The 71,279-nt window shown below is 51.6% G+C and overlaps 1 protein-coding gene and 1 long non-coding RNA gene across 2 annotated transcripts; one reads left to right on the top strand and one right to left on the bottom strand.

The window, feature by feature from the left end:
• Positions 1-914: 914 nt before the first annotated feature.
• Positions 915-47,770, bottom strand: UBE2QL1 (ubiquitin conjugating enzyme E2 QL1). Its single transcript, NM_001435397.2, is given in 4 exon segments — positions 915-2,188; positions 46,758-47,313; positions 47,315-47,453; positions 47,455-47,770. Coding segments are annotated over 4 exon segments (861 nt in total). The 5' UTR covers positions 47,562-47,770; the 3' UTR covers positions 915-2,129.
• Positions 20,443-23,653, top strand: LOC110257244 (uncharacterized). Its single transcript, XR_002339604.2, has 2 exons — positions 20,443-20,621; positions 21,900-23,653. It is a non-coding gene; the product is annotated as an uncharacterized LOC110257244 (long non-coding RNA).
• Positions 47,771-71,279: the final 23,509 nt, after the last annotated feature.

A 71,279-nucleotide genomic window follows, 5' to 3' on the forward strand; every position in this document is an offset into this window, starting at 1 on the left:
TCCGTTCTGGGGCTTCACAGCCACCGGCTGTCCCGTTACGAGGCGGAGCCTCAGGGCCTGAAGACCACGCATCCAACGTCAGGTTTCCAGGACTGCGAATTCCGCCGCGGAGGGTCAGGCGAATGGATGCCTGAAGTTCATTGTCATCGAATGTCACAATGATGATTCCTCCGAGGGAACTCGAGCAGAGGTGGAGCCTTTTGGCCGGACGGAGCTGCACGTGGATCTGGGGGTGCAGAAGGAAGCCGTCAGAGTATAAAGGAGCCAGGAGGGGTCCATCGGGGAGGGACCGAGCCTGTTAGGAGGAGCTGACCCCCGTCCTTTGAGGAGGGGACTCTCAGATCTCCGATCACCTGGGACACGTGAGCAGGTCTCTGAGGACCCAAAACCACCTGAAGAATTTCACATCATTGGCAAAGAAAATCTCTCCCCTTCGGAGTGGTTAGCGATGATTGGCAGCATTTGAGTTTGACCCAATCATTCTTGAATGCTCCCAGTTGGTTTCTGACGTCTCCCTGGTTATTTCTGGGAAGCATTTTAATCCACTAGATTTTTGCACAGACCACGGCATCCTGAGACTTCTTTCCTGCCCTTTGTTGTAGTACTGGATTTAAAAAAAATTTTTTTAGGGCTTCACCTGCAGCATATGGAAGTTCCCAGATTAGGGGTCGAATCAAAACTGCAGCTTCTGGCCTATGCCAGCCATGGCAATACCAGATCTGAGCCACATCGGTGACCTACACCCACTGAGTGAGGCCAGAGATCAAACCCACATCCTCATGGATACTCTGTCGGGTTCTTAACCTGCTAAGCCACAACGGGGACTCCTGAAATATTGTCGTTTTAAAATAGGTTAAAATATTTATATTTTAAATGGAAGCATAGCCCACAATGACTGGATTCTAGAGGCAGTGTGTCAGGTATGCATGATTTTTATTTAAAATGTGTCCAATAAGATTTTTCCACTTGGAATGAACCTTTTACCTCTTACCGCATATTATTAGAAACAGTGTTGCCTCATTCCATGGAGTTTCTTAGAAAGTTCTAAGTAACTTAACAGAAGAGAAAAAATGAACCTGTGGGGAGATTAAATAACAGAAGTTTATATCCTAGCGGAGTGCGTGAGCACCCCAGCCTTGGGGACACACAAGTGACGAGTGGGCCATGCAAATTGTCGTCCGGTCACTCGGTCTCCTGGGGCAGTGGTGGCATTCATTTCCTGTCACGAGCACACATGAGAAGAGGAGTCAGGTGACATCAGCGAATGGGACATTGTCTTTTGCTTTGGGGGGTGGGGGGGCATCAGAGAGAAGACAGGAACACAGATGTCGTGGGAGCATCTCAGGATCCGGGAGACTGTCCACGTCTCACCACCATCGCTCTGAACCCCAGCGTGGCCCCGGCATCCCCGCCTTCCCTCACCCCCCCACCCCCGCCGGCATCGGCCTTGGGGACACGTTTGAACCAAGAGCGCAGTTGTTGGTTTAAATCACTAGAACCTGGCGATATTCCACTTTTGCTTTCCTAAGCCAAAGGTCAGAGCACAAATGAGGTCACAGAAAGACAGTCCTCGAGTTATGCTGACCTGCCGGAGGGGCGAACAGAGCTACGGAGCACAGCGGACAGGTACTGGCAATGCAGGGCGGTCCTAGGAAATGGGAACGGTGCCATTACATGTAAACGGGTCGAGCCTGGGGCATTGGGTTTCCTGCCTGCTCTTTGGAGCTGCTGTCATGGAAAGAAGCTAAGGGCCGAGGGATGGGGTGGGCGGAGGGGCAGGACGGCAGGGGACGGTCACCTTCTCGACATTTGTTCTAAAGTGACTTAGAGAGATGATCATTCATTTATCATCGAAACCTAATCCCGAACAGCGTTTGCTCCCTCTTTCTCTCTGTAAACACATCTGATCATAAATAACTTAAACGTCTCCTTGGCATTCGGGATGCAGTTCTGGCTGGAGTAAAAAAGGACGAAGGATGCTCAGCGTGGAGGAGGAGATGTCGGGTGTCTGTGTGTGTGGAGAGGCGGCTTAAGCGTCTAAAGCACGTTGCAAACATCAGCCATCAGAGACGGGCGGGGTGACCCAGCCGTATTTTTCATGAGTCTTCACCAAACTCTTAAAGGTAGCTTCAGCTTCCTTGCGACTGAAGGACTTTTTTGATTTTCCAGCTTTTCTGCAGATCCGCCCCTGCGGGAGAGGAAGAGATAAACCAGGTTAGAATCCGGCAGTCACCCCGATTCCTGCCCTTTCTGTTGAGGACGCACCAAGCCGTGGGATTTCTGATGTCCGAAAATCAGCGTCACGTAAGGAGAGATACAGAATCACGGTTTGGGGGAGTTCCCGTCGTGGCGCAGTGGTTAACGAATCCGACTAGGAACCATGAGGTTGCGGGTTCGATCCCTGGCCTTGCTCAGTGGGTTAAGGATCTGGTGTTGCCGTGAGCTGTGGTGTAGGTTGCAGACGCGGCTTGGATCCCGCGTTGCTCTGGCTGCGGTGTAGGCTGGTGGCTACAGCTCCGATTAGACCCCTAGTCTGGGAACCTCCATGTGTCTTTTGCCCAAGAAATGGCAAAAAGACAAAAAAAAAAAAAAAAAAAAAAAAAAGAATCACGGTTTGGGCACAAAACAGAGGCAGGAGTCCAGTGGCCCCAAGCTTTTTAGGGAGGGAGAGACATGCAGGCTGCTGTTGTCACAAACCGCAGTGCTCCCAGTAAGACGCTCATTGTCGCTGGAAGGACGAGCTTTATCCAAAGAGCATCCACGCGGGACGGAGTGCCACGTCCTGGAGGCAAGACGCTGTCCTGACTTCTCTTCCCCACCACACAGTGCCTTTAGTGTTTATGGTTAGATGTGTGTATTTCTGTAGTCACACACACACATTGTAAAACCCTGACTTTTAAAATTCAAGTTCAGGCGCCACTAGTGAATTTCTTGTCATTGTTGTCACAAGGGAACCGGGTCCTGAGAAGACGGGGGAGCCATTACCATGGGGGCGGAAATCTATCATGAGTCCCCAGTGCGGCATGAGGGGAGGGGGTCAGTGCTTCCTTGCACCATCCCCAGTGATGGGTGGGGGCTGGCCTGGGAGAGGCCCGAGGTGTGTTCCCCCCACCCCTGGCCCTGGCAGTGACCGGGTGTGTTCTGGTCTGAGGGATGGAGCCGCCTCTGCGTCTGCAGTGCCAGGGAGTCTGATTCACCTGAAGGGGGACACAGAGGCTCAGACCCCAAGCCAGAAGGAGCCAGCAGACACCAGTGAGTGGCCAGGTCCCAGGCCGTCACCACCCCTCCAGAGAGCCCTGGCATCAGAGGGAAAGTGCGCACTTGGAACTGTGAGGCGCTGGTGGTGCTGGACCCTCAGAATAGCTGGGGGGCAGCCCTCTACTCCTCCAGGCTCAGCCCCTCCCCACAACGCATCCTCCCGTCAAGGGAAACACCCCCTTAGCCCGAGTGTCATTGCCCTTGACTTCCCACCGCCCGTCCTGGAAGGTCTGCTTGTCTTTCCAGCCCTCTCGTGCACGTATTTTGTGGGCGGGATGGAAACGCCCTGAGTGTCACCCACTAGGGTGCCTGCACACACCCTGCTCTCAACCGTCTCCTGTTGTTTGTGAACGGTCACTAAGGAGGATCTCTGAACAGGTCCTTTGCGTTCCTCCATTCCTCGCAGGTGACATTTTTGTCCCAGCACATGGTGGGGATGTGCCATCTCTGCAAGGGGACCTGCTGGGAACCAGACCTCACCACCCACAGCCTCCCCGGGTCACACTGCACACCTGTTCCCTCGGCCGGGCATGGAGGGCAGCAGCCACCCAGGCGTGCGTGGCTTGGGGGGCAAGATCCCCCGATCTTAGCGCTCTCGGATAAACCCACTCATCACTCCCGTGGGAAGACAGCTTAATCCATGGGGAAATGGCACCAGATCACCACAAACGGGGAACGGAAGGCTGTGCCATGTACTTAAATCCCGAGCTTCTGGAGCCTTTTCCCCAGCTGGCTTTTCCACAGTGGCGACTCAGAGCAACACCCAGGTCGGGACTGAGAAGCCCAGAGCCACTCCCGCTCTGGCTCCTCCTGACATCTCTCTGCCTGGACTTTTCCATCCGCCAGTGAAGGGCGGGACCACCTCTTCTAATTAGCTGCCTGATCCACTCACATCAAATGAGCTACTGAAGGGTGAAGGAAACTGGAAAAGAGGCCAGGAATCCACCATTTACTCACGTCTAGAAACTCCCCCTCGTCTTCCCCAGTTTGCTTATGTGGTGTCGTTATACCTGATAAAAAGGGACCACGAAAAGCTGATATATTACGATAACCATCCCGTGGGTTAAGATCAAAGTCCAATGTTATGTTATTAAACATAAGCCAAGGACTCTGTGCAGGGACTTCGGCGGCATCAATTTCTACATAAGTGGGAACAAATGTCGGGGCTTTTTTTTTTTTTTTTTTTGGCATAAGATGCAAATTCTAACCATCCCGGTCATTCTTTTCTATAACACTGAAAATTTCTGGTATGATTTGAGAATTCTGAACTCAAAGCAGCCAGACAAATACAGGCTTACAATAATCTTGGAATATTCTGCTGCTTTTGGCATGTACACATACTTTGCTTATTCTTCGTGAAAGTCTCACTTGTTTCAAAAAACAACAGACAAAACCCCACACGAACAGACCAGTTTTTGTTGCCTCTTCTTCCCGGGAAGAGTTATGAACATAGACACCCAGCGTTCAGTCAATTCAGCAGCCGGGAGACAGAGCCCGTGGAAGGCAGTCAGCAGTCTCCGAGCCTTCCTTGCACCCAGCTGGCCACAAAGAAGCCCCCTCGGGCCACCCCCTCTCGGCCCCTGTCTTACGCCCAAGTCTGCAGTCAACAAATAGCTTTTCAGAGATTGCCTGTCCTTCTCGGATCGGCTGTCTAAACATCAGTCACCCAGAGACACACGGCGCTTGAAAACCAGGGCAGCTGAGCTGTTCTTGCTGAAATGCTCTCCCGGTGCCACCGCACCAAGAAGGGGCGGGGTCACTCGGTGCACCTGGGGCCCCTGATGGTCCAGGGCCACTAATGCTGAACCAACTCCCGTTCTTTTTTTTTTTTTTTTTAATTGAAGTCTAGTTGATGTACAATCTTGCATTAATTTCAGGTGTACAGGAAAGTGATTGAGATACACACACACATATGTGTTCCCCTGAATGTAAGGTATGCATATATCACATATATGCTTTTCCTTTGTTATTATATGATGTTGACTAGAGTTCAATATCTTATACATCTATCTTATATATAGTGGTTTATATATAGACTCTATTAATGCCAAATTCCTAATTCATCCCTCCCCCTTCTTTCCCCTTTGGGAACCACAGCATTGTTCTTTTTATGTCTGTGAGTCTGTTTCTTTTTTTGGCTACACCTGCAGCATGTGGAGTTCCTGGGCCAGGGATCAAACCCATGCCACAGCAGTGACACCATATCCTTAACCGGTTGAGCCCCTGGGGAATGCTCTCTGTTTTTGTTTTGTAAGTAAGTTCATTTGTATCTTTTCTTTTTTTTTTTTTTTTGTCTTTTTGCCATTTCTTGGGCCGCTCCCGCGGCATATGGAGGTTCCCAGGCTAGGGGTCCAATCGGAGCTGTAGCCACCAGCCTACGCCAGAGCCACAGCAACGCAGGATCCGAGCCGCGTCTGCAACCTACACCACAGCTCACGGCAACGCCGGATCGTTAACCCACTGAGCAAGGGCAGGGACCGAACCCGCAACCTCATGGTTCCTAGTCGGATTCGTTAACCACTGCGCCATGACGGGAACTCCTTTTCTTTTCTTTTTTTTCCCTGAGATTCTACATGTAAGTGATAGCATATGATATTTGTCTTTCTTACTTCACATAGTGTGATAATTTCTAGGTCCGTCCATGTTGCTGCAAATGACATGATTTCATTCTTTTTCATGGCTGAGTAGTATTCCGTTGTATATATGCACCACATCTGCTTCAACCATTCCTCTGTCACACATCTGGACGCTTGGGTGGCTTCCACGTCTTGGCTATTGCATATAGTGCTACAATGAACACTGGGCTGCATGTATCTTTTCAAATTAGAGTTTTCTCTGGATAGATACCCAGGGGTGGGATTGCTGGATCACAGAGTAGTTCTATAGTTAGTTTCCTTGAGGACACTTCATAGTGGCTGCACCAATGTACATTCCCACTGACAGTGTAGGAGGGTTCCCCTTTCTCCACACCCCCTCCAGCATTTATTGTTTGCAGGCTTTTTAGTGAAGGCCCTTCTGACCTGTGCGAGGGGGAACCTCACGGTGGTTTTGATTGGTGTTTGTCTAACAATCAGCAATGGTGCCGCTCCCATTCTTCCTCCAGGGCACAGCTTCCCGGAGTCCGGACCTCCGGGAAGCCATCAGGCAACTCCTCTGACGCTCTGCGTTTTCCTCTACGAATCAGGGACAAAACCCACTTCACAGCATCATTATGAACATCAGATAAGATACTAAATTTGAGGAGCTCCTGCTGTGGTGTAGGGTGCAGCGGCAGCTCAGATTCCTGGCCCGGGAACGGGCAGGTACCACAGGTGCAACTGAAAAAAAAAATACTGAATTTGAAAACGCATTGAGCATTTCTAAGTGTATTCAGCTAATGAAGAACAGTTTTTGTGTGCGTGTCTTTTTGAGGCTGCACCCTCGGCATATGGAGGTTCCCAGGCTATGGGTGGGAACGACAGAATCAGAGCTACAGCTGCCGTCTACGCCACAGCCACAGCAATACAGCACCTGAGCCGTGTCTGCGACCTACACCACAGCTCATGGCAATGCCAGATCCTTAACCCACTGAGCGAGGCCAGGGATCCAACCCGTGTCCCCATGGATACGAGTCGAGTTTGTTCCCCCCAGAGCCATGACGGGAATTCCAAGTTTTTCTTATTTTCCTCACATTGACGTTTCTGCCTTATCTATTTTCATTAACTGATACTCAGAGAGTCTTTTTTGGACATTTTCCTTCAAATAACTCATTTTTCCTGAAATACCTCTACTTGTATTTGATGCTTAAGGGCGTGGCTGTGTACCCAGCCCCGGGGAGAGCTCTGTGCTGTCATGAAGCGATGAGAAGAGTAAACTCTCTCCCCAGCCACGGATTGTACACGTGGGGTTGTGTGCACTCCGAGGGGTCTGCCCTGACAGCCTTCACAGTGGCAGAGTCTCACTGTGATACTGAGGCCGAGCAGCGCTAATGAGAACAGTTCTCTGTGACTGCGGCTGCGGAGAAACAAATTCATGAATTGGGGCTTGCGTTTGACCTTTCATTTTTTTTGCTTATGGCTTTGGGGGCCAATCACAATGATTAACATGAAAACAGTTCCACACAGTGAACAAGCGACCCCAGACTCGGGTCCTCAGACCAGCTGCCTGTTTTTGTTTTTTTTTCTTGTTAGGGCTGCACCTGCAGCATATGGAAGTTCCCAGGCTAGGGGTGGAATTGGAGCCACAGCCACAGCGACAGTCATGCCAGATTTGAGTCACATCTGTGACTTCACACCACAGCTCACGATAACGCAGGATCCTTAACCCACTGAGCGAGGCCAGGGATCGAACCTGCATTCTCAGGGATACTAATCGGGTTCTTAACCCACTGAACCATGATGGGAAATCCCAGCTGCCCAGTCTTACTGTGGCTTCGTTACCCCAGTGTGTACACCGAGTGTCAGTCTGGCTCCGGCCATTCCGCACACCTCTTCTTGTTCATTTAGTCCTGCATTCATTCACTCAGTATGTTGGGTGCTGGGTGAAGAAAGACCTGGTACCTGGCTGCAGCACCTTAGAATCATTGCAGGGAGAGATTGTGATGCTGCTGAGGCAGAAGGGGCCATCAGCATTTTAGCCCCAGTGCTATGGACAGCATGGTCTGGTGACTCTTTGTTGGAAGGCTGTCCAGTGTCCGTGGCCACCACCTATTAGGTGCTAGGAGTACCCCCGAGCTAGGACAACCAAATTGTCTCCAGACATCACCCATGTCCCCTCAGAGACAAAATGCCCACCCCGTGCCCCCTCTCCCCCTGCAAGGTGAACCTCTGGTGTCTGGAACAAATATGGCCCAGAGCAAGGAGGAGAAGGTTCATCTCTATTCATCCAGGAAATGATGCTGCAAGTTCTCCCCGAGTCAGGACCTGTGCTGGTTACAAGGACTGCAGGGCTTTCCTAAGTGGAAACGATTCTGGTCCTGGTGGAACTTACTGCTCAAAGGAGATGGATTCTTTCTGGGGGAGAGGAAGAGAGAGGGGGTGGTGTTGTGTGTTCAGGAAGATTTCCACGGCTGAAGACACTTGAACTATGGGCGGTGGAAATTCCGGCTGTGGTGCAATGGGGTTGGTGGTGTCTCTGGAGCACCGGGATGCAGGTTCCATCCCTGGCCGGGCACAGTGGGTTAAGGGTCCTGAGTTGCCACAGCTACAGCGTAAGTTGCAACTGCAGCTCGGCTGTGATCCCTGGCCTGGGAATTTCCATATGCTTCGGGGTGGCCAAAAAAGGAAAAAAAATAAAAGAAGAATTATAGGTGGTATTTGTCAGGCAATGGTGGCTGAGGATAAAGATTCTAACGTGGAGGCTAAAATATGCAGCTATGTTCAGAGAAAGACAGACAGACACTGGATGAAGCTGGGGTGCAATGTGTGTGGAGGGGGGTGGTGCAGGTGCAGATTTCAATAGATCTGGGTTCAAATCCCTGCTCCAATACTTTCTGGCTGTGTGACCCTGGGGGAGTTACTTAACCTCTCTGAATCTCAACTTCCTCATCTGTAAAATAAGCGTAATAACAGTGCCATATGACACTGGATTTTTATAGGGATTTAATATGTTAAAGCGTATAAGATGCCTGGACTGTGCTGGGTGCAGGATGAAGACAATAATTGTGGATTTTTATGTTTGGAACTCTCAGAGAGGGTCTTATTCTTTGGCAAAGTTTCTTTCTGTCCTCTTGAAAAAATAATGCACATAATACTCTGTGTTTCCGTGGATATTATGACTTGGCTTCTTCGGTCACAAAAACATTTTCAGGCAAATCCAACATTTTGCATTTATAGGGCTAATTTCTCAGCCTTTTCAATAACATCGTTTTAATAGGTTGACATAAATTATTCATTTAATATCTCTCACCTGATTAGATTTTCCTTCTTACTATTTTTTTTTCTTTGCAAACATACTTTCATGGTGTTGCTGGGTTTCACTTGTCCATGAATTACAGGTTTCTGCGCCTTAAAAAATAGTTAGATTTCCAGACACACACAAAAAGCTCATGAAAAGCTTTGAGGCTCCTTCTCTCATTTCCTGGGCTGAATTGCAGAGCTGCTGCTACTTGTTTTTAAAGTCTTTGAACGTATAATTATTAGTCTAAAAGCACTCACATGCACCCTCACCCCTCCAGAGAGGGTTTCGAGCCTGTGCTGTGCTCAGTTTAGATTCTTTACGGGACACTGGGTCTGGAGGAAGGGCTCAGACGGACGCATGCTTGGCTCAAGGAAGACACAGGCGCAGGCATTTTTGAAAGGTCTGCTCGGAGAGACAGCAGCAGTGATTTCTTTCTTTCTTTTTTTTTTGAGGTCTGCTGTTCAAAGCAGATCAACTTACAAGTTCTAAAGGACTGATAAGACTCTACAACTGGCGAGGTGGCTTCAAAGAAACTCGTTCCCCAATCAAAGCAAGGACTCTGAGGCCACTGACCAGCGAGGGAGGGATGTGAGCTGGACCTGGTCCAGGAAGCATCAAAGAGAAGAAGCGGGGCGCGGAAATGCGCTGATCCCACAGCCCTTACCAGGAGTCTCAGAACGTGTGTGTGTGTGTGTGTGTGTGTGTGTGTGTTCCCGTGTGCACAGACGTGTGTTTTATGGAGCATTCACACATGAGCATTCACACATGTGCATGTGTGTTTGTATGTGCATGTGTGTGTGTGTGTGTGTTCCCGTGTGCACAGACTTGTGTGTTTTATGGACATGAGCATTCACACATGTGTGTGTGTGTGTGTGTGTGCACGCGTGCACGCGTGCCTGGCTCTAGTGGTGATGTTTAAACTGTAGGGAGAGATATGAGGGTCCCTGTGGTGACTGCAACCCAAGAGCACCCTTGAGAGAAGCCCCAGGCCTCATACATGGACCTGAAGGACGGTCAGTTTATGGGGGGAGACCCGCTGCCCATCAGGGACCCCACCTGGCACCAGCCAAGTCGGGGAGGGGGAGCCTAAGGGGGTGAAAGAGCCAGGGGGGAGGGGCAGAGTGATGGGGTGAGGCCATGCAGTCTGGCCGACTGAGCAGCTAAGGAGCTCTGGCTGGTGTTTGTTCTGTTTTATTTTGTTTGCTTTTTGGTTTGTTTGCCTTATGGTTGCATCCATGGCAAATGCAAATTCCAGGGCCAGGGATGGAATCTGAGCCGCAGCAATGCTGGATCCTTAACCCCTTGCACGGGCTGGGGAATGAACCCCCACCTATGCAGCGACCTGAGCTGCTGCAGCTAGACTCTTAACCCACTGTGCCACAGTGGGAACTCCCTTGGTTTAGGTTTTGACAGACATGAGTGAAGTGCTGGTTCCCCACGTGGCTTCTGTCCACAAGTGGGATGGCATCTGATCCACTTCCAGGTGATGTCTGGGGATGTGGCCACAGTGTGGCCACCTTCACACACGGTATCTCATTACAGTCCCCAGACATTAAATTCTACTTCAGTCTGACTGTCGGGGCTGCTCAGCAAAGTGGACCTCCTCCCCACCAGGCACAGCTGCCCCGCCCAAACTCCGGGCGAGTGATGACCAGAGGCCCCCAGGGGGTGCAGGACCGAGAAGAGACACAGCATCCTAGCTGGGCAAGTGGGAAGCAGAGACCCCGCCTGGGAGAGGCTCTCCTGGTGGGGGTGGAGGAAAACACGCCAGGCGACCCCGGCTGTGGATGGGGGTCCACGCAGACTGTTGGGGAGCATCCGTGGTCCAGCCGCCAGGAAGGAGCCGTCATCTCAGACGTGTGATGCTCGCTTGATTTATAATAAAACCAGAACTTTAAAAACGCTTCCTGACCTTGTTTTTTAGCAATCACTGCACGTTAAAAAAATCTGGCAAGTGCAGCTTAGCTACGAGAAACTTCCAAAAGAGCAGCCTGTGTTTCCCACAGATATACTAAGTGCCTCAGGGAACCAACCTCACGCAGGTGGCTGAAGACACCAGGTGAGGCCAGGCGAGCGAGATGTCCCCGGCTAGGGGGTGGCAGCAGTGGGGAATGCCTGAATGCGACCGGCTGGACTCATGCTCCCTCTGCAGCAGGACCACAGGCCAGCTTTCCACGGCCTGGACTGTCATCAGGGCCAAGTATGAGAACGATGCCCAGGATGCAAAGCCACTTTACTCAGAAAGGAATGTTTCCTTGGTGGAACATTCTAGCGTTTTCCATGGAGAAACCTTATATAACCACAGACTCTCCATTACAGTCTGTAAAATAGTTTCCCAACTATTGGGCGATAAATCTCCTCAGCTGGTCATTCTCTCTTGAGTTCAGTGAACCTCTCAGGATGACAAAGCCAGCATCAGTTCTGCATAAACCTCGATAACATTTAATAGAAATGAAAGTGGAGCCACATCATCTAATGCAGCCGTCCCCTGCAGCCGCAGTTTCACCTTCTGTGATTTCAATGAACCATGGTCTGAAACTATTAAATGGAAAATTCCAGAAATAAACAATGCCTAAGTTTTAAATTGCACACCGTTCTGAAGAGCAAGATGAAGTCTCATGCCCAGGCAGACCTTGGCGATAGCGTGGCTTTATTTCCAGACTGTCGCAACAAAGGGAATACCCCAAAAGAGGGAGTCACATGAATTTTTTGGTTTCCTGGGGCCTGTAAAATTATGTTCACGCTGCACTAACGTATATTAAAGGAGGCACAGCATTAAAAACGTCTAAAAAATCTAGACATTAAAAAACAGTATTAAAGTTAAAAAGTTGCTATTGGGAAAAAAATGGCACTTACAGCTTTGCTTAAGCAGAGTTGTCACAAACTTTCAATTTGTGAAAAAAACACAGTATCCGCAAGTGCAGTGAATTGATCCCACTCCAGCCCACCAGGGATGCAAACTGTCCCTTTGTCCAGCGTTTCCAGGTATGGGAAAAACACAGCACCTGGGTTCCGTACTGCGATTTCAGGATCTGCTGAGCGACTTGGAAAGGATCCCCTGACGATAAGAAGGGATAACTTTGTTACCATAAAGATCCTCAAGCCATGGGCAGACCCAGAGGCACCATTTATATGTACAAACAGAATGATGCCCAGGATGCAAAACATGTGTATATTTGTCTTTTTAGGGCCACATCCATGGCATATGGAAGTTTCTAAGCTAGGGGTCTAATCAGAGCTGTAGCCACTGGCCTACGCCACAGCCACAGCAACTCCAGATCCGAGCCATGTGACCTACACCATAGCTCACGGCAACATGGGATCCTTAACCCACCGAGCAGGTCCAAGGATCGAACCTGCGTCCTCACGGATGCTAGCCAGATTAGTTCCTGCTGAGCCATGACAGGAACGCCCATGGATATTTTGGACTCTTGCAAAATATAAGCATCTCTTTCCTCTCCATCTTAAAGAACGTCCTAGCAGTTATGAAATCCGTTTTAAGACATTATGTTTTCTTGGAAGATGTAAACAGAGAAAAAGGCACTTCAGCTAAAACTTCAAATTAGATCAGATAATCATTTCAAAATTATTTTTTTTCTGGAGATTCCACTAACTCTGGGACCTCTGCTTAAGTGGCTGGGCCCCAGTGGGTTTCACTGGCTGTGCGGGGACCCCATCAGTGGCAGCCGGACGTCCTCAGGCCCCCAGGATGGGCCTCGAACAGATTCCCTAAGCCTTCCCTGAAACCCCAACCCGGTGGGCTCTGCTCTTGTCAACCCTGATTTACGGATGAGGAGACAGACGGAGAAGTCGATCGTGTGCTGGAAATCACGCAGGATTCTAAACAGGACTGGAGGCCACGGGCTGGACCCCCAAGGCTGGGTGGCTCTCCACGTGGAGAAGGCTCGCAGGTGTCAGCGAGGGAACAAGATGCTGACCCTTCGATGCACAGAGTGCCACCCACTCTGGCCTTCCCTCACTGGGACCTCTCCCAGGAGCCCCCCATCCCTCTGCACTGCACCCTCCTTTCAACATGGAGCTGGGGGGTCTCCATGCCATGAGCAAACACCCAGGTGATCAATGCATCGAATCTGCCTTTACCACCAGGAGCCTGGTCCTCTGGCCCCAGCCGTGTGGACCTTGGAGCCTTGCCCTGCTCTGGGGGCAGCCGTGCCTTCCCCAGCCCCACCACCCTGGACACCGGCCACCTGCAGTTTCCATTTCGCTACATGCAGGCTGCAGGAGCTGCTGGCACCAGTGGAGCCAAGAGCCACGTGTTCTGTCTTCAAGGCCTGTTTAACACAACACAGCCACCGCTTCTGGCTTTTCCACTTGTGAGCTGACTCCAGCCGCCTGGATGTGGGGTTCTGGAAAAGTCTGAGAGCCCTGCTGGACCATCCCAGAGGGGGCACCTCATCACCACGGACACGCCCCCACCTGCTCCATCAACAGCACGTGGTCATCCATCCACCTGCCTGGGGACAGCCCCGCGCCTGCCCTGCACCCCCTGAACAGAGGGGCATTGGGGGTGTTTTCCCACCAACCTGCCCTCCCAGGTCAGACCCTCTGCCCTTCACACGTGACTTTCGAGGGCACCCTCTCTTCCTTTCCAGGGACGCATTTCAAGAAGGACGAGAATCTGGTTCTTCCCCACCACAAGCCCCTGGTTTCAGAGTCCAGGCGTTCATGCCGGCGACTGAATCCTTCCGGCAGACCTCCCCCCACCCCCCCGTACCAGGGGTGGACCCTGCTGACTCTGCTGCGGCCACCCAATCACGGGGCCCCGCGAGGTGCCAGGCTGCCCCTGTCCGGCCATGTGGCCTCAGTTTAAGAAGGAGGCACTGGGGAGGCAGAGGCTTCCTGCTGCTGCGCGGGGATGGAGGCGGGGCAGGTGGAATAAGGGGTGCACAGGGATGGGGGCTTCGCGGGAAAGGCTAGGGCTTCCTTTATCCCAGGGTGACCAGAGCCCACCGCTGCCGGGGAGAGGAGACACCCGCTTCCCCCCGCTCGTGCCCTTTGTCCCTCCCGACAGACACAAGGGCCTTAGCCCTCCCTGCAACTTCACCTGGCGTGATCGGGTGCAAGAGACTCTGCCTCCAGCCAGATGCCTTTCTGGGTGGTGTGCTGGTGATTTTATGACCCTTGGCAGCCCCGGAACCCAGACGCTCATCCACTCCCATCAACAGAAGCAATTCCGTGTGCGCACAGACGGTAGGTAGGGCCACTGCCTCGATGGGAACCCCAAAGTGCCAGCGGAGACTGAGAGTGTCCCCAAGAACGGGACAGGAATCCGCGCTGGGATCCACCTGTCACAACAGAGGACAGCCGCCTCCCACCCTCGCCCCCACCAGCAGAAGCTTCCTGCTGGGGATGAAATAATCCTACACTGGATTGTTCTGGAAAAACTACATCACGAAGAGATTTGCACAGGCAACCAAGGTCACGTAAGCTTCAATCTCAAGACGGTGTCTGGGGTCAGGAGGCCTGCCTGTCTTTGCCTTTTCCGGGGACATCTCCAGCGCCCTGCCTTCCATGGGACAGGGACAGCGGAAGGGCCCACCGAGTGCCACAGCCAGCGCAGGGACGTCAGACGCTAAAGGAGATTCTGCAGTGTTAAATAAATAAATGAGATTCCGCAGTCTCTGGAAGGCCTGAGAGATATTTTGCCCCAAAATTCAAAGGTGAAAGTGTTACAATGTGGGCACAAATTCTCTAAAATACGTATTACTTTTGAGACGAGTCTGTTTTTGCTCTAAAAACACAGCAAGGCAAGGACTATGTGGATGAGTTTATTCTTTACGACTTTACTGATTTTTAGTAAAGGAGCAGCTTGATAAAGACGTGAACTTTCAGTTCTGACCCCTGGGAAGGACCCCATTCCTGTCGTTCACTTTGTTCCAGCAGGACAGGCCTGAGCGGGCATGGTCTGTCGTCAGCATGGTTTTCTTCTCTTTCCTTTTTTTTGTCCAAGTGTGGCATATGCAAATTCCCAGGCTAGGGGCTGAATCGGAGCTGCAGCTGCGGGTCTACACCCCAGCCACAGCAACGCCAGATCTGAGCCTTATCTGTGACCTACACCACAGCTCACGGCAACGCCGGATCCTTAACCCACTGCACAAGGCCAGGGATCGAACCCGCATCCGCATGGATACTACTGGGGTTCATTACTGCTGAGCCACGATGGGAACTCCAGCTTGGTTTTCTTTCTTGATGTGCTGGATAAAGACGGATGCCTTCATGAGGGGGACATGGACAAAGCCTCAGACGACAGCCCTGGACACTCAGCAGGTCTCTGAGGAACCACACCGACCTGGCCTCCAGCCCATACATCTTGGTCACATGGGCCCTGTGCGGGGGACTCTGGAATCCACACCTCAGCCCCCACCCCCACCCCCAGACACCAGCCACCTCCTGCTGGACACGTTCGCCAGGCGGTTTCCCTTTAATGTCAGCGTTCTGAACAAAGATGGACCACTTTCTACTCAACCATTTCTCAGAGGGCCCCTCCCTTGGCCAAGGAGGCCTGCTGGGCCAGCCCTTCCGGTTTTGAAGGTAGGAGTGGAGGTCACCTGGGATCCCAGTCACACCTGTCCTGGGAAGGAGAAGGGGGGGCACCTTCCTGCAAGCCTCGTCTTAGCCAGTGCACCTGCAGCACATTGCAGCAGGGCGCCCCCAGGTGAGACCCTGGGGCCAGGGTACCAAGAAGCTCTACTGGGGCTGAAAGTGGGGAGCCGTGAACTTGGCCTGAGATGGGGGACCCTGCTACATCAGTTAGGTGGGAGGGGCGCATGACCTGGGCCAAGCTCTGTCTGTGAGGGGGGGCTGGGGGGCGGTTGGGGGGTTTGGGAGGGGAGGGGTGAGGGGAGGGGTGAGGTGGGAGGTGTGGGGAGGCCTGGCGGGGATGAAGAAGCACAGGAGATGGCAGAGGGGCAGATGGTGACTCGGTCTGACGCAGGACGCTGTGGGGGGGTTTAAGCCGGGGTGGGGGTGGGGCACGTGGGAGGGTCTGGCGCTGTCCCCGCCACGTGACGATTGCCCTCCAGCACTGCTGTGAGCTGTGGTCCCAGAGCTCAGGCGAGGCCGCCAGTGTGACGATGCAGGGCAGGGGTCTCTGAGTCCTTGGGGTGAGTGGGGGAAGATGTTTCCAGCTCTCCTGAAAGGAAGAGGGGCCACTCCCGCCTTGCAAAGGACACATCATTATCCGCGGCAACTAGTGCCCAGTGAGGAAATCTGTGGTTTGTTTGTACAAACGCAAAATCTGTTTTGCTGCTGGGCACTGCTGGCAGGTGGGCATGGCCAACAGGACGTGTTGCTCCAAGTAGTGAAAGGGGCCAGGGGAGCGTGACCAGGAACGGGACACACATGGGGACACTGCATCCTCAGCACATCCGCTTACACTGGCCCGGGTGGGGCTGGTGTGGGGCGCTTGGGATGTGCAACAGGCTGTCTGCAGGGGGGCCGATTCCATCCCATAATGAGTCGCGTGGGCGGGGACTGTGCCTTGGCTGCCTCCTCAGGCCCCGCCCACTCGGCTGCTCCCTGCCCCCCCCCCCAGGCTGCTCCCTGCCCCCCCCCGCCCCCCCGCCCCACAGGCTTCAAAGGGGGTGTCTTCCCGCCTGGGCAACGTGGCCCGCTCTGTGCTGAAACACTGTTAATGGGCAAGCACGTCGTACTTGAACCTCGGCCTGTGTTCAAGAGAACAGGATTCTGACTGTTTGGTGTGCAGGCTGCTGATGCGGTGCAGGTGCGGGGCAGAGGCCGCAGAGGGAAGGAAGGGAAAAGCCGCAGAGAGTGAGGCCAGCCCCCCTCCTCCCCCAGATTGCAGAGACCCCCACCCCAAGACCAGAGCAGGAGTCTCCCTACCGTGACGTCCGAGCACCCCAAAGTGTTCCGAGCCGCGTCAATGGGTGTAAAGACCTTATCCTAACACGGGAATCCTAGGTCACCTGACCTTAAAAACGAAGTGTATTTTGGAGTTCCCATTGTGGCTCAGGGGTAACCAACTAGCACGTTGGACCCCTGGCCTCGCTCAGTGGGTTAAGGACCCAGTGATGCGGTGAGCTGTGGTGTAGGTCGCAGGTGCAGCTCCGATCCTGAGTTGCTGTGGCTGTGGTGTAGGCTGGCAGCTGCAGCTCTGATTTGACCCCTAGCCCGGGAACTTCCATATGCTGCAGGTGCAGCCCTAAAAAACAAACAAAACAAAAAAACCAAAAAACTAAGTGTGTTTCATCAAGTACACTTTCTGGAGGGTCCTGGGGTGAACGCCAGCACTGGTAACCAGGCACGGTACCCATAACGTTGGGGCAGGTGCTGGAAGCCTGTGCATTTCTTCCCCGTGAGCATCCTTCACACGTTAGCGTTTTGCTTCCAGGGCTGGAGTCTGCGGTGCCTGCAACACAGCCCTGCCTCCCTTGGCCTCCCCGGTGTCCCCACACCTGCCTCTTACACTGCCTTGTTTACACTATTTTCTTGTTAAATTAAGAAAGCAGTAGGAGTGGGAAGGGCCCACCTGGCCCAGTGCTGTGAAAACCTGGACAAGAGTAAGGAATGCAAACCATTTCAGGGTTGCACACTGTCACCTGTATTTGCAGGTGCAGAGAAAACCCAACACACACTCGTTCTGTTTGTAGGAAAATGCAGGCAAAGACATGGCATGAGATGTCTTGCTTGGTATTGAGGAACAAAGGGGTGGAAGATCTTTCTGGAAAACGTGATGTTTTGTTACCATAAAATAGTTTCAGATTGTAATCAAGAAAGGACGTTGGTTCTAAATTCAGATTTCTAGTCCTTGTCTGAAAAGCTTACAAAACTAGGGGCTGATTGTGGCTGACCTAATAAAAATGAAAAAGAGATTTTCTATAAGCACCTGGGACGGCTATTATTACTTTTAGGTCATTACTTTGGGGATGTTCTGATTTCAGTTCTTCTATTTGTATCAGGATGTTGCTACAGTATCTTTTAAGTCAGAATTAGAGTAAGTCAAGAATTCAATCAGTAAGCTGGAGAAACATCACCGGAATCTGTAAACAACACAAACTTTGTAACACGGTATAGGTAATGCTTGTGCCTGTCACAGTTCTGAGGGTTTTCCTTGTGTAAACTCACTCGGTCCACACCACAGAGAGCCCGCTAGAGCTCTAGCCTCCATCATGATCAGGAAACTGCCCATGAAGTGAAATTCAGTTGTCTGAGGTCACGCGGCAGGTAGGTGCGGCAGGTAGGTGCTAGAGCTGGAATTGAAACTCACGCAGTTGGTGAGTATAAATACTGGAGTTCCCGTCATGGCTCAGCGGAAATGAACCTGACTAGTATCCATGAGGTTGTGGGTTCGATTTCTGGCCTCACTTAAGGATCTGGCGTTGCTGTGGTGTAGGTCGCAGATGTGGCATTGGTGTGGCTATGGCATAGGCTGGTGGTTACAGCTCCCGATTCGATTTGACCCCTAGCTTGGGAACTTCCGTAGGCCGTGGGGGTGGCCCGAGAAGGAAAGAAAAGAAAGAAAGAAAATATAAATACTGAGTGGCTTACTTTAGTGGTTTACACCCAAAATATACCTAGATCATCCGCAGATTTGCACAACTGGTCCAGTTTTTAATTGAGCATTTCACAAGCGTATTTAAATGCTAAATAGATTTTGAGGCAATAAACCCCATTGTACCAATCCCTTAAGAAAGAAAGTCATTTTCTGTACTTATATCAGACAATGAGGTCCCTTCCTAGCCCCACCCCCTCCTCCCACCACATACTCAATCAGGATTATATCCTAATCATTTCATTAGTTCCCCAAATTAATTTTCCTCTTTCATATAAGGGCCCTGAGCTTGGGGGTCAGAGGAAGTCTTTCCCTCCCTCCCGTCCCTTCCGTGGGGAGAGGAACCTGCAACCAAGCACAGCAGGCGTGGGGCGTGTCTTTACCCGAAGCCCACGTGAGTGCTGAGAGCAGCAGCCACCGACCAGAAGGGACTCGTGGGTGACACACCCCTGCTGTGGAGCCTCCAAAGCACGAAGGGCAGGCATTGTAATGGAAATGGGGTGGCCAGGCTGGCTTCTGCTCCCTGGGGGGTTACTTCTGCTCTGCTTCCGCTCCACCACCTGGAAGGGACCCCAGGGTGTTTGTACACGTTGACAATGACCCCAGCAAACTCGCTGGGTCTCCATCACTTTCAGCTGATCTTTCTCAGGGGCATCTCGCTCCTTGGCGTGGCAGAGAGAGCAGCTGTTACTGCCCCTGATCAAGGGTGGAAACAGATGCTGGCACGTGGGGAACCTGGTCATCCCACTAAGAAATGCCGGAGTCGGGATTCGAACTGGATCCCCCTTGGACTCCTCAGCGTTCCTTCCACATTATCTAAGACAGTAAACAGCAGTCTCTGACATTCCACCAAACCCCGCAGATTTGGGGAATTTGAGGAGTGGGATGAAAAGGAACGTTTAATTTCTCCATCATTAGCTGTATAATCTCAATGTCGAGACGATGGCATGACAAGTCCAATTACTTTGTTTTCCTTATTAAGATCGAGGTGGGTAACTATTTGGTCAATATCACTGTACACAGTACCAAGTAACGTAGCCAAGAAAACTGATGTAGCCACAGATGGCCGAATGGTGTCTCTATAAAGACACAGCCTTTAAGGAAAAACAAATTCTCTAGCTACCGTTGCAGACATGATGCAAATAAATGATGTGTTTCACAGAGACAGGAACTTTATTTAAAGGCTAGACTTGATGTGAAGCCTAATCAAAACGACATAAATTGTACTCAAATATATTCTCAAGAAATCTAAAATGGAGTTTGCTTAATTTAAATAAAGCAATTTTTATAAAGAAGATTTCTGATTAGACAACGGCATACATCAAATATTTTAAAGGATCTTAGATTTAAGTTTTTGAGACCGAGCAGGACACCCTGGGGCCTTTCTGAGGACAGACTCCCCTGGTGGCCCCCCCCATGTCCCCTCCCTCCCATGTCCCCTCCCTCTTGTTTGTAGAAAAGCTTAGCCTCCTAAGCTTTCCCAGAGTTCCAAAGAATGAATTTTATCAGAGAAGTGAAAAAAATGCAGAAACTAAGGAAAAGAGTCAAGCAAGACAAAATAATAACAGTTTAGCCCTCAAACAAAGTCAAGGACCTTCAGTTCCTCCTTGAAGCTTCTAGATAACACCCTGAGCCGTGTCCTTGAGTTGTTTTGCAGACATGGAAGCCCCCCACCAGGTGGAAGACGGTAACTGCGTAGAGCCCGGGCTGCCTGGACCCAGAAGGCTGGTGGTGTTGACTCCGCAGATCCCACCTGGTTGTCTCACCACCAGCCCATCAGAACAAAGTCCAGAAGCTGATCACACGCCCCGCCACGCTCACCCTTAACGCTGCCCCTGAAACCCTCCCCTGACAGCCTTCGGGTCTTTTGAGCACGAGCTGCCCATCCTCCAGCTCGGCCCCTTGTTGGATGCTTTCCTCCCCCGTGTCGGGACACTGGCGTCACCGCGCGAAGGTGAGCAGACCCAAGTTTGGCTGGGTGACCTTTGGCGGGAAGCGTGGGAAAGCTGTATCGGTTGTCAATTACTAGCCTGCTGTACGTTAAGGGAATTAGATTTCGATCTGATCCATGGATATAAGCTATGGATTTAGTTTCTTTGGGGGATATAATTAATTTTAACCGTGAATGTACGCTATGGATTTAGTCTCTACGGTGGGTTCGGGTCAGCTATGGGCATTTAGTTTATCCTGACCCTCGCGGATTTTCATATGCCTGTGAACTTAGGGCACAGACCTGGGGTGAACAGAACCACGTCTCAGAGGGTGTCGGGATGAAAACGTGAGGCTGTGGCATCTCCGCTCACTGTCTCGGGTACCCAGGGCCCTGAGACCAGTGAGGCACACCTGCATGCCCAGCACCCGTGGGTGTCCCAGCAGGCGGCCAGAGCTGAGAGGGAGGAATCCGGTAGAAGGGTCAGCACGAGCCGAAGCCTCTTTGATGTCCCCGCCAGAACTCCCGACAAAAGCCAGTAGGGGGGCTGCCACTTCCCAACCGTGTCCCACACGGTCCTTCAAACATTAGCTGATCCTCACGCAGGAGGTGGACACACCAGTAATTTTGTGAATGAGCCAGTGGAGAATGGAGGGGCAGATCGCTTACTCCGGGCAGTAAGTGGCAGTGTCGCCCAGCACCCCGAGCCTATGGCTGGAATGAGAGCTGGAACCCAAAGTCTGCATTGCTGAACCGTGTCTGAGCTTCACCGAGACCTCTCCCCATGCTCTTGGCTCTAAGAATTGTTAAGTTTTATTGAAGTGTAATTAATTGACAAGGCTCTGATAATTTCTGCTGGGCAAAAACATACAAAAGTAAAATAAATAAAAAATAAAAACAACTCTCAGGAGTTCCCATTGTAGCTCAGGGGAAGCGAACCTGACCGGTATCCACGAGGATGCGGGTTTGATCCTTGGCCTCACTCAGTGGGTTAAAGAGCCAGTGTTACCGTGAGCTGTAGTGTAGGTCGCAGACTTGGCTCAGACGTGGTGTTGCTATGGCTGTGGTGCAGGCCGGCAGCTGCAGCTCCAATTTGACCCCTAGCCTGGGAACCTCCATATGCTGCAGGTGCAGTCTTAGAAAGACCAAAAACACCCCAACAAAGCCACGCAATCATGCATATACACATACCTATTCTCTTAAGAGTTGTTAATGGTTCTGAGTAAGCTGGGATGTGCCAACCTTATCTGACCACAGCATACCCCGTTCCCACCATCCCACCCCTGCCTGACTCGTCCTTAGGAAGAGCCGAAGAGCCAGCGCTCCGAGCTGGACAGGCGATCTCCACCAAGTCACGGCCTGCGGGGGTACCAGCCAGACAACGTCATGCTGACTCCACAGACGGAAACCAACCAGCACGCCACTTCTGACCACGGCTTTCCACCAAGCATCTTCAACAAGGTCAACGCTTTCAGAAGACCGATTTCCAAGTAAAACCTTCCACTTTTACTGAACACATCTCATGCAATGGGTGGTGTTTATAGTCATTCATTTTCCGGGGAGGGGTGTACTTTGCTGGCGTTGATAAGACATCAATGAGAATGAAGGAGTCAAGCATCAAAACTGCCAGGAATGGGAACATTAATCCCAGGCACGGTTTGCAGGGATATTTTAAATGGTACAAAGACAATTTTTCAACATTTCCTGGCTTTGTCATGTGGTATTTATGTTGGCTTGTGTTAAGATTCAAATACACAGGGAGTTCCCCTTGTGGTGCAGCGGAAACATCCGACTAGTATCCATGAGGATGTGGGTTCCGTGCGTTCCACGCGGCGTTGCCGTGAGCTGTGGCATAGGCCACAAATGCGGCTCGGATCCCGCATTGCTGTGGCTGTGGTGTAGGCCAGAGCTGTAGCTCTGATTCATCCTCTAGCCTGGGAACTTCCATATGCCCCGGGTGCAGCCATAAAAAGACCAAAAAAAAAAAAAAAAAAAAGATTCAAATGCACAAAAAATCAAGTTTATTCAATCTTCATATTTGAAGTGGCAAAATTAGTAGTTTGGGAGCTCCCGTGTTGCTCAGTGGCTTAAGGACCTGATAGTGTCTCTGTGAGGATGTGGGTTCAATCCCTGGCCTCCTTCAGTGGATTAAGGATCTGGTATTGCTGTGGCTGTGGCCTAGGTCGCGGTTGCAGCTCCGATATGATCCCTGCCCCAGGAACTTCCATATGTCACAGGCACCGCCTGTAAACAGAAAAACAACAGTTTGGCCTCTGCTTTGTTCGCCTGCCTCTCCCGGTATTGAGGGTTTTTCTGTGCCACCAGGATGCAATGTTCTGCTGACCTCATTACATGCAGAGGATAGAAACACCTACACAGAAATTCCTGGAGTCTTAGCAATTTTTTGAGGTATGATTGACATGCAAAAGGCTGCCCAGATGTAGCATATACAACTTGATGCGTCTAAGAGGTGGCTGTTTGTGAGGTGCCTGAGGGGGCAGAGGGCATGAGCGTGCCAGAAACACCCACGCGATGCCTCTACGCACCCACGTCCCTGGCATGGGATTGCGGCCACGTGGCTGGTTCCGGCCAGGGGGCGGTGAGAAGTGCGCATGTCCCTCCGGCGTGGGGGCGGGGCAGCGCTGAGCGCGCCCCCATCCTCAGCCTCCCACGCCGGGACTCTGGATCCGCGGTGCCCGGTCCAGAAGCCGATGCAAGATGGGGTGGGACCCCCAACCCCATAGGCAGGAAATGCACGCTCCCCGTGTGACCCTGAGACCTCAGCGTGTGGGCTCTGTTGCGGAGACCAAGCTCCCTGCCCTGAACACGATTCCTGACAAATCACTGCAAACGATTTACCCGGAACGGGAATGATCCACAGCGAGCTGAGATGAGCAGATGTCCCACCCAGTGTTAGACAGACCGAGGGGTCCTATTCCTAAGACAGAGTAATATTCACGCAGGAGCAGGGACATATATGAGTGGAGCTGAAGAGACTCGTATTTACGTTGGGATCTGTCCATGCAAAAATGCAAAAAAAAAAAAAAAAAAAGAAAGAAAGAAAAAAAGCAAACGGCGGTCAAAGAGGGCCAGGTGGTTGGGTGGCCAGGCTGAGGGGCCCCCTTCGCTACACAGAGAAGCTGGCTTCTACCTGATGGCACTCATGGCAAATGGATTAACCTTTTTATTTTCTTTTTTGGCCGCCCCGTGGCATATGGAGTTCTTGGGCCAGGGTTCAGATCCAAGTTGCAGTTGCAATCTATGCTGCACCTGCATCTGATCCTTAACCCACTGTGCTGGGCGGGGATGGAACCTGCTTCCCGGCGCTCCAGAGATGCCTCCGATCCTGTTGTGCCGTAGCGGGAGCTCCAAAATCAACTTAAAATGCAAAAGTTAAGGTTAAAAAGCCAATGGAAGAACATGGAGGGGTGGATCTCGTGATACGATGGTGAGGAAATGGGTCTTCTTACAGTTCTTGCTGGGAAAAGACTGATAAATGGAACTACTCCAAAATTAGTTGTTGTGTTTTTCTGATAAAAGATGAAAGACAGACTGGTGGACCATGATGGACCTCATTCTCTGCGCATGAAGCACAAGGAAAAAAATCACAATAAAAATGAGGTGTCAATTGATACGCACTCATATAAAATACATATGAGTAAGAAAATTTGCTAGTTTTCCTACATATCAATATTAGCTGTTTAGAAAATGTAATGAAAAAAGGCCTGTTAACAAAACTAGCAAATTCTGCCCATCCTGGGACAGGCAGCCTCTAAGTTGGCCCCGAAGACCCCCCCCCCCCCGCTTCCTGGTGTTCATGCCCCTGTGATTTGACGATGGGTGAGACCTGTCACTTGCTTCTAAGGAAGAGCCTGTGGCAGAATTGATGGGATGTCCCTGCTGAGATGAGGCTTCTGTGCAAGGCCTTGTTCTGCCACCAGCTCCTTCAGAGGAGATCCAGGTGCCCATGCAGAGGCCCGGGTGCAGGGAGACTCCAGCCAGCAGCCACCAAGGACCACGATGCTGCCAATGCCATGAGTGACCTTGGAAGCTGATCCTTGGTTATGGATGAAGAAGGTGGGGGAGGGATAAATTAGGAGTTTGGGTTTAACATATACATACTCCTTTATACAAAATAGATAACCAGCAAGGACCTACTGCATAGCACAGGGAACTATACTCAATATTTTGTAATAATCTAAAAGGGAAAGGGATCTGAAATATATACACACTTATATACATATATATGTATAAGTGAATCCCTGTACTGTATGTGTACCTGAAACTAACACAACACTGTAAACCAACTAGACTTCAATTTAAAAAACCCACAGATTAAGATCAATCAATCAGTCAATTGGCAGTTAAGTGTAGGGTTTAAGAAAAAAAAATAAGCTCTGTTTTGCCACGGAGATTAGGGAGTACTGACTGGAGTGGGAGGCCCCCAGCCCAGGCTGCTGGTGGGAGTGCAACCTGGCATAACCTTGGCCTTGGGCAACAGGACAACATTTCCCATCAGCAAGTAGGGTGTCCACACCCTCTGATCCAGGGACCCATTTCTGAGAGTCTCCTCTCTGGTAACACAGGCACAGGTGAGCAAATCCGATGGACAGGAAGATAAGAGAGACGGCTGCCAAGAGGACGGCTCAGCAACCCACGACTCCACACCTGGGGCGCTGGGCAGCCTTTGAGAGTGACCTTGATCTAGATCAGCCGACCTAATGCCAAGACATCCAGGGTCACCGGTGAAAACAGATGCGCAAACTTCAGACCATCACAAAGGGCGTGATCCCATTACTGTGAAAGTTTACACTGGTGTGACCACGAGCGTGAGTGTGTGTGTGGGTGTCAGAAGTTATTTCTGGCAGGTGGAATCCCACATCTGTTCTTCTCTATTTTGTATCTTCAGGTACTGCATGAATTGTGTACAATAAGCATGAACTACTTTCCATATCAGAAAAAAAAACTGTTAAGCGTTTTATGTGTTAGAATAACACACAACATTAAAATTTTGTGCCTTATCACCAACTCTGTGCTTTTCCTGGCCCCTTCTGCAAATCATGAGCCTTTGATATGCATGGCAGGAATCAAAAAATTTAATGATGATGATGATAAAAGCTGTAATAGCATCATGTAACTGTCTCATAGCAAGCTCTTTGTTGAGTGGACAAAAGCTGTTCCCAGAACTGCCCTCTGGGAAGGACAGTCTTCTGAGGGGCTATCTTTCACTTTGGGGTCAAAATCCTCACACCATGTGCTGTCTCCTATGGACCTTGAGTCTCTGACGCCAGGGCTGGTGCAGAGAAACACACCTGCACCTTGGCCATCCCAACAGCACGCTCCTGGTAGACCTGTGATCACCACGGACCAACCCAAGCTCTTGCCTAAGTCTCTTCACTGTCAGTGGGAGTGTAATCTGGTGCAGCTACTATGGAAAAGAGTGTGACAGTTTCTCAAAAATCTAAAAATAGAGTTGCCTAGTGATCCAGCAATCCCACTCCTGGGCATCTATCCAGAGAAACTCCAATTCAAAAAGACACATGCACATCGATGTTCACAGCAGCGCTATTCATAACAGCCAAAACGTGGAAGAAACCTAAACATCCATTGAAAGAGGACTGGATAAAAAGATATGTACATGTATATAAAATGGAATATTACTCAGCCAGAAAAAAGAATGAAATAATACCATTTGCAGCAACCAATGGATGGACCTAGCGATTCTCGTACTAAGTGAAGTAAGTCGGATAGAGAAAGACAAATACCATATGATGTCACGTATATGAGGAATCTAAATATGACACAAAAGAAATTACCTACAAAACAGAAACAGACTCATAGACATAGAAAACAAACTTGTGATTGAAAAGGGGGAGGGGTATGAGTTGAGAGTTTGGGTTAGCAGACGCAAACTATTTTATATAGAATGAATAAGCAATAAGGACTTGCTGTCTAGCACAGGAAACTATATTTCAATATCCTGTAATAAGCCATAATGGAAAAGAATATGAAAAAGAATGTATGTATCACTTAACCAATATATGTATAACTGAACCATTTTTCTGTACACTAGAAAACAGGTACATCATTGTAAATCAACTATATTTCAATAGACTAAATTAAAAATAAAACAAAATTTAAAAGTCTCCTGTTCTCACTTTCACTGCAGAAGGGCATTTGATTCCACCTCAATAATTGTTAAATTGAACCGAATTAGAGCCATCTACTCGTCCAATAAATCATTATCATCATGGGGGCAGATCAAAGTCGACAGCAACAGAGAAAACCCATCTGTTATTTTCCGCTTAATGGGCGTTTTGTGGTTAAATGCATTTAGTGGCAGGAAAGAAACCCCACAGATCATTTTAATTATGATTCTGTAAAAGTCAGGAGTTATCACCCTGAAATTAAAATGTAAACATTCAAGTGTATGCTGTTTGAGCTAGAAAATTATCTTACTACTTTAAACCGCATTTATATTGGATAAGAAGCCTTGGATTATAGGGATAAAGAGCTTGGTCTTGGGACATTTGGTTTAGGTTTAGACTCTAATATTTGTGATGCTTCTGGAAAAATCCTTCCCCTCATGTAACAGGTGGGGTCAGGTGGCCCTGGTGATCCATCAAGGAAGAGATGCTGAATGTCACCTGTGAAGCGTTTCGTCTGGGCAGGCAGAAGTAACACCATCGTGACTGAAGAGATGCCAGGAGGGCTGAAACAGTGTCACTGACCTCTGTCAGTGTTGGTGATGAAACCCAGCCCGCCCTGCTCTACAGAGTTCCACGTTCCAAGGAGACCAGAAGTGGGAGGGACTGTTCGGGTGGACTGGGGCTGAACAAGAGGGGTTCAAGGATGCAACGGGGGGCCGGGGATGGTGGCGTGCGTAAGTTACATTGGCCTCTGTCCACAATTGACACGAAGGTCTGTCCCAGCCTATTCTCAGGCCAGTAGAGATACGTGGGGAGAGTTTAATAAAGTCCTCTACTGTTGACTAAAACATGCATGCATGCAAAGTGCAAACGATGGAGCAAAATTGTTCTCCCTGATAAACCTTACGATCTGAGGTGTTCCCCCAAACTCATAAGTATGTGTTTCAAGCCCCGTCAATAAACTTACCAATGAAGAAGAGTGTTCTCATGTAACTATAAACGGAATGAACAAAATGACCAGAAATATAGAAATGAGAGCTTTCAGAAAGCATCCTACCTCTAAGTCTGGTAAAGACACCTAAAATGATTAAGAAACTGCATCCGCTTGGGTGTATCAGCATAAAAACCAATTGTATTAAAGCATATTCACCCCAATTTCGATCTCAATGGCAACAAACAGCCCCTCTCCCTTCTGGTCCATCCAGCATGTCTACACTGCCTGCCTGACACCAGCGCCTCTGCACCCTGGGTTTGTCCAGAATCCTCTTTCGCTGTAGGCATCCAGGGAAAAGGACAGAGCAGAAGGTCCCTTTTCTCAGCCACCTGCCACCAGTGCTGAGGTGACTGGGAGAAGAAGAAGAAGGCACAGAATGCTGGTGAAGTGGAGGGGAGGAAATACTGAACCAGAGAGAGTCAAAAGGATGGGCAACTGGGCCAGTGTGGAGAGGATATTGGAGGCAGGGACGGCAGGAAAGAAAGGAGAGAAAAGAGCTTTCTGGTCAACCTGGGACAGCCTGGAGGGGCAGAGCGGGAGCAGGGGAGGAGAGATTTACAGATCGTAAAAAGGGAAAGGGGCAAAAATCATAAGGGACACAGGAAGAAAGAGCAGATGAGGAGCCCCGATCGCCAGTTTCAATAAAGCAGAGGGAGAAGCCCGCAGCCAACAAAGCCAGAGGGAATCCTTCAGGCGGAGAAGAAAAGGCAGGCATGAACAAACTAAGGCAGGAGTTCCCGTTGTGGCTCAGCCGTTAACGAATCCGACTAGGAACCATGAGGTTTCAGGTTCAATCCCTGGCCTTGCTCAGTGGGTTAAGGATCCAGCATTGCCATGAGCTGTGGTGTAGGTTGCAGAGGAAGCTCGGATCTCACGTTGGTGTGGCTGTGGCATAGGCCGGTGGCTACAGCTCTGATTTGACCCCTGGCCTGGGAACCTCCATATGCCACAGGAGCAGCCCAAGAAAACGGCAAAAAAAAGACAAAAAACAAAAACAAAACAAAAAAAACCAAGGCAAAGACAGCCACTGGGAATAAGTGGAAAAGAAAGCCATTCCAGGAGTTCCCTGGTGGCCTAGTGATTAAGGATCCGGTGTTGTTGCTGCTGGGGTGTGGGTTCGATCCCCAGCCTGGGAACTTCTGCATGTTGCAGGCCAGGCCAAAAAGAAAAAAAAAGTAAAGAGACCTGAAACAGTGAAGACAAGCAAAGACACTTGGGAAACCTAACACGCCTGAGGAGGCAGGTGGACGGAGGAGGGGGAGGGGCTGGCAAGATGGAGAAATACCCCCTTGGGGCCTGGAGGCAGCAGGGCCGAGGAGCCGGGATGATGGGAAGATGGGAAATCTGAGATCCGTGTCACAAGAGGAAAACAGACGGCCCAGACTCATGTGTGTTTGGAAAGAAAGACTGTTCACTGGCGATGGAGGGTGACGGAGGGTAATTCGATAAAAAAGAGTGTGTATATACGTATGACGGGGTCACTTTGCTGAGCAGCAGAAATGGGCAGAACACTGTAACTCCACTATAATCTTAAAAAATTGAAAAGAGACTGCCACAGGCTCAGCTGTGTCCCCCAGTATTTGTGTGTTGAAGCGCTGCCCCCCCCCCCATCCCCCCTGTGGCTGTGGGGAGACAGGGTCTGTACAGAGGTAATTAAGGCAAAATGAGGTCATTGTCTTGATCCAATCTGACCGCCTCCTTGTCGGAAGAGGCAACGAGGACACAGACACACCCAGAGGGACAACCGTGTGAGGACACAGCCGCCACCCCCCCAAGGAGAGAGGCCTCAGAGGAGACCCGCCCTGCCGACACCCTCATCTTGGCCGTCCAGCTCCAGGACCGTGAGGCCCAAGTGTCTGCTCTTCAGCCACCCGGGCTGCGGCACCTTGTGGCTGCAGCAGCCCTGCAAGGGTAGCAATGATAACACCGGCCAGAGGACGTGCCGAGAGTTAGAATCACAGGGAGGGGAAGGAGGGGGAGAGGGAGGGAGGAGGAAGGACCGGGTGCAGAGGGCACCGCGGAAACATCCAGCCACCTGAACACCGCAGAGAAGCCGAAGAGAGGATGCTGACCGGTTAGCATGTCAAGGAACACCCCGCACGTTACAATTATTTGACAAAATAAACACCAACCCCCACGTGCTGACTGACGGAGGACAGCAGGCAGGATCCCTCCCCCATTTAGTCCTTGACCCTAAATACCGGCCTGCGTCCAGTGCCCACCTGGTGTGCCTTCTGGCAGAGAGAATGATGACATTTCAGGGCACGTGATTACATACAAAACCTCAAAACCCCGATTCTCATTTGCTAAGACGGCAAGAGCAGTAAGGTCGGTGTTTAGAGACAAACCAAAAACTCACATCACATGGGACGCACGCAGTACGAGGGGACACATTATTTGGGTCCCCGTGTCAACCAGAAGACACTTTTGACGGAGTGTCTCTTTGTTGCTTAAAAGTGTCCGCGTTCCTGCCGCGGCGACTGCAGGGCGCTCAACACCCGTCGTCTTTCTTTGATGATTCACGGCCTTGCGGTACCTGAAGGTCATCAGGTCAACCTCTTTCCACAATAGCTGTGGATTGGCTACGAGGGGCAAGGGCTGGGCTCGTCCCGTGGGCCCCACAGGCCCCGTGGGGGACCCACCAAACTGCTCCCCCTGTGGGGAGGTGCTTCCCCTGTGGGAGGTGTTCCCTCTGCGGGGAGTTGCTCCTCCTGTGAGCAGTTGCTTCCCCCTGTGAGAGCTGCTCCTCCTGTGGGGTGTACTCCCCCTGTGAGGAGCTGGGGGCAGAGTGTTCTGGGGTTTGCGCAGGGAGGGGCGCTGCTCAGCCAGAGCCTGGGCAGGAGGGCCCAGCAGAGCTGTAGGGGGGCGTAACTGGAGATGGGCCTGGAGGGAAGGGTGGGGTGCCAGCAGGCTGCTGGGCCTTGGGACACCGAGAGGGGACAGTCCCCCCCGCTGTTCACGGCCTCCTCACGATCACCAGGGGTGTCCTGGTTGAAGAAGAGGAAATGGGGCGGAGAAGAGCGGCCAGCCCTGCTGCTGAGACCCCAGCACTGTTTCCCTGGACCAGCACCGCCGTCCAGGACCCAGGCAGGGAGGGGGCACGCAGGGGAGGCTGCCTTAGGGCCTGACCAGAGCGAGGGAGCGGCTGGTGCAGGGGGCGCGGATGATACATCGATGGAAAGAAAGAGGTGTATTAGCTGAATTTTCTGCACAGGGGCCAAGAGACTTGAAAGCCGGGACATGACAGCGTCAAGGTTGCGTGGTCCCTGAGGCTCAATATGGGCCCGGCAGGCTGGTCACTGGTGTCTGGAGGCCAGTTCCTTAGGCGCTCATGGTGACGGCCAAGCAGGGAGGGAGCTGGGGTCCTGGGCTCTGGCGGGGCCTCCTCCCCACCCCACACTGAGTCCCGGGGCCTGGGGGAGAAGCGTGGGCCTCTAGAAGCATCTCAGAGTCCTGCCCCACAGGACTCTGTCCTGACCGGGTGCGAGGTCGCCCGCGGGCACTGGGCAGTGGAGCCCAAGGTTGACAACACAGGTTAGGAGAGCGTGACTTTGTGAAAACTGTTTTTTTGCTGGTTTAACAGGTTTTCTATGACAAAATTAAAATAGTCACTCTTATTTAGGCAGAATCTAAATAGTGAAGCCTGTGGCTTCACTTTCTCCGAAATTTCAGTCTGAGTATCTGCTAAGAAAGAGCCTAAGAAAACGAAAAGCAGCTGCATGGAAACAGCGTCCAATCCTGGTGACTGTCGTGCAGGAGACACTGAAGGTCAGAGTGGCTTCTCACCGGGCCCCAGGACAGGTGGCCATTCAGCGCTCTGAATGCCTCTGCCGGCACCTCGTTAAAACACCCAGAGCAGAAAAAATGTGCATCCGAGCCCAAACCCGTCTCCATTTCCCCAGCATCATCAGGGCCCAGAATCCTCCGGGGGTGACCTGAGGCTTGGCGTGGCCCTGGGGACAGCGCTGGGTGCTGGCAAAGGCCCCTTCCCAGACCCTGGACCCTCGGGGGGCCCTGAGGGAGGGAGGGCTGGGGGGATGGGGGCGCCGACTGGCTTCCTGCTTTCTCTGGACCTCTGTGTGACCGGTTCAGTCCAGCTCTCACTCAGAAGGGCCGCCGGCAGTGGCCCAGAACCCTCACACAGGCCAAAGTGTAATCGGGCCCTTCTGATAAAGGCCTTCAGAACCTTAAAACAAACAAACAAACAAACGGAGTACTTAGAATCACTGAATCGTTCTTCTGGAACCGCCGGGGGCTGCTCCCCAGTTCTTGTCCATTGATGAGATAACTCACCACCTTGACTGTGGAATCTAACCACTGAGACACGACGCGAACTCCTAGAACAAAATTTTAGTCTAAAATCATAGGGAGTTCCCGTGGTGGCACAGTGGAAACAAATCCGACTAATATCAGCGAAGATGTGGGTTCGATCCCTGGCCTCACTCAGTGGGTTAAGGATCTGGTGTGGCCGGTGTAGGTTGCAGACATGGCTCAGATTTTGCATTGCTGTGGCTGTGGTGTAGGCCAGTAGTTGCAGCTCCGATTCGACCCCTAGCCTGGGAGCTTCCGTATGCCGTGGGTGCGGCCCTAAAAAGCAAAAATAAATAAATAAAAAATAAATAAAATCATGGCACAGATGAGAAGCTGAACTGGCTTTTGGGAGATTTTGGATCAAGGCCTGACCATGGCCTGAGGCCCAGGGAGGGTAGCAGGAGGTAACAGACACACCGCAGGCCTATAATTCTGCAGTCTACACCAGCACGGAGAAACAGAGGCACGCTCCACCCAAGGCCCTGCGCAGAGGAAACACCACCCTTCTCGTCATCGATGGCTTTCTTTTCCGTCTGGTCACTACCAAAGCCCGGTTCCTTCCCCAGGTTGTCTGCTGCACGGGGCTCTGAGTCCCTGCAATCATAAAAGTCTTACTGTTTAAGTAAAGAAAATTACTAGACTCACTGGATGATAAACTGAACACTCGGCTCAAAGGTTGCAAGAAACATGTTTTAAAGAATTTACTCATCCAACCTCAGACTGAAACCTTCTCGAACATGCTGAAGTGTTTTCTAAAATGCTGCCGATCTGCAAATATTATGACTTCCTGACTTAGAAGAGTCACAGAAAGTAGTCGGATAAGTGAGACTGGCAGGAAATGAAGAAAATGCAGATGGGGTGTAATGTACCAACATTCACCGTAATTCTGCGGTGCGAACAACAGGAAAAGATTAAATAGCAAATAAATGGATGATTTAGACATTCATGCTTCTGAAAAATTCTCCCTTCTTTTCATTTATTTTATTTTATTTTACTTTTATAGTTCCACCTGTGGCATACGGAAATTCCTAGGCTGGGGTCAAATCTGAGCTATAGAGCTCAGGCCTACACAACCCTGGATCCAAGCCACAGCTTGCGGCAATGCCAGATCCTTAACTTACTGAGCGAGGCCAGGGATCCAACCCACATCTTCAGAGAGACAGTGTCAGGTTCTTAACCCGCTGAGTGCCAACAGGAACACCTCCCTTCTTTTTATCACTCAAACGATGCTTGACTTATAAGACTAGGTGACATCTCTGCACTGTTCTTTTAAAGAGCAAACGAATCACCCAATTCACTGGCGATTTAGAAGGTGGACATGTCAGAAACACTTCCTTGTGGCCGAAGTCTTATTCCTCTCAACCTTTTGGAGCAATTTAATGGCACAGTAGAAACGGAAGTTTCTACCGCCTCTATGGGGACCGTCCCACAGGAATTTTGGACAAGGCTCTTTCCGTCCCGAATCAACACTAGGGAGGAAGGTCTTTTACTTCCCTGAGTCCTCGTACAAGCTCGTTCTGTCCAGCCCTTCGTGGTGGACTGTCTTCTTTCTAATTAGTGGTCCCTCAAACTTGAATAATGGACAACTCGTACTTAATGATGCTGCAGAATGAGACCACAGAGACAGAAGATGCCTCTTGGAAGTTCTCACAAAGCCCCTGGTTCCTAATTGAGAGGCAATGGTCTGGTAATCACATTGCCTTTGGGAGCTCAAGAAAACCTCGCAGATAGAAGAGCTTTGGAAGCAGTAACGCTGAATGCAAGCATCGCTCTGGGGTGGGGTCTTTCTTGCTCACCCCTGTCACAGGCCCCATCAGCACCTCACTCCCTTTGCCTCGCAGACCTGTGCCTCTTCCATCTTCCCATGGCCGGCATCCTTCATATACCTCCTCCCACATCTGGGTTGGGAGTTTGGGGCTGTGGGCGTCTTTCCTGCTTGGGTGCTGACCAAGACCCAGCACTGAAGTTCCTGTGGGGACCTTCTGTCTACAAAGATGACGTGAGACCCTCTATCAACCATCAGACCATCTTCAACCGCCCAAAAGGGTTAAATAGTGGTCACCTGCTCTTGTGCAGTCCTGTGCTGGGTGCACCCTTATCTGAATAGGGAACCCGGAGGGCCTGGAGACTCTAAGTGGTATGTGCTTGGGGCCAAGCTTCAGATTGAGGGCCTTTGAGATTTCTCTTAGGGTAGGGCAACCAAAATGATCTCAACCAAAAGATTCAGTGACAGCCAAATCATCAGTTTACAGGAAGGAAAAAGAGACATAAATAAATACGAAAAAAACAAAAAGAGTCTGAGCAGTGCTAGGCAGAACCATTTCTATTTGCTGACAAGGATGCTGAAAACATCACCAGCCTCAAGTGGTAGTTATGGCAACAGCATCCAGGCCCACGCACTGATTTAGATATTGTTACAAGACTCTGCTTCCATGAAGGAGATTATACCCCTTCTTAGAATGATACACTCTGCAGGCTGAGAAACGCTGGAGACAGGAAAACATTTCATGATTCTAGTCTCAGAGGCTGACTTTCAGTTTTCGATATTGCTAAACAGTGTACAATTTCCAGCGGCCTGGAAATCCTGGAGGAACTGTGTCACCTTCCCTGGTCTTGTGAGAATGCTGCTTCTATTCCTCTGAGTCTTAAGAGTTGGAAAGAACCCTGGAGACATCTAGTCACTCTCCCACCAAATGCAGGATGCTTTACCCTAGACTCCAGGCCAGTGCTCAGGGCCATTATGTGACTAAGCAATAAGAGAAGATTGGTTCATTTGTGATTCGCCTCCTAGTGTCATAATATTTTATATACATATGTTATGTCCAACACCTCCACTAGATTTCTCTTGAATTTCATTAAAGAAGAGGCCTTTTCTAAAGCTATCAGTAAGGCAGAGGATAGCTGACTGCCGTGAAATTGTCTTTCAATTGTATGAAGGGAGTCTGTGTGACCTGTGATAACTGTTGGAAGCCACAGCGCTCGAGAACATTTTAAATTTGATTTCTGAACCCAGCCTTTCATTGTGAAACAAACTGGTATCCTCAAATTTTTCAAGTGGATATCATATTCTATAATAAAGAATCTGGATAATATGTAATGGGACCAAGAGATGATAAAGGTAAATGTTTTATTTTTATTTTTTTAGGGCCGAACCCGCGGCACATGGAAGTTCCCAGACTAGGGGTTGAATCAGAGCTGCAGCTGCTGGCCTACACCACAGCCACAGCAACAGCAGATCTGAGCCACATCGGTGACCAACACTGGATCCTTAACCCACTGATTGAGGTCAGGGATTGAATCCACATCCTCATGGATGTTGGTCGGGTTCTTCACCCACTGTGCCATCATGGGAACACCAAATGTTTTAAATAATAATATTCTTTTATGTAACTTTTTAATTTAGCATCAGCAAAAAAAAATTGTTTATTTATTTATTTATTTGGTCTTTTTAGGGTGGCACCTGCAGCATATGGAAGCTCCCAGGCTAGGGGTCTAATTGGAGCTGTAGTTTACCATTTATTAAGACTTGTTTTTTAATTTTGTATTTTAGTTTATCACTAAAAATGTGATAACTGGGTTTTTTTTTAGGTATGACTGTTTTCCTTTGAAACCTACAGGTTGAATTCTGTGCGCTTAAAAGCATTATTCTAAGGAGGGATCACAAGACACCCCCAGATGCCAAGGGGCTGTGCAGCCCTCCAGGTGGCCCTGTGGGGTCAGAGGTGGTGGTAAGAGGCTCCTAGGCTCTCTCGTTCCTCTCCGACTCATCTGCAAGACTAACCACCAGGCGTCCATCTCTCCTGTCTATGAAAAGGCAGATGCCAGAATTCCCTTTCAAATACAATTACTTTTTTAAAAAAAAATCGCTGTAATTCAATCCAGAAGAGTTCAAAGTCACTTTTTATTAGATTAGTTTTACGTACGAGTTTAAATGATTTCTTTTATGCTCTATGCAATTTTACTGGTTGATGCTGGACTTAGAGAAACTGTGTCTTTTACAGTATTTCATAAGAGACATTATACAAGTGACCCAAGGGAAAACAAGCTGATCCGTGAGGGGAGGGATGACAGCAGCCACTCTGGGCAGCTGATGTGTGTTAGCTTCAGGCATTTTTCACTGGATGAAGTGGCTTCTCAAGGACCCTAACCTGCAGATGTGCAGGGCTCTGCCTTCCCCAGGCCAAGCTCGAGGGGCTTGGACCCCAGGGGAGTCTCTGCCCACACCCATGAGATGCAGAGTAAGCTTCACCTAGAAACAGGCCCCTTGTACAAAGTGAGATGAAAGAAACTATGATTTAGTATTTTGAAGACTTTTTCAAAAGTGCATTTTATTTAACATTTTCTTTTTTCCTTTTCTGCTTCCATTTAAAAAAAATTATAGTTGATTTACGATGTTGTGCCCATTTCTGCTGTGCAGCAAAGTGACCCAGTCATACGTATATATATATGTTCCCTTTCTTACACTCTCTTCCATCCTGGTCTATCCCAAAAGACTGGATGTAGCTCCCTGTGCTGCACAGCAGGATTTCATTGCTTATCCATTCTCAATGCAACGGTTTGCATCTACTAACCCCAAACTCTCAGTGCCCCCCCACCTCTCAAAATGGACATTTTAAAGGCTTAGGTCAACCTGTTACAATTAATTTAAGCTTGTAACAAATTCGGGTCCCCGTTTCCTCCTTCATATTTCTACTGGCTGGGAAGCAGAGTGGAGTAGGGTAAAGCCTAACCCTGGAAAACCCACCCAGGTTAATCCTTGCAGCAATTAATGCTTATTTCGTACAATTACATCCAGTTTCTGACTGGTGGCTTCCAGGAAGCACAACAGGCACCCGGCCTGACACTCAAAATCGCCCAAATTCGTGTGAGTCAATAAGGCAAAAGTAATGGTTTTCTTGAGCACAAAATGTCCAATTTTATGAAAGAGGAATAGCAGCCTTTTAGCATAACCAGTGTATAATACAATTTGTAATTCCATATTCTGATTTTTGGAAAAGTCTGATTTTCAGGATCAAAAAATGGAAAGTACTCCCTGAACAATCTTTTTTTTTCTCTCTCTCTCTTTTTTTCTTTTTCAGGGCCACACCAGCAGCATATGAAATTTCCCAGGCTAGGGGTTGAATAGGAGCTGCAGCTGACAGCAACACGGGATCCGAGCTGAGTCTGCGACCTACACCACAGCTCACAGCAACGCCGGATCTGTAATCCACTGATTGAGGCCAGGGATCCAACCTGCATCCTCATGGATACCAGTTGGGTTCTTAACCTGTGGCGCCACAAGGGGAACTCCCTTCCTTAACAATCTTTTTCTCGGGGAGTTTTTCCTTCAGTTCCCAAGTGAGCAGAATACCTTTTCACTCTAAATGTAATCTGATCCATCATAAGATAGAATTTTCTTATCTCTCTCATCGAAGAACTCTTTTTTTTTTTTTTTTGTCTTTTGTCTTTTTAGAGCTGCACCTGCGGCATATGGGGGTCTCCAGGCTAGGTGGCCAATTGGAGCTGTAGCTGCCGGCCTAACCACAGCCACAGCAATGCCAGATCTGAGCTGCATCGGCGACCTACACCACAGCTCATAGCGATGCCGGATCCTTCACCCACTGAGCGAGGCCGGGGATCGAACCCGCGACCTCATGGTTTCTAGTTGGATTTGTTTCCGCTGCGCCACGACAGGAAGTCCCCTGAAAAACTCTTAATTAAAAAACAACCTTAGGAATGCTTGCCAAATATTGTGCTAGAGTTATTACGTATTTTACAGAAATTATTTTTAAGGGTGTCATTTCTTCCATCTGAGTGGCTTCGCCTATGTAACAGTTACGTCCAAAAAGCATTCCTTTCTCCAGTTATTTTCAGAATCTTTAAAATGCCTTTCCCTTTTGCGTATAGAAGAAGCAAAGCAGTTACCATCAGCTTTCTCCCACAGTTTGAAAGCAGTAAAACATTCTTCCATTCCACAGAATAGATGCACCCAGCTTCTGGTGGATTTGGGCCAGTGGAGTTGCTCAACTTTGCGGGTAACGCAGCACCTGTGTTAGCTTGGATGGTACGTCGTCCCTCCGCTTGTGAGTTAATTCTGAGCGCTGCAGCAAAACCAAGCACAGCACCCTTGCAAAGCTATCCCTCAGGAGCATGGGGGACCCTCAGGGAACAGCCAAGCTGCTCGTGCTACTTGGTGAGGGTGGCTGCCCCTTGCCAGCACGACAGCTCATTGGACCCTGGTGGCTCTGACACAGCCTGCCCGGGTGACATCTCTGCTCGTTACCAGCCATCTGCCTCGGGCAGAGTCAGCCTCAGGGAGCCCCGGTTTCCTCCTCTGTAAAACGGGAGGACAGCAAGGACAGCTGTGGCAAGGACTTAGTCACGTGACCCACTCAAACCTTTGCGCACAGTCCCTGGCCCAGAGTGACGCCTCGGTAAGTTCACAATCCTATCACATTTCAAGTAGGGACAAGAGAAGGGGGTGGTGTGTCTGTTCAGTTGCGCAAATCGTGCAATGGACGCTTTTCTTTGGCACATATGCCACCTGTGCGGCATTGGGCGAGGCGACGAGGAAATGCAGCTAGAAACAGGGAACTGCTGCCCACTGTAGACAGGATCAGTGTAGACAGGAACATCTTCCAGAAAATGCAGGGGTGTTTTGACAAAGGGGCCACTGCCATTATTGCAGGTGTGACCGGGGGTCTTCTTTGGGAGTGAGGGTGTCGTGGCAGGATTTGGGAGGACGGCAGGGGCTTGACTGATGAATGCGGGGGGAGACCCGCCAGATGGGGGCCAGCCTGTGCGCTCAGCAGAGGTGCAGAGCGGCTGATGTGCCCTGGATGGGAGGGGCTGGTGAGAAAGGGACCTGCCTGGGGGCCGTGGTGGGTGAAAGAGTGGCCCATGGGGTATTGGGTGTATTCCCTATCAGAATAGGGAGAAAGCCAGGTGTGCCTTTTAGGGGAACCAGGAAGGTGGCAGCAGGGGACAGAGGCTGGACAGGGGCACTTCAGGAACCTCAGCAGGGGAAAACAAACATCTAAGGAGGCAGGAGGGCAGGTGCAGAGGCAAAGCCTGGCTTGGGAACGTGGTGGAGGAGCCCCAGTTCGTCCTGCTCCCAGACCACACCACACCGACACCTGCTGCGACCTGCCGGGTGGGGAAGGGGATCCTGCCCCGCCCCCCTCTCCCCCTCCTTGGCCGCCCAATTGGTTCCAATTCTGCTCCCTCCCCAGGCGGTCTCCATCTGGGGTCCTTGGTCCTGCCTCTGGAGAGGACCAAGAATAGCACACAGAATGGGGAAGGGTCGCCTTGGGAGTGTCAACGGCCACGCGCCTTCAGCACCCAAGGCACAGTAGACCTGCAGCCAACAGGTGCAGAGTGCATGAAGCGGGGAGGGAAGTACGTGACAATGTGAGGAATTCAACAGCCAAACCTGATCCCGCTGTGCTGACTCTGCCAGTAGACAGTCCTGGGACCCTGCCTGCCAAGACGACGACTTCTCTGTCTGTTTTGGGAAATGCCTCATCTTTCCGTTTATTAGCAGGGAAACGATGTCCAGAAGGACAAACCGACCCTCCAGGTTAGTCACACACCTGCAAGGAGTGCTCCTTCTAGAAAGGTCGCACCTGTGGCATGTGTAAGTTCCCAGGCTTGTGGCTGAATCAGAGCCGAAGCCGTGGGCCTACCCCACAGCCACAGCAATGCCAGATCTGAGTCGCATCTGGGACCTACACCACAGCTTATGACAACGATGGATCCTTAACCCACCAGGGGAGGTCAGGGATCAAACCTGAGTCCTCGTGGACTAGTTGGGTTCTTAACACCCCCGCCCGAGCCATGACAGGAACTCCCACGCAGGAGTTTTAACAACCTTCCCGACCCCAGGACTTGGCCTCTCCCACGTCTCCATCGTATATGCAGGCCACTGCCAGGTGTCCAATTCACATGTACCAGTCAGTGGGCACTCACCCAAATCTGGAGCTGAGCTGCCTGGCACATCAAAGGCACACTTGAGCGGGTTTTACCTTCTTCCTGCTAGATGGTCAGTTTTCCGTGGCTGGCACTTCCGTCAGTATTTTCCCCCCCACACCCACGGCATGCAGAAGTTCCTGGGCCAGGGATCAAACCCGGGCCATCACAGTGACAACCTGGATCCTTAACCCACTGAGCCACCAGGGAGCTCCTGTCCGTGAATCTCATTCGCCAGTGGGCGCCCAGTGAGTATCTGGCTCAGAGCAGGCACCCAGTACCTGTGCAGCTGGAGTCACACCGCGCCTCTGACCTTCACAGCGTGTCTGATCCCAGGGCAGGAACTCTTTTGAGCACTTCTCCTTTTCCAGGGCTGACACTCCCTCTTGGTGCAGGAAGGAAGGAGTTTTTGGATGATGGCCTCCTGTGCAAAACTAGGGCTTTGGGGGATGGTCAGGGTTGACACGGGACAGTGAGTCCATCAGGTGGGAAGGGGAGGGAAGGGGCCATCGCACTCACCCCCACCTGCAGCTCGAAGGAGACTTTCCAACAGGCCTCTATCAGGGCCTGATCTTTGCCCCAAGAAGCCTGAGTCTCTGCGGGTGGGGCCTTGGCATAATGGGACAGTTGAGAGGCTCCCAAAGCATCCAATTAACTGGGGGCCGTGGGCCCCTGGCAGAGAGGAAGGCAGCAGTACCTCGCTCCATCCTCCGTGCATCTCCCGCTGCCCTCGAAACCCAGCAAAGAGCTAGGATTCAGGAGGCTCGAGGAACCCACTCTTAGTGGCTACTTAAAAAAAACTGAAAGGCATTTGGCTGGTTTCTTAACTGTCCCCAAAGTGGTACCACTAAGGGGCTGCCTTACTTCTCTCTTTTTTTGGGGGGGGGGCGTGCACCGGCTGCATATGGAAATTCCCTGGCTAGGGATGGAATTGGAGCTATAGCTGCCGGCCCACGCCACAGCCTCAGCAACACAGGATCCAAGCCGAGTCTATATCCTACACCACAGCTCATGGCAATGCTGGATTCCAGCCCACTGAACGAGGCCAGGGATGGAACCTGAAACTTCATGGATACTAGTCGGATTCATTTCCACTGCACCACAGGGGAACTCCCTCTTTTTTAAAATTTTACATTCTTTTTTTATATTTTTTCCCATCATGATCCATCCCAGGAGAATGGCTGCAGTTCCCTGCGCTGTACAGTAGCCCTTACTGCTCATCCTCCCTACGTGGAAGAGGCCACCTTACTTCTAAAGTTGGAATCACACGTGCCTATTCCTGGGGATGAGAAAGGGCAGGACTTTGGGTTAAAACAAACTTCAACGTGTTGTCCATGTTGGCACGTTCCATTAAAAGGCCACCAAACCATCCTCAAACTATGCTGACCCTTGAAAAGGGAAAATCAACATCACACACCCCTTCCTAGAACTCAGAGGCGTAAATAGAAACACGTTTCCAGCCTCTTTTTGCAAGTTTCGTTTCTCAAAAGTCGACCACCCAGGGTAAAGTAAGTCACCACTATTATTAACCGTACCATCAGCTCTGAGATGAGCAGCCTCGCCAGGGAGCGAGCGTGTGGGAGCTCGCCAAGTCGGCGTGGGACTATTTTTAGGATGCAGAGTCCCGTCTGCGTCCTCCTGCCAGCCCTCCTTGCTAGCAGAGCAAGTACTTTTCTCTCCCATCAGTCAAGCGCAGGGAGCCCTCAAGCTGCAGAGTCATCCTGGGTGGGTCGTTGCCTTGGTCACCTACCCTCGGGCGCAGGACACAACGACAGGGTGATTCCTGAGATCCAAAAGCCCGCTCCTGGGCGAGTCACTCGGCAGTGTCCTGCCCGCTGGCTGTGGCATTTACACGCCAGTCTATCCCAGCATCCCTCTAAGGGGGCCACGGGCTCTCTATTCCCAGTTGGCCCTGGGCGCGTGGTCCTGCGTTCACATGACTGGCATGAGTCATGTCCCTCCCTCTTGGCAAACCACTCGGAGCCTCTAGAGACACAAGAGGTCGGACGGGTTAGGAATTCCTGCTGGGGCTTGTTCTGCACTCTGACCCCACAAAGCTCCCGTGTTGGAGTCTTACTCCCAGCACCCCAGGCGGGGGCGCTGCGTGGGGACAGGGTCTCGACAGAGTCACCAGGCTCATCTGAGGTCACCCAGGTGGGCCCTGATCCCGCAGGACGGGTGTCCTTACAAGAAGGGGAGATTGGGACAGACACATGGGGGGATGACAGGTGAGGACACACAGAGAGGACAGGACGGCTGTCTGCCAGCCAAGGAGAGAGGCCGGACACACCCTCTCTCCCACCCTTGGAAAGACCGACCCCACTGTCACCATCACCTTGACCTCAGACTTCTGGCCTCCAGACCTGGGAGAAGGGAATGTCTGTCCCCCTGAGGCTGGGGGACGCTGGGACAGCAGCCCTCGCAAACTCACCCAGGGCTTGTGTGAATTACAAGTTTAAAAGCCGGTAAACTTTAAGAACCCCGGCGCTGTTCATCTTCTTGACTTTTTCTGATAAGACCTGGAGATGGTGTAATCATAGGTGAAAAGCCACCTCCAGGCCGAGTACTTGTGAAGAGGTTCTGAAGATGTGTGCGTGTGTGTGCACCTGCGTGTGTGCGCACCTGCGTGTGTGCGCACGTGCGAGAGTCTCAGTGACGCCCAGGGTGCAGAAGCCTTCAGGTCCTAACCTTGACCTTGACGTGCACTTTGTCATCAGCCAGAGCTCATCCGCACAGCCTGCTACCTCGTCATCACATGCGGACAAGTGGCCACACCTGCCAGTTTCCTATGTTCAAAAATGCCCCAAAGCAGCACGGGTAGGAAGCAGAACTCTCCCGGACTCGCGTGCTACTTTTTAATTCAAACCCCAGGAACCGAAGACGTTGTGGCGCCGTGGTTCTCGTTCTCCCCCCGACAGCCCATCGATGACTGCTCTCTGCGGACACACAGGATGACCACTCAGGTCACCATGAATGGCCCACTGGCCGGAGACAGCAGGCGCTCAGATGGCCCGGCTGTGACTTGGCCAGCCCGACAACGGTCACTCATTCGCACTGGTATTCAGAGCCTTGCATTGCTCGCATGAGAACACGAGGCAGTTGCGTTAATGTCACGGGCCTGCGTGGGGCTGCGGTTTCCTCATGGGCAGCGTGACCATGGAACTCCCAGAACCGGGTGAGGCAGAACACCCTAAGCGCTTAGCCGGCCTGAGCTCGGCACGGAGAGAGCACGAATGTTGGTGGCGGCGGCTGCGACTGCCACACCGTCCTCATGCCAGCCCGATTCGCAGGCCTGGCACCGAGGGGATTGGAGGAATAAGGAACTTTCTTTCCCGTGCCATCTGGCGCCCTGCCCCGGGCGATGTCCAACTCATTAAAAAGGGGGCTCTCAGAAGATGAACTGATGTGAAAGTGGAGCCCGGCGTTAGGGCGCCCTCAAGCCCCTTTGGGGAGGCTTCTGCCTCATGCAACTGCAAGGAGAGGGTTTCTGTCTCATCATCGGTTAATGCAGGCATATCCACCAAGGCTAAGACCCTCCCAGAAGGGGGAAGGTTTCATCTGATGGCTGGAGCCAAGCGCGACCTCAAATGTCTCTTTGTAAACAGTCAAGAGAAAATGCGGTAATAAACAAAGAGGCAAGGTACGGTTGTCGTACACAGAATATACCACATGAGAAATTCAGGTTATGGTAAAACACCACATTCCGCACGGCGGGGCACAGGAGGTTTTGACAACGTGGGCTAACCAGTCACTTAAAGGTCAGCTGAAGCGACTGCATTTGTCACAACCATGTGATGAACCCCAACTTTTCATACTGGACCCCGAGCGGTGAAGCAGATCTTTTCTTAAGATCACCCACGAAACCCTGAAAAGTATTTCATGATTTCTCTAAAGGTACAGAAACGACGTGGACTTAGCACAGCCTCGATTCAGAGGGCTAAGCTGAGCAGTTATCAAAGGGAAAATGTGTCACTTAAGAACAACGAATCCTAAAAAGAAGGGCCAACAGACGGGGGACCGTAACTAGAATGGAACGGTTCTTTCTTTTAAAGTAACTATTGGTTTGGTAGCACTCCTGGTTCTCTCTGAATACAGAATCCGGTATTTAGCTTGCTTTCTCAAAGTCTATTGCCTTCAACTATGGAAATACTTCGGTAACTTACAGTACCTGCCACGGACGACCAATCTGCAGGTGGGAAACGCACAGAAGCAAGAAAGACACCATGAGGCTCAAGCTCCTGAAGCAGTAACAGAATCCATTCCTGCAGCAGCACGGACAGGCGCGTGTCCTGTTCTCACACTGCATTTCAACTTGTTTGAGTGTATCCTATACGACTGTCTTTTGGATGCTGAAGTCAGCATGAAACATGCACAAAAAAAAATGAACTGGTATTTTTATAATTTGCTGAGGGTTCACTTTCAGATTTTTTATACACTACGATTTAGACTAGCTCATAGACCACAAGAGGCCAGGTGGAGGGCCCCAAATCGGCTAAGATTTTGAAATTAGTAAATAAAAATGTTGCTAATTACTTTCAACAATGAAGTCTCTGATGCGCAAACTCAAGGCAAGGCTCTCAATTTTGGCATATGTATATCTATATATAAACCATGGTTTATCTATATATAAACCAAACACGCACACACACACACACACACGGACCTGTCCAATTAAATCAAAGTGCATAGGCACCAACAGAGCTATCATTCAGAGCGGCAATATCAAAGTGGGAAACATTTAACTTACTAAGATATATCTCTTCTAAAAGAAAGTCCTTAGCTCTCACTCGAAATCTTTCATTTCCTGCATCTTTCAAAATGCAGGCTGTGATCCAAGCGACCTCTGGGATCGCTTCCCAAGCGAAATACTATGATTCTGCGGTTTTCAGGCCAAATGACAGTCCTCTTCCCCTGATGCCCAAAGTCACTGCTGTGAAGAATGAAAGAAGTGAGGAGACTGTTCCAGAGAGTTCTGATTAGCAACGCTTTCAGAAACTAATGACAAACACATCTCTTTGAAATCCTCTTCCACGCCACTTGTATCAGTCTTGCTAATCACAGAAACTGGGACCCGACCCCCCCCCCCCCACCGCCCCGCGCGTCCCTGTGGCTTGACTCACAGGCATTTATCATCCCAGCCAGCCTGGAACGCAGGCTTCAGCATGATCCTTAACTGATACTAAAGCATTAAACCTTGCTCAGTTACAGATGCCTTTCTAGAGCTGCCACAGCCATCCTATTTGGAACTCAAGAAATAAGTGGACGCTAAACCCCAGAGAAGAGGGACCAGCAGGTTAGTCCCTTGGTGAGAGCAGACCTCAGTCAAGACTAAGTGCCTTTCTCCACTGGAGTCATAACGCTTTCTGCTTGGAATCCCTGGAGTTCCACCTCTAGTGACATTGGCGGAACAAGCATTATTTGATTAGTGGGAAAGATCCCGCAGTGAAAGGGACAGAGGCAGGTGACAGGGGACTGATGGCTTCTGAAATACTGGCTGTAGAAAGATCAAACTGAGGTCATTCAGGGTCTTCCAGACAAAACAGCGATTCTTCACAAAGCTAAAAGACACCCATATAAACTTAGGATTTTATTAAGCAATGTTTAATAACGATTCGAGAAAACGCTGAGCCACTTAAACATGATCAAAGGCAGATAATATGGGAAGAGAAAAGCAGACCCTCTGCCTGCAGCGGACGAACTGCAGACGATTCCATCATTCTCTGCTCTCAAGTTCTCTGGGGTTTCTTTTCGGTAAAGCTGCCGCCTGGGGCAGTAAGGCAGAAGATGCAGGCATCCAGGTTGCCCTTGATTTTCATTTTTAGTTAAAAATCTTTAGCCCCTCCCCGGGGGGCACGAAGAAACCAAAAGAAGAGACAGGTCTGAGGGAGCCCCAGACCTGGAACCACTACTCCAGAGGTGTCAGTCCTGGAAAGAAGCAGGCACCAGGCCTTTCCCTGACCAGAGTCTGGTCTTGTCACTTAAGTACCATTCAAACCACACCTCCGCCTTTCCCGTGAAATTTCTCAAGAGCAAAATTTTCGCTTCGCACTAGGTGATGTTTTGGAGGAAGCAGAGCAAAGGGGCAGATTCACCAGCGGGAGCCTGGCCCTCCGCAGAGCTCCCCACTTACAGAGCCCTCCCGAAATGCTGCGGGGGGGGGGGGAACCTTTGTGTGTGTGGCCGGACAGGAGCCATAAACTAGGCTGGACTTTTAGATTCTGAGGTCCACGCAAAGTTCCACTCTGCGGGAGATGACAGGGACAGTTGGTGGGGAGAAACCAAGGCGGGGGGGGGGCGGGTAGAGCGAAATGGGAGGGGTGGGGGAGAGGAGACGGGGGGGGGGACTGGGGGGCCGAGATGGAGGAACGTGGGGAGGTGGCGAAGGGGGGAGGGCAGGGGGAGAGGCGGGCAGCGGGTTAGGACTTGAGCACAGAGGGTAGAGGGGTAGAGTGAGAGGGGGCATAGGGGAGAAAGCGGAGGAGAAAAGGGCGAGGAGGGTGTTCGGGGAGGGAGAGGGCACATCCTAGAGGGATGGGGAGAGGGAGCAAGAGGGAGACCCGCAGGGACTGGGCAGCGCACGCGGGATGCAGAGGTGGAGAAGGAAGAAGGCGCTCCCGGAGGACAAGTGGAGGCGCCGGGAACGTCGCCCCTTCGCAGGCAGGTTTGGAAGGAGCGCCGCGCGCACCAGGGGCGAGCGCAGCCAGCCCCGCGCGCCCAGCCCCGCGCGCCGCGCGCGCCCCCAGCCCCCTGCCCGCTTACCTGGCCCTTGACCAGGCTGGCGGCGAACTGGCGCATGACGGCCTCCACGGTGTAGGCGCTGGACCAGCCGCGCGGCGTGAGCAGCTCCATGCAGATGGCGCCGCCGTCCAGCACGTAGCCGTTCTCCAGGCGCGGGCTGAGCACCCGCATGAAGGGCGGCGAGAAGGGGAAGTTGTCGGGGAAGGTGAGGTTGAGCAGGATGAACTCGGTGTTGGTCTCCTTCATGTCCTGCCACAGCACCGAGTCCTTGTCCACCTGGTGCAGCTTCACGTTCCAGTCGAAGAGGCTCTCGTCCACCAGCTCCACGGAGATGAAGCGGTCGCTGAGACGCGCGATGTCCTGCAGCTCCTTCATGAGCCGCCGGCTGCGCACCTGCGTGCAGTGCTGCTGGCGCGCCGCGGGCACCAGGCTGCCGCCCCCCGCCGCCGCCGCCGCCGCCGCCGCCGCCACCGCCGGGCCCGGCCCCGCCCTGGCGCCCGCCGCCCGCTCCCGGGGGCCCCCGGCGCCCGCCGCCCCCGCCGCCCCCGCCGCGGGCTGCGGCGGCTTGTCGCGCGGGGCCAGCTCCGCCGCGCGCTTGCTCTTGCCCTTGCCCGGCCCGGGGCTGGCGTCGCCCGCGCCCCCGGCGGGGTGCTGCTGCTGGGGCTTGTGGCCGCCGCTCTTGGCGCCGCCCTTGCCGCGCAGCGACGCGCTCTGCTGGCCGCCGCCGCCGCCGCCGCCGCCGCGGTGGTTGTGGTGGTGCTTGGGGTCCTCGGTGTCCCGGTTGTGCAGGCGGATGAGCCCGATTTTGCGGAGCAGCGTGGCCATTTTAGGCTCGGCGCCGGCGGAGAGCTCCCCTAGGCTCCTGCTCCCGGATCCCGAGAGCCGGGGCGGGGTGGGGGTAGGGGGCGCGGGGCGGCAGCGACCGGCGACCACTCAGCGGGGCGCGGCGCGGGCCACGCCGGGCGCCGGCGGCCGTGGCGCAGCCGAGCGGGCAGCACGCGCGCTCGCCGGCTCCTGGGTCGCCGCTGTCATATGACGGGGCCCGCTCTGGTTCGGGCTCCGGCCGCCCGGGAGGGGAGGCGTGGAGGGGACGCGGCGCGGCTGGCCGTCCACTGGCCGATCCCTGGACGCAGCCCCGAGAGCCCGGTGTCCGCGGTCCTTTGTGCGCGGCCGCAGCCGGGCTAGCTTCGAGTCCGAGCGCCGCGCCGGGGCGCGCAGAGCCGTCCGCAGCGCCCCGGAGGCAGCGAGGTGGCCGCGGGCTCGCGCCGTGCGCGCCCGCCGGGCCGTGCCGCGCTGGCGGCTACTGCGGGGCCCGGGCCGCTGCCGCTGCCGCTGCCGCTCGCGTCGCCGCCGCCGCCGCCGCTGCGGCTGCTGACATTGCAGAGGCGGCTGCTCGGTCTGAGCCCAGCGCGGCGCGGAGGGGGCGGCTCGGCTGGCGGGGGGGGGGGGGGGTGGGGGGGCGCGGGGCGGAGCCGCGGGCCTGCCTGCGCCGTGCCGCCCCCGCCGCCTGCCCGCCCGCCCGCCTGCCGCCCGGCTCCCGCGGCGACACGCTAGCGGCCGCTGGGGGGAGACATCGGCGCGCGCCCGGGCGGCCGGGCGCCGGGCTGCGAGGTAGCGGCGGGGGGAGCCGGCAGAAGTGGGGCGAGGGTGGGGAGTGGGGTGAGAAGGGGCTCGCGTGTGCGCAGGTTAATGAGGATCTCCATGGCTCCCGGTCCTTCTGCCCGGGATCCAGGCTCAGCCCCCGGCCCGGCCTCCGATCTCACTTAACCTGGTTAGAAAAAGCCGGAGGGGAAGGGGTGTCGGAGAAGAGTGGAAAGCAACCTGTTTATTGATTCCCTCGCACCCGATGGAGCCCGGTGTCCTACACTGTAACCCTGGGCCGGGGTCTGGGGAACCAGCGCTTTCCCAAAGACAGAGCAAAGAATCAGGGCCTGGGGATGAGGTCGCGGGAAGCATCCCCGCGGCAACCTCGAATCACGACGTTAAAGGGTGAATTCACCCCTGCGGCCGGGCCAGCTCCTCTGCAGCCCGCCACGCCGGAGGGTTCCTGAGTTCCGAAAAGGGGAAGACGCAGCCGCGGGGCATTGGCTTGCGCGGCGGGGAAAAGCGTCCAGTGCTGGCGCCAGCGGATGCTCAGGGCGCGCGGCTGGGCTTCTGAGGCCCCGGAGTCCCCATTACCCGCGGGTGACCTCGGGGCCCGCCGCGGAAGGAGTGGGGATCCTCCCTCAGCCTGGACACTTTCATCACGCGTCTCCCTTTCTGCCTTTAACCGATTGAAACTTATTTTTATCTGGTGAAATTTCAAGCACAAAGCACGTTTAGAGCCCAAGAAGCTGGAACATCCTGGCAGGAGGGAATCAGTTTGCAAGAATCGCACTGCTGCGCACGGTCCCGAGTGCGTGGCCCAAGTGCGCAGTGGGGAGGAGTGGTGACCACCGCGGCCATGTAGGAGGAATCACCCCCAAAACCGAAATGGCTTAGGACGGACCCCAGACTTCCCCGCGGTTCCTGGTTTGGCTTTCACCTTGAGAAGCCTCTAAGTCTATCACCAGACCTTGTTCACGCTGCTGTCACCGTGACAATTGTTTTTAAACGTCTTTACCGGTTTACCGTCTTTTTCCAAATTATCAAAGATGAGTTCACTGTGAAAAATAACTCTTCAGGCCACTGCGGAGATAGCGCAGACCTAACGGGTTTGGTTTTCTGGCCTTGTCTCCCGGAAGAGCAAGGGGCCAGCCAGGCCTCCAGGGCTTGTGGCAAGTGCTTTCACCCTGGGACACCCGCCCCTGGATTGGCCGCTGTGCCGCCAAGGTGCCTTTTCTCAGAGGCTGTTTTCCAGTGGGTGGGATTGTTGGGCAGGGCAGCGGCTTGGGCAGGCGGGAAGGCTGGTGACCATATCTGGGCTGTAGCCAACGGAAATCTAGCTGACCTGGTCTCATGGGCTTTTTTGGGCACCCTGTTCTCTCCAGCTCTGATTTTTAAAGAGGTGTTGAGCAGGATATGACAATGCCTATCCGTTCCCCGAGTTCATTTAACCTCTGGGAAGAGGGATTCAAGAAGATCCAGAGGTGACAGGCAGGCATAAATGTTTCATCATTTCGCGGCCACAGAAGCGTCTTGGGTTTTATCTGACCCACTTTGTTGGTGAAGAAATTGCGTTTCAAAGAAGCGCAGCAGTTGGCGCAGCTCAGCCATGCGCTGGGACCTGTAGCCTGGTCCCTGTGTCCTCATGCCTGCACTGGGGTTGACCAGTTGCCCGGGACAGTGGCCTGCATTGCGGGGTTATTGTTGGGGTGGGGTATCAGTCCCAGTCCAGGAGGTGGAGGTGAGAAGGCCTCCTCTGCAGGTGTGGTCATCATGCCACAGACCAACTGACCTTGGGGGAGGCCTTGGAGAAACGTTTCCTGTGCGAAGCAGGTGTGTCATGCAGTGTGGCTTGGGAATGGCTTGGCTGAAATCCCAGCAGCTGTCTGCAAGGCCTTTAGTTCTGATTGGAGAATCACTAGGTTGATCATATAATTTATTCTCTAAATGCAGGGGTTTTTTTGGTTTTTGTTTCGAGAGTGAAAGGATCAGGTCATACCGATGCTGCAACAAGAGGCCAAAACAGGACTGTCAGGTGAGATCGTGGCTATCTTATTTATCATCTACCTGTCACATTTTCAGCATCTCTGATCAACTCTTGAGAGGGCTAAAGGCAAATGCTAGCTAAAAATTGGAACCAACCTAAACTGACAATAACAGGGGACGCGGTAGGTAAATTATACCTAATCCACTTGAGAGAACATTTTATGCGGCAATAATAACATTTTAGTTCTGAAGATTTTATAGTAAAATGAAAATATTTAGGAGCCACACAATAATTGTAATTGTAAGTAAGAAAGCAGAGTGCAAAATTATACCCATATTTTGGATCTCTGATGTCACCATACTATAGCTACCACGACAAAAATATATGCATAGGAACAAAGACCAGAAGGAGGAAATTTGAAAGGATAACAATTATTATACTAGCACAGGTTAAGTGTTCTCGACTTACCCTCTCCTCACACCTCCAGCCCAGAAACCACAAATATTTGCTTCAGAGATGGGTTGGTAGCCTCAGGGGTAGGAAGAAGGGCCTCCTCTGTCTCCTATCCCAGGAGATTCTAGAAAGTTCCACGTCGACAGTGGAGTGAATGGGTACCTACAGCCACGTGGAGAGGTTACATTTTGTTGTTAAAATGATTCTCCTTTATTTGCTTTTCAAACACTCCAAAAAGAAAAAAAAAAAAAAGCTGTTAGCCAGTTTTTAGAAATTAGCTTATTGGCAGTGAAGTTTACAGCATTAGGACAGTTGAACCGAGAGTGTTTAGTAAAATAAAGTAATCTCTAAGGACGGCTATGGATCTCTAGCTCCGCCTCCCTTCTCCGGGAGGGAGGGGTGGGAGGGGAATGGTCAGGAGTCTCTGCAGAGAGAGCCCAGGCCAGTCTGCCAGGAAGGGGAGGAAGGGAGGCTGCTTATCACAGTCGCAGATCATCTGGCAATTTCGTTGTGCCTCCCAGTGATGCTCCCATGAGGGGCCGGCTTTCTCCACTTGCAGTTTTTACAAAGAGGTGCGGAACTGGGTTTGCCCAGGTAGGCTTTGTCTCAAAGGACTGCATCCCAATTTTTTTCCAGTGGGTCCTATTTCTCTAGGGGCCCCAAAGCTCATAAAGGCATCAACCAGAGCAGCTCCAAATATCAGCCCCCAGTTCACACATATGGGTTATTTCCTTGAATGAAGGCGTGAAGTTCGCTGGTAATACTCAAAAGCATTTTGTCAGAAGCCGTCACTGGAAGGCAGCAGAGTGTGGATCTCTGATGTCACGAGGTCACAGGACCCTTTATGGCCTTCGTTCTTCCGTCATCAAAGCCAGCGCTTAGGTGGCATTTCATATCTCGTGTCATCCTAAGCGTTTTATGTATGTGTGTGTCTGTGTGTGTATATATATATATATATATTCACTTCATGATCATTAAAAACCCTTAAGAAGGTAAGGTGTGTATCCCTATTTTATTTATTTATTCATTTATTTATTGCTTTTTACGGCCACACCTGAGGCATATGGATGTTCCATGACTAGGGGTCATATCAGAGCTACACCTGCTGGCCTCGGCCACCACCACAGCGACTCGAGATTGGAGCCATGTCTGTGACCTACACCACAGCTCATGGCAGTGCTGGATCCCTGACCCCCTGAGCAAGGCCAGGGATCGAACCCACGTCCTCAGAGACACTAGTTGGGTTCATAACCCACTGAGCCACCACAGGGACTCCCTATCCCTGCTTTATAGAGAAATTAACTAATCCAAAATAATGCAGGGACTAGTCAGGGAAGCCAGGATTCCAACCCGGACCGACAGCTTCAGATGGTGCTCCAACATGGCTCTGCAAACACCTGCTGCAGGCAGTCACTGCCGAGACAGCAGGGAAGCAATCCTGCCCTCCTGGCCCTGGGTTCCAGGGACCCCATCTCCACTGCCCTCCAAGCTCTGAGTAGTGAGCTGCTCTAGCAGGGGCTGAGGCAGAGAGTTTGAGGACCTCCCTCCTCCCCTGCAGCGGATGCCCGCGTTATTTTGTTCTTTAATGAAAACTCGCCTTTCCTTTGACAGCATGGACCCTGGAAGTCTCAGCAGGGAGGTCCTGCTCGGAGTCATAGGAGGTGGTGGGGGAGGGGGCCTGGAACCCTGGCCTGATGCCGGTATCATTATAGGGTCTGATCAGGAACACAGAGACAGGCCAAGTGTCTCTGCAGAAGAGATTTAGTCCAGATCATTGGTTCCGAAGGCGCTGAAGTGTTTGAGAAATAAAGGAAGAAACGGGGGTGCTGAAGAAGCCAGAAGAAAGAGGGGTACTACCCTGGGGTTTAGCCAATCACTTCCCACAATTGCCTTCAGTGCCAGAGTAGCTGCAGACGTTCTGTCTCTATATGCTGCCTCGGCCCACAGCGGTCTCACCTGCTGTCACTGCAGCAACCGCCAGGGGCTGGCAGAGCATCCTAACTCTTTTGTTAACTCATGACCTCCCAGAGTCAGGTGGTCCAGTCCACACAGGCGTCAGTGCGTGGACTCCCTGGAGGGCCCGGGGGAATCATCCCTGAGAAGGTCTCTAAAGACTTGCTCTTGGGCTGTATTTAGCTTTTTTGAGCAGAGAAGAAAGAACTCGAGGTAGCTTTTGTAATTAGAGAATTTAGATGTTCTCTGGCAGTTGAAGGCATGCTTGACTGATGAAATGAGTCATGCATTCTTTTCTGAAGAAGAAACTGCTTGGTCCTGGAGAGCTTTCCAGAGATAATCATCTCGTTTTTCCCTGTCCTTTTCATCTTTGCTTGAGGCAAAGACAGTTACTTTCTGGTTGTGTGGAAGTGTGAAATGACAGCTGATATTGTGTGTCAAGGTGGTATTTCTATTCACGGCTACCTTAAATATTAGGCTTAAATATAGGGCCAAACATGGTATTTCAGGGAAGGAAAGTCACTCCTGCTTCCTGGCACAGCTGAGGGGTGGTGAGTGAAATAGTGTAATTAGCTGAAACTGAGAACATGTATTATATTTATTTTACACATTCAAAGCATTAGAATATAATGGAATCGTCTGAAGCTTTTTTGCTGTTTATCTTACCAGCAGTGTATGACAATAAATGCCTTAATTGCTCTCCATGTCAGCTTTGAAAAATGTGTTTAAAAATAAACTCTGCAAATTTGGTACTCAAAAATAGTATCTTATTTCCAAAAAATTTTAAATGGAGGATTAACTTACATGCAGCGAGGACACACATCTTAATTGCACAACTCAATGGATTTTGAAAAATACACACACTGTGTAACCTACACCCCAAGTTTCTCTACATTCCTTTGGGGTCAGGCCCATCTTATCCCTCCACCAAAGGCACTTTTTCTTCCTTTCTTTTTAGGGCCACACTGGCTGCATATGGAAGTTTCCAAGCTAGGGGTCCAATCAGAGCTGCAGCTGCCAGCCTACACCACAACCTCAGCCACATGGGATCCGAGCCTTGTCTGCAACCTACACCACAGCTTGTGGCAACATGGGATCCTTAACCCACTGAGCAAGTCCAAGGATCCAACCCACATCCTCATAGATGGATACTAGTCGGATTCTTAACCTGCTGAGCCACAATGGGAACGCCTCCAAAGGCACTTTTTGTTTCGACTTTTGTCGCCATAAAGTAGTTTTGCTGGGTTTTGAACCTGATAGACATGTAGTTACACAGTATGTACTCTTTTATATCTGGCTTCTGCCAATCATGATGTAGTCAGTTTATCATCTCATGGGGAGATCCGGCCATGTTGTGTACGTGTTGGTAGTTAGTTTTTGTTACTTGGTAGTTTTCACTGCATGAATGTACGTTTATCCATCTTCCTGTCAAAGGATGCTTGGGGGGCTTCCAGTTTTGAATACTGCGTCTCTGACGCCTGTGCACACCGAAGAGCGAGTCTTTGTCTATGCCTGTTCCTCTCTCAGGCTCGAGCCAGGAGTAGCAGGGCTGCGTCAAAGGCTAGGCATGTGTTCAACTCTGCCAGACACTTGCAAACTCTTTTCCAAGTCAATTGGACCGTTGCATACACCCACCAGCGTAGCTGCTAGGAAATAAGAAAGATCATCAGTGGACATGAAATTTGGAGTCTCCTTGACGGACTGAAGCACATGATTATCAGAGAAGGCTGTTCCGTGAATCCACCGCGTGAACATTATGCCCGGAGGTTGGAACTGTTTCAGACTGAAGATAAGGAAGAGGATGGAGAGTCACCAAGAGGAGTCTGGCTGTGCCACAACCCGAAGCGTTGGAAGCTGCATCCACACGTGGGAGAAAGCATGTGTGCAGCTGGAGCTTCCCCGGGAGTGGATTAGAAGCTGCTTTACCTGGATGGCTGGTACCAGTCTGCTCCTTCTGGATGCGTGCCCTTCACCCTCGATCACAGAAGACAAGAAATGCAGAATCAGTCTTCCCCAGGGGGCGAGCGGGGATTCCTGAGCAACCATGTAAGCACAGAGAATAAAACACCACCAAACATTTGAGGAAAAGCAGCCCTAACCAAAGAACTAACATCTGAGCGCAAAGAACGCAAAAGAGATTTTAAGATATGGAACAAATACCTTCAAAAGCAACGTGAGATAAAAATCTATTCTGTTCTTTCAGTGGACGGCGTTTCTGAATGTATTTTTCCTGAAGGATTGACTGTATGCACGAGTGAATGGAGCTGGTAATGGCTATTTAAATAGAAAAGGCTGTGTGTTGATCAAAGCATTCCCCACCTGTGACGCTGCCTTGCCAGAAACATACTTGCGGGATGGTCCTTGTGGAGGAATCCAGACGCTGCAGACAGGGAGGGGCCGCCGGCTCATCTTGTTGTTTCTGTGATGTATGCTCCCCATTTGCTTTTGAAACAGGGGGTGCAGCCTCAGCTTGGGGGGCCACCGCTGAGAAACCCCACGTTGCTCTGTGGGGTGTGTCCCTCATGAAGGAGCTGTGACCACTGCTTGTCAGCCATGACCAGGGCCATGTCGCAGGGTCTCTGAGCTCAGGTGATTTCCTGGAACCCCTGACACAGGGTTTAGGAAAGGGTTTTATCCTAAAGCGTGGGACAGGAGCCCACGCTTCAAAAGACAGATCAGATGACAAGAGATCCCAAACGTGGAGTTCTTTCAAGTAGGCAGAAAGGACTGGGAGTGGAGGGCACGAAATGAAACTCTCGCTTAATTTAGGGTGAGTGTGCCCTAGGGAAAAAAGCCAAGGTCAGACGTTGTGATGGTGTTGATGGAGCACAGCGGCCCTAAATAGGACATGCGACTGTGACTGTCCCATCATGATTTTAGAGACTCGTGTAGGGCAATGTGCAAGATTGTTTAACCAGATGAAAGCAAGGTGTTGGAGGGGAGGAGTTCCCGCTGTGACTCAGTGGGCTAAGGACCTGACGCTGTCTCTGTGAGGCTGCAGATTCAGTCCCGGGCCTTGCTCAGTGGGTTAAAGATCCCCTGTTGCGACAAGTTGTGGCGCGGGTCAAAGATGTGGCTTAGGTCTGGTGTTGCTGTGGCTGCGGTGTAGGCTGGCAGCTTCAGTCCCAATTCGACCCCTACCTAGCCTGGGATCCTCCATATGCCATGGGTGTGGCCCTAAAAAAATATCGGAGGGGGTTAATGCCGGTGGTTTGAGACATCAAATGTTTATCTCAGGAGCGGGTGATATTTCTGAGTTGTCTCCACCTCCGTACCCACTTTTGGCTTCATTTTTGTTCTTTATCTTGTCAAAAAAGGTAAATTTTAATTATGAACATTTCTGCAAGACGTTGATGTGTTTTGGGCACACAGATATGTGAGTGGGCTGTAACGTACATATCAGCAATGACAGGAAAACTCTACAGCAAAGTCACCAGCAGTAAATGGACTCTTTCGGAAAACGTCTCAAATGTCCCATCTCCATGGTGGCAAAGGTGCATGTTTTAGTGCACCTTAGTACTGGGACCATCCTCTTCCTCTTTGCTGTGGGCTTGCATCTCTGTTGAGCCCAGCTCGCGAGTCAACAAACAGAAGCTGAGTGTTTGCTGTTCTGGAGCAGTGAGCAGAGACAGCGCGCGTCCCCTTCCGACCGAGACAGTTGTGCCCCACAGAACTTCCTGGTCCGTACTGTGATGTGACACTTTGTCTCGAGGTCACCTTCCAGCAATTCCAGTGCTTTTGGTCTTAGCATAAATGGCTCAGGGGCAGCACGAGCCCCTTCTGCCCAGAGGGCTGGTGACAGGAGTGCGAACACCCAGAGCAAATTCTTTCATCCTGGAGGGCTAAGGGTTCCCACAAACACATTTTTGTGCAAGACAGTGGGATTCTTTTTTCTTCCTCCCTCCCTCCCTTCCTTCTTTCCTCCCTTCCTTTTAAATTTTATTGGGCCATGGTTGACTTACTTAATTTCAGGCATACAGCAAAGTGAATCATTATACGTATACACACATCGTTCTTTTTCAGGTTCTTTCCCTGTGCCCTCAGAGTATTGAATGGATGTCTCTGTGCGATACAGCAGGTCCTTGTTGCCTACCTGTTCAGTGCTGAGTCATGTGCAGATGCTAATCCCAACGTCCTAATTTATGCCCCCTCCACTGGGATATTCTCTTATTTGTCCCGCCCTCATCCAGGCTAGTCTATTCTATGACTGACATTTTTAGAAGATGCTAAATTGACTTTGCTCTTTTCTAATAAGTTTTGTGGTTTTTTTTTTCCTTATTTTTCGATTTTATTTTAAAGTTTCAAATTACAAAGACAGCAAATTCTTCCCGGCACAAATAATGCTTGTTATTTGTGGGGGGTTGGGATGGTTGGGGGGGGAGGGGAAGGATGCCCAACTGCGCATTTTCCCATTTTATTACACAAAAGGGAAAGACTGTACAGGTTTTTTCTCCCAGCTCCCGGGTGTGAAACAGTAAGTACTGGTCCTCGATGTGAACACACACACACACACACACAGACATAGCTCTGTAAAACTACTTAGCAATTCAAAGTCGACTGCAGTATGTCTTACTGTCCACTCCTGGCCCCCTCCTCCCCCATCTACTACTTAGCATCTGCTACTAGTAAAATGTAACCCCTCTCCCCCAACACACCATGAAATATTTGTTTCCATGAAATATTTTTTTTATGGCCACACCTGCTGCATATGGAAGTTCCTGGGCTAGGGGTCAAGGGGTCAAATTGAAGCTGCAGCTGAGGCCTACACCACAGCCTCAGAAACGCCAGATCTAAGCCTCGTCTGCGACCTACACTGCCGCTGGCAGCAACACTGGATCCTTAACCCTCTGAGCAAGGCCAGGGATCCAACCCACATCCTCATGGATACTAGTCGGATGCTTAGCCCTTTGAGCCAAAAGGGGAGCTCCAGCCTTGAAGCGTTTGATAGGGAGGAAAGCATTGGCAGGAGCTGGGGCTGGAGCACTTGAGAGGGAGCCACCTGTTAAAGAAAGAGGGTGGTCCTCCCCTTATGACTCATCACCCTGGGGCTTCTCTGAAATGCCTGGAACTGCCCCATCCCCACCTGCCCAGCGTACCTGAGCCCAGGTGGCTGAATAGCCAACAACTTCACTGCTGCTCGTTGCTTTCGCAGATCACTGGGGAGCAAACCCAGAAAGCCCTCCTTCTAAACCTCTCACTTTGCAATCTCATCTTTTCCTGAAAAAATATCCTATATTTTTAGTGCTGCTATTTCATCTAGGCAGCAATATTTTTCTTGAAAAGAAATTTTATTCAGAGTGAGCCTCTGCAGGATAAAAAATTAGGCAATTTAAGAAGATAGATATTACTTCCTCCAAACAGATAACTTAAACGGATAAGCCACGAGTTGTGCACATATATTTTTTTAAAGCAATTACCATCTGCCTGATAGAGAAAAATAACTCTGTTGGAATTGAGGCTCATTGTGCAGCTTTGTAATTAGGGTGCCTCGGAACAGAATAATATCCTTATCAGAATTCATGAAGAATGTCTTCTCATATTTTTCTTTTATTTTCTAACTCGTTACATAAACAATGTTTGGGGTTTGGGCTAGAGGAATTTAGGATGTAGTGTTGTCTTGCAGGGAACAGCATTTTTGCAAATGTATTTTTGGCAAGGTGGAGGCACCCCTCAAGCTGAGGTGTGTGTCTTTTTGATGGTTGCCTGTTGTTTCACTCACATCAAACGTGTGTGTTGAGGAGTTCCCGTCGTGGTGCAGTGGAAACGAATCTGACTAGGAACCATGAGGTTGTGGGTTTGATCCCTGGCCTTGCTCAGTGGGTTAAAGATCCGGCGTTGCTGTGAGCTGTGGTGTAGGTTGCAGACTCGGCTCCGATCTGGCATTGCTGTGGCTGTGGTGTAGGCCAGCAGCTGCAGCTCCGATTAGACCCCTGGCCGGGGAACCTCCATATGCCACGGGTGCGTCCCTAAAAAGACAAAAAAAAAAAAAAAAAGTGTGTTGAACTACCAGCCTTGTCCAAGTGTTCTCGGGTGGCTGTGGGGTGAGAACGCTGACCCCTAATCACTTGATGTTTGTCCCCAGAACTTTCCCTTTGGAGAAAAAATTTGGCCAAGAGACGGAGGGTAGTGAGGCAGATAAGAGTTTATTTAAAGAGCGAAGAGAGCCGTGAGGAAAAACGGGCAGGCTGGTGAGAGGGGGTGGAGGGGGAGAGAGAAAGACAGAGAGACAGACAGAAAAAGCAAGAGAGGACGAGAGAGGAAGAGAGACCCCCTTCCTTGGGGGTCCCTTAAATCATTTGCATGGGGGCGGTCCTTCCCGGCTTCCTCTGGCCAATCATCTTGCTTCTCTGGCTTTGGCCTGACTCAGGGCCCTGCCCTCAGGATGGATTTTAGCCCTGGGGTCTCTGCAAGTTGCTGGGTTGGACTGTGTTCTTGCCCCTCCCGTCTCCGACCCCTGAGGAGGGTTTTTGCGAGCGTGTGGTTCCAAAGGTCTCCTTGACCTCAGGAATGAGACAGGGATGGTCTCTGCCTTTTATCCAAGCAGGACACATCTTTCATCTTGAAGTTACCTGTCCACAGGAAGCAGGTTCCAGGGGCTCAGCCTGGGACCATCTACCTTCTGCTTCAGGAACACCTGGGTCAGGACTGGGCTGAGGCAGGTGGGATCCAGCCCTCCTTGGCCCCCTGCACCCCTTGTCCCCTCCCTCCTGCCAACTCGCTCTGCCCCCGGGCTTCTGCCTGCCCCCCGCCCCGACCCCACGTGTGTCCTCTGTGTCCGAGAGCGATCCCTCCTTCACCCCAAGAGGCTCACTGGCCCCTGAGATGCCTTAGCTCACCTTCTGCAGTTACCTGTGGCCCCCGGGGTGCCCGTTATTTGGATGAATCAACAATGTCCCCCTGAGCACAGGTACAGGGGTGGGGGGTGAGGAGAAAGCTAGATCCTTCCCTCTCCCCAAGACACACGTTCACAGCGTCCCCGCTGTGACGAGGCCGCACTGTGTCCCCAGCCCCTGCTTCCCACGTTCAAGTCCTAACCCCAGCAGGTGACAATGTGACTGTCTGGGAGACAGGGCCATAACAGAGGGCATTAAAGTAAAACCAGGACCTTAGGGTGGTTCCTAGTCAAATATGCCTGGGGTCCTTAGCAGAAGAGATTAGGCAGAGACGCCAGGCACAGAAGGGGGGTCAGGGAGGACCCAGGGAGAAGGCGGCGTCTGCGAGCCCAGAGAGGCCTCGGGAGGCACCAGTCCTGCCCGCACCCTGGTCTCAGATTTCTAGCATCTTCTAGTGGGAAAGCATGGTGCTTTGTTAAGGCAGCCTCAGTAAACGGGGAAACACTTGCCCTGAGCCCCCTACCCCCCAGCCCACCCCCAGGAGGTCTGCTGGCCCTCTGCCCATCTGCTGTGCCGGCTCAGGGCAGGGGCCCTGAGCACAGAGTCACGGCCGGCTCTGCGCGGCTTCTAGTCCCACCTTCTCCAGCCGGTTTGGGAAGCACCAAGGCTCACTCTTAAGTCCGCTGGAGCACACGTTTCATTGGTCCTAAAAACACTATTATGGGAGTTCCCGTTGTGGCTCAGCAGGTTAAGAACCCAACTAGGATCCATGAGGATGCAGGTTCGATCCCTGGCCCTGCTCATTGGTTTAGGGATCTGGCATTGTCATGAGCTGTGGTGTAGGCTCCAGACGCAGCTTGGATCCAGCATTGCTGTGGCTGTGGCATCGGCCGGTAGCTGTAGCTCTGATTCGACCCCTAGCCTGGGGACTGTTGTATGCCGAGGGTGCGGCCCTAAAAAGACAGAAAGGAAGGAAGAAAGAAAGAAAAAGAAAGAGGGAAAGAAAGAAAGGAAAGAAAAACTGTTATAGGCAGTGGTCATGTGCTCAGACCGTCGTACGGTGGCCTTTGAAACCTTAATATGTGGAATTATTACCTGGCCGATCAATCTGTGCCTTGTCTCACAACCTCAGGCAGACACACACAGACACACAGACACACAGACACAGACACAGACACACACACACACACACATACACACACTTCATTCCCGCCCTGGAGGGCTCGCTGCTTTCTGTGTTGTGCAGTTTCTGCACCACTGCAGTTTCCCGTGGGCTCATCCCCGGAGCTGGTGCTGGGGCTGGGTGAGACCCAGGTGGGACCTGGGACGGAGTGGGTGGGGGAGGGGGACCTACAAGCCTGCATCCTGCTCTTTGAAAGCAAGTCGCTTTAACGGGTGGTTCTGCTCATACTTTTCTGCAAGTGGGTTGTGAACTGCCTGCCTATGAGCTGACCCCACCTTCTTCTCTGTAGCCATCAAGGCCCAGCAGAGTCCCTGGCACCCATAGGTGCCCACAAGGAGTCCAGGGGTGGTGCTGAAAGGGGCTGTGTCCTTAGGGAGGGTGCGAAGGCAGAGGGGACCTTCCAGCTTCTTCTCTCCTAACGTGGACACCTGCTCCCAACGAGAGAAAATTCCTTTTCTCCCCTGTCCTCCTGCACTGTTACTCAGGACCTTATGGCTCTGTAGGGAAGGAGCGGACAGCGTAATGGGGAGGGGAGAGGCTGGCACCCGTCAGGGGGTAAGAGGCTGGCACCTGTCGGGGAGCTCTCCTCCCGGCACCTGGGGAATTCTCCTGGCACATGTCAGGGGGAGAAGCTGGCACCTGTGGGGGTGAGAGGCTGGCACCTTTCAGGGGGAGAGGCTGGCAACTGTGTGGGTGAGAGGCTGGCACCTGTGGGGGTGAAAGGCTGGCACATGTGAAGGGGGAGAGGCTGGCACCTGTGGGAGGAAGAAGCTGGCATCTGTGTAGGGGGCGAGGCTGGCACCTGCTGGCACCTGTGGAGAAGGAGAGTCAGCTTCCTAAACCAGGAGCTGCTTGCTCCTCCATCTCCCAGTGAAGGAGCCCCCAAAACACTTGGTGCTCAGGAGACAGGCTCCTGGGTGGCAGCGCCCCATGAAAAGCCTTCCCAGGCAGAGAGCAATGTCGTTGCCTGGGCCCCTGTTAAGTGCAGGGTCCCTGAGCCCCGGGCTGCAGCAGGCTGGGCAGGGCTCCGCTCCCATTCAGCCCCGCGCCCCTCCAGCCTGGGAAGCTCTCCAGGCGAATGCAGCAGCGAACAAGGAGCCGGCCCAGGCATGGAACCAGAGGGAGCTATTTTTAAAAGTAATACACAGAAGCTCTGTCTGTGAGATAGAACTAGACTGCATGCCACGCGGGAAGTGTGAGCCATCTCAGGACAGTGTGCAAACGTCACCCCCCCTGAGGTCAAAAGGCACGCGAGACCTCCCTGTTAAAGATCTAGGACTTGCTGAATTTTGCCAAAGCGTAAACGTTTTAGATATTCAAATTTGGAACCAATATGAAAACATCCAGATACGAAAATAGTTGAAGTAGAAATACATAAATGGAGAAAGTCCTGAAAACATGCCTGCAGATAGAGCCCTGTCTTCGAGGAGCTTTCCCGGAATTGGAAGTTAGGACGTGTGTATGGAGCTACCCCATGTCTGCTGCTCCCCACGCTGCGTTCATCTGCATCAGTTTAATTTTTTGTTCTTTTTTAAATTTCAAAAAATTTTTGTCTTTTTAGGGCCCCACGCGTGGCACATGAAGGTTCCCAGACTCGGGGGGCCAATCAGGCCACTGGCCTACAGCACAGCCACAGCAACACTCTCTTCCTCTTTCCTTCCCTCTCTCCTTTCTCCTGGCAAAGGAAGCAGTGGGAGTGACAGGTTGGACTGGAAGGGGCACGGCCTTTAGAGTTGGTCCGACCCGGTTCTTCAGCCTGATGCTAGGACGCCCAGCTGTGTGAGCAGATGTGCTCCTGTAAATGTCCTCTCAGTCCCTGCGTGCAAGTGGGACTAAATTTAACCTACACCTTGATTTTGTGGAGGGATTGACCCGCCAGTGGCTGCAGCTCCCATTTGACCCCTAGCCTGGGAATCTCCATATACTGTGGGTGTGGTCCTAGGCAGATGAAAAGATTAGCACAGTTTGAAGATTGGGAGAGCGTTTGGGTGCAGCATAGCCACTAAAACATCCGCCCAAAGAAAAGTTTTGAGTGCATCTGTGATATCACGTGCTGTAACAATGTATCGTTACATGGGATTTTATTAAATTGTAAAATGCGAAGCTGGAAAAGCTGGTTCTTGGGTAGCTCAGTCACCTGTGGGTATAATTACCCACCTCTCTGTTGGCTGACATTGAATTTTAGTGTCAGCCGACACTGACACTGATTGTCACATGGGCTCTTGCTATCATTGTTGATGTGAGACTCATCAGAAAACAGGCCAAGGTGACAAAAGTCAGCGAAAAAGAAGGCTCATCTTATTTGGTACCTAATATTTTATTTGCATTATGATGTGACAAGACTTTTTTTTTTTTTTTTGGTCTTTTAGGGCTGCACCCGTGGCATATGGAGGTTCCCAGGCTAGGGGTCGAGTCAGAGCTACAGCTGCCGACCTACACCACAGCCACAGCAACTTGGGATCCAAGCTGTGTCTTTGACCTACACCACAGCTCACAGCAATGCTGGATCCTCAATAACTGAGTGAGGCCAGGGATCAAACCCACAACCTCATGGTTCCTAGTCGGATTCATTTCCACTGTGCCACGATGCGAAGTCTGACAAGACTGTTTAACTTTGATAAAGGCCAACTGGAAAGGTAATCGTTACTCGTTTCCTTTCTGTTTTCTTCCATGACTTGTTTTGGTCTCTATCATGTAGTTATTTACATCCTTCAGCTAAGAGCGTCTGCTTTGGTTGAATGAATCTGGGGTCTGAAAACGTGGTGACAACTTAGAACCTGAATCTGTGTGGTGTGGAGGCAGGTTTCTCAGCAGGGTCTCCCTTGGGGAAGGGTCCTTCTGGCAGGGGGGTTGTGTGTGTCCTGTGTTGTAGGACATTTAGCAGCATCCTGGTCCCCTACCACCAGATGCCAGCAGCATCTCTTTTGGTTGTGACAATAAGACGGGTCAGAGTTCCCATGGTGGCTCAGCGGTAGCAAACCCAATTGGGATCCATGAGGGCGCAGGTCTGCTCCCTGGCTTTGCTCATGGGTTGGGGATCTGGTGTTGTCTTGACCTGTGGTTTAGGTTGCCGACGTAGCTTGGATCCAGCTTTGCTGTGGCTGTGGCATAGGTCAGAGCTACAGCTTCAATTCAACCCCTAGCCTGGGAACTTCCATATGCTGCAGGTGTGGCCCTAAAAAACCAAAAAGAAAAAAAAAAAAAAAAGAAAAGAAGTATCACCAAGTGACCTGGTGAAAAGACGACATTGTCACAGTTTTGAACTTGTGGGTTGTAGGAAGAGAGTGAGGGATTATGCAGGTTTCAAAGACTTAAGGCCAAATGTGAGGGACTCGGAGCTGCTGATAACAGTGCCTCATGCTGGAGCATCAAGGAATCCAAGCACATGCTTTACTTCTGAACAGTTCTGCCTTCTGAAGTCAATCATCCTGTTTATTTTCCCAGGGTGCCCCCTCCCTCCTCGGGTCTGTGCCCGCGTGCATGCGGGGAAGAATTTCAGGATTCATACTGGGGTCAAAAGAAGGGTAAATTGAGAATAGAGATGCTGCTGGTGGAGCAGGACAACTTCCTGATAATCAGGGGGCGCCGTGGTCCTGTCCTTTTACAGCCCAGGGAGAGCAGAGGTCTTGCTATACAAGAGGGGTCTTGCAGGTTGATTGGGGCTGTATTGCCCCTAGAGGGGACAGAAGAGGAATTGGCCACATACCTTTCCTCATAGGGAGCAGGAAGGACGAAGCCAGGTGGCTCAAGGGAGGAGAAGGGGCATCACCAGGAGATGGCGGGGCCATGATAAGGGTCTGGTAATTCCTCTCTGGACCAGAGGCTTTGAGGTCAATCTCCTTGAAGGGGCCTTGGAGCCCAAGAGTTTACACATGGACGTCAAACACAGAGGTATGGATAAAGCAGGAATGATTAACGCTGTGTTAGTTTGGGGGACGGCCATCACAAAAAGCAAACAAAAACCACAGATAAGGCAGCTGAAACAACAGCAATGTATTTTCTCGAAGTTCTGGAGGCTGGAAGTCTGAGGTCAAGGTGGGCGGCTGGTGGACCGCTCTCCTCCCCTTGCCGGTGGCGCCGTCTGGCCGTGTCCTCACACGCCCTTTCTGTGTGTGCTCAGAGAGCAGGGATCTAGCGTCTCTTTTCTTCCAGTAAAAGGCCAGCCCCTGGAATAGCCCCTCACCCCAGGACCTCATTGAACCTTCGTCACCCCTTGAAAGGCCCTGCCTCCAAATACAGCCACGTTGGAGGTGAAGGCATCAACATACGAATTTGGGAGCAGACTGCTCAGTCCAGGACAAACGCTAAAATTGTAATCCTGTCCAGAGATTTTCCAGGTACAATCCATCACAGGGAATTAGGGGAAAGGGCCCTGGCTTTAAGTAAGGTCTGCTCTTGGAGTTCCCGTTGCAGCTCAGTGGGTTAAGATTACGACTAGCCTCCGTGAGGATGTGGGTTCGATCCCTGGCCTCACTCAGAGGCTTAAGGATCCAAGGATCCAGCATTGTTGAGAGCTGTGGTATAGGCTGGAGATGTGGTTCAGATCCTGTGTTGCTGTGGCTGTAGCTCCAATTCGATCCCTAGCCTGGGAACTTCCATGTGTTGCAGATGCAGCCCTAAAAACAGCAAAGGTCTCCTCTTTTTAGTGCCCCCTCTCTGTGATGGCATTTATTCATGCCTTGCTGGGGGCTCGCTGACCTCCAGAACTGTGGCACGTCCCCTGCTTTGTGTTTGATCATCTTTTTTGGGGGGGGGGGTCTTTTCAGGGCCACACCCACAGCATATGGAGGTTCCCAGGGTAGGGGTGGAATCGGAGCTATAGCCTCTGGCCTACACCACAGCCACAGCAACGCCAGATCCAAGCCAAGTCTTCGACCTACAGCAGAGCTCACGGCAACACCGGATCCTTAACCCACTGAGTGAAGCCAAGGATAGAACCGTATCCTCATGGATGCTAGTCAGATTCTTCTCTGCTGAGCCGTGACAAGAAATCCCATTTTTCTTCTTTTCTTTTGTGTGTGTGTGTGTTTGATCTTGAGCAATAGCAAGTCCAGGTGGAATGAACCCAAACCCAGCAGCCCCGCCCACTATGCAGCCTTCCCCTGGAGTGGCCGTATCCCTCCCCTGGCTCCTGGTTTTAATAATTGTCCCTGTCCAGCCATAACTTCCTGCGTCCCCTTTGATTTCGTGTTCAGTGCATCTCGCCTGGTGGAGGAGGCTGCCAAGGTGGGAGAAAGGACACGTGTCTCTGGAGCAGGAGGAAGAGCCTTGCATTTACCTGATCATGGTGCCAGGCACTGGCCCAGCCCCGCAAGGGCAGGAGAGAGCCACCCAGCTGCCAGGGCCTCAGCAGACAGAGACGAATCAATCACATGGGGATCAATGGCTCCGGATGCTGAGAGACGGGCAGAAAAGTCAACAGAGCGGGAGGCCCCTGACCAGGGGCTTTGTCTGCTTTGGGGGAGGTCAGGGAGGGCTTCCTGGAGGAAGTGACAGTTGAGTCCAGATGCTTGTAAGAAGAATTTGCACACTTGTTTTAGAAATTTAATTCGAGGCCTTGATTTCCTCTGGGTGATTCACATCTGCCAGGGCACTTCAATTATGGTGAAGCTGGTGACGTTGAAACGAAAGTTGAGATTATTTATTTAAAGGATTTTAATGAAATTTCCCTAATTAAGGATGCCGCTGAATACAAACAGGGAATCTTCTGATAGAAGTGAGGATACCCTGAGTGAAAGAGCTCTGCCCGAGGGACCAGCCAGGAGGCTGAGGCCCCAGGAGGCATTTCCTGTGGGGTCTTTGATGCGCTGAGACCCAGGGTTCCAGGACAGGTGCAGGAACCCGAGGCTCATTAAAATGCCACTCCGAAGGGGTGGTTTGTGCAACTCAGACCCAAACCCTCTGAAGCTATTTCAAAGAGCATCCAGCACTTTTCATCCCGTGTGTTCAGGGCAGGGCTCCTATGCGACTGCTCTGACCGCAGCTCCTGTGCTGTGAGCTCCCTGCACGACCAAGCAATTCTGAGTCTCCGGGTGGGAGCCTGCAGTTCGACCCACGTCTAACACCACAAGGACTTCCTCTTGGGCTTCAGTGGCTTAAAAACCTGACATAGTGTCCTTGAGGATGCAGGTTGGATCCCTGGCCTCGCGCAAGGGGTTAAGGATCCGGGATTGCCTTGAGCTGAGGTCGTGGACGTGGCTCAGATCCCATGTTGCTGTGGCTGTGGCGCAGGCCGGCGGCTGCAGCTCCAATTCGACCCCTGACCTGGGAACTTCCATAAGCCGTGGGTGTAACCCTAAAAAATAATTCTACCACGATCCGTTTGGAGATAGGGTGGGATCCCCGAGGCTGAGGGCTCAGTCCTTCAAGAACGAACCCTCCCCCCTCTTCGAATGGCAGGTCACTCGTGCCTCTGACCTGCTGGCTGTGGATCCAAGATTCCAATAACCTCGGAGTCCCCCCACCCCCACCATGGCCTTGGGTTTGACGAATGTGCTGGAACGGCTCACAGAACTCATGTTACTTTCTCCATCTCCCGATTGTTATAAAGCAAACGAACTCGCAGCTGGATGGAAGAGACGCAGGGCGAGGTGTGGGGCAGGGACAAGGAGCATCCAGGCCTCCGAGCACCACTGGCCCTGAATTTTCACCTGTTCACCCACCTGGAGGCTCTCCCAGCCCTGTCCTTTTGGGTTTTCATGGAGGCGTCATTGCAGAGACACAGCTGATTAAATCACTGGGTCTTGGTGGTTAAACTCCATCTTCAGCCCCGTTCCCATTCCTGGGCGTGGGGTGGGACTGAAAATTCCATCCTCTAAAACGCAAGCTGGGTTCCCCCGCTACCAGCTCTCCTCCTAAGTGCTGCCAAATTCGTGATCGTAACCAAAGAGACGGAAATGCTGAGAGCCTTAGGAGCTCTGTGCCGGAATCGGGGTCCGAATAAGCCCCTCTTGCTATAAATCGCAGTATCACCACCCCCAAGCCTTTCTGAGCTAACTCAAGGTCAACTTGGGAGAGGGTTGCTGCTCCCACCCAGATGGGAATGGGGTGTTACGGGGCCTTTGACTGGCACTGCCCACCTCGGCCAGGCACGCTGGCCTGAGCCGTCTCCCCGCAGGAGGCCCCGCCAAGGAGCCTGGTACCACCCTGAGGATTGACCTGCAGGATGTGGGAGGGGCCACCGGGAAGGAGGAGACCACCAACCTCCCAGCATCCTTGGCGCTGGAATCCGTCTTGGCGGAGAGGTGTGTGTCCCACCAGGAAGGACGCCCAGCCAGACCACTGGCCAGAGACAAGCCAGAAACTCAGCCCATTCCCATAAAACCTGAGACTATGAACCACACGGCAGAGCAGCTCTCCTGGGTCCCTCGCTCTGCTGCCCTCCGCCCGGGCGCCCCTTCCCAGTGAAGTCTTTCGTTTTGTCAGCTCCCTGGACCATTCGTTTCTGAGTGTTAGAAGGGGACCTTGGAAGGGGTCCCCCTTTCTGTGACAGGGCGTGGATTCTCAACCCTGGTTGCACAGAAGAATTACCTGAAATAATACTTTAAAAAGAATTCAATGAAAATCTCTGAGACCTCGTCATGATTCTAACCTGCAGATAGAACAGTAAGCCCTGTTCTAGAACAAACTTTGGAGAATGTGGAGCCTAGAGTATTTGGGGCCTAGGAGTCACTGCAGGACATGGGCTCAGAGCTTCTGGTGGTTCCCGAGCAGCAGGTCCCCAGCATCACTGCCCATCAGAATCACCCGAGGAGTTTTGAAACCCCCGTGTCCATGCCACACCCCACGTCACTGGATCATAAGCTCCACAGAAATGACATTCTTGTGACACGTGAGGACCAGGGTTGTAGACCAGGGGTTCTTACCCTTGAAAGTGCTTCCAAGGGCCCCCTGAAGGTGTGTTACCATCAGGTCACTGCCCCTCCCCAGCCCAAGTTCCTGATTCAGTCAGTGCACCGCTAACCTGTTCCAGGTGATGCTGATGCTGCAGGCACATCCTTGCAGAACCACCTCCTCGGTCAAGCTCAACCTCCTGGCTCCTGGTCTTATTTTTTTTTTTTTATGGCTGCATCTGCAGCAGATGGAAGTTCTCAGGCGAGGGGTCAAATTGGAGCTGCAGCTGTGACCTATGCCACAGCCACAACAACACTGGATCCGAGCCACATCTGTGACATACGCCGAAGCTTGTGGCAACACTGGACCCTTAATCCACTGAGCGAGGCCAGGGATCGAACCCGTATCCTCATGGATACTAGTCAAGTTCTTAACCTGCTGAGCCACAGCGGGAACTCCTCTACTTCCTGGTCTTCAACCTTTCTGCTGCTGGTTCTGCAGCCCCACGAGAGGAGACCAGAACATCCAAACGGGCAAATGTCTACAGTGCCCCAGACTGGATAGATGTACAGACGGCAGCCTCTCGGCTTGAGGAATGGAGCCAAGGTATTGCTGTGTCTACAAGGGGACCAGCCTGTGGCCCCTGGTTGGAAGCTCCTTGGTGGCTTCAACCTGTCTCACGTGATCTTGGTTGTGGGCTGTGACTGTCGAATGGCCAAAGCCAATAGGACGTCAAAGAAAAGAACTCCTTCCAGCCATGGACCGCCCCCCTCCTTCCTCCCCAGTCTCCAGTCATGCCCAAGAAAATTAAGCAAGAATTAAATTATTCAGGATAAGAAGGAGAGATAAATTACTCAATGGTGAGTTTGACATTTAGAAAGCTATTTATAAAAATGATCATTTCCCAAGAAAATAAAAATAGTGAGAAAACTCAAAATTGGCAATTCTAGCAGAGGGAGATAATGGAATGCGGGGGGCATTTTCAGGGTTTCCTTAAAACATAGTTTGGTTTATTCAGTGTTCTTTCTCCTCACTGACATTCAGTTACTCCTCTGGCAAGACTCCCCAGTCCTACTTATTTTTTTACCCTGTCAGTTGAAAAAACTGCTCATTCATTCCTTGTTGGATCCCCGTCCATAGCGCTGGCAGCTTCCGGGGGCAGTCGGCTCCCCTGGGTTGGTCCTCCCTGGTGCTGGGTGCTGGAGGAGGAAGGGCTGGCACCTGTGCTTCACCAGTGGGTGTTTGGTCACATCACATTGGAGGTTACGTGGCACCGCACAGACAGGAGGAGTTTTTTAAGCTCTCGATTCAAGTAAGAGGTGACTCCTCTCTAAAAGAATTTCAGTCTCCTCCCTCCCTCGCTCTCTCCCTCCTGCCCCATGCCTGGTTGCAATCTATCAAGGATGCAGCTGATGAACCCCCCCCCCCCTTCGGAGGGGCCACAGACACAGGATGGTGGGAGGGAGACGTGGAGAACCATGCGTTTCCTTCTCCTGGTTCCGAAGTGAAGGCTGTGCGTGGCCATGGTTAACAGGCATGGGGCCACTAGGCAATGGTGCCATCCACCAGTCCAGACTGTGTGTGGCCAGAATAACGGGGATCTCACAGGTCTGGCTCCAAAGGGATGCTGTCCATCCTGTAGTTAATTCTTTGAGGGTTTTTTTTAAATCAGAATTCACAGTGTATCATGCTCAACTGGCTATGAGCTATACAAAGAGCCCATTAATACTGTTCTTTTTTTAAAAAATAGTATCTCATTATTTTAAATTTAATTAATTTATTTTTTGCTTTCTTTAGAGCCACACCCGAGGCATATGGAGGTTCCCAGGCTAGGGGTCTAATCGGAGCTGTAGCCTCTGGCCTATATCACAGCTGCAGCAACACCAGATCCGAGCTGCATCTGCCACCTACACCACAGCTCATGGCAACGCTGGATCCTTAACCCACTGAGCGAGGCCAGGGATTGAACCCGCAGCCTCATGGTTCCTAGTTGGATTCGTTTCTGCTGCGTCAGGACGGGAACTCCCCAGTTTTTTTTTTTTTTTTTTTTTTTTTGGCTGTGCCCCTGGCATTTGGACGTTCCTAGGTCAGGGATCGAACCCGAGCCACAGCAATGACAACACTGGATCCTTAACCTGTTAGGCTACTGGGAAATTCCTCCATAAATACACTTGCAAAATGACATGAAGCCCAACATTGTCAACAGAGTCTTTGGGTTTATAAAGCTTGGAGTCAAGGTTCCCCTTGGACTTTTACGCGAGGTGGGTCCCAAGTGCCCCCAAACTCATCCTTTTGCAGACCACAGGTGATCAAAACGTCAGTGGCACAAACAATTCTTGTTCAGTGATGTAGGTGACCATGACAGATGTTGGCGCTTGGTTCCCGGGGACACGTGCTGCGGACACGCCGCGGCACTTGAGCCAATGGGGTGTCCTGACAAAGGCAAAGGTGGGGCTTCGTGAGCCCCAGGGGATGGCCTGCTGCCCTCTCCGTCTTTCAGAGAACTGCACTGACCACTCCATGGGGTAAGGCGCTGCCCCTGCCTGAGACCTACCTCGGGGCTGGGAAAGGGAGCCTCCCTGACAATAGGTAGACAGTGGCAAGGAACGAGGCGACGTCACCAGACAGTTTCCTGAATGAGGGTGGAACTGACAGCCTCCTCTTTCAAAGCTGTAATTAAAGCAACCGTGGAGAAATGTTATCTTTCCCAACGCTGC

The sequence above is a fragment of the Sus scrofa genome, chromosome 16 (genome assembly GCF_054392235.1).
Source record: "Sus scrofa isolate SSC_HxYL_T2T_F1_AM1 chromosome 16, Sscrofa_HxYL_maternal_Yorkshire_Landrace_v2.0, whole genome shotgun sequence".
NCBI classification, from domain to species: domain Eukaryota; kingdom Metazoa; phylum Chordata; class Mammalia; order Artiodactyla; family Suidae; genus Sus; species Sus scrofa.